This window comes from Apodemus sylvaticus, chromosome 1 (genome assembly GCF_947179515.1).
Source record: "Apodemus sylvaticus chromosome 1, mApoSyl1.1, whole genome shotgun sequence".
Taxonomy (NCBI): domain Eukaryota; kingdom Metazoa; phylum Chordata; class Mammalia; order Rodentia; family Muridae; genus Apodemus; species Apodemus sylvaticus.
In genome coordinates this window covers 57,934,221-57,986,459 of record NC_067472.1, presented here as the reverse complement: position 1 = coordinate 57,986,459, position 52,239 = coordinate 57,934,221, and the positions used below count along the sequence as shown (strand labels likewise).

Genomic DNA, 52,239 nt, shown 5'->3' with positions numbered 1-52,239 from the left:
GAGTCCCCCACACTCCTGTAAGTAACTCCAAGAAACTCATTAATTCTCAAGATAGACTTGCCAGAATCTGTGGTTCCCTCTCCATATGAGGAAAATAGACATTTCTTTTATGCTTCATTAGAAAAGTCATTAGATGTGGTGTTGTGCCAGGTGCCAGCCTGTTCTACAAAGCCAGTTTCTAGGATAGCCAGGGCTACACAGAGAAACCCTGTGCCAAAAGGAGAAGTGGGTAGAAGGATGAGGAGAAGGAAAAAGAGGAGAAGGAAGAGGAGGGAAAGAAGAGGAGGATAAGGAAGAAGAAAAGAAAGAAGAGGAGGAAGAGAAGAAGAAAAAGTAACTCAACATGGAGTCTACCTTCTTTCTTTCACAGACATTCTCTGATGGGGTGAATACTCCATTTTGGTATAGCACCACAGAGAACCCCAGCATGTCAGTTGGTCTTGCCACAGCTTACAAAGTTGGTGTGTGTGTGTGTGCAAGGGAAGTTTCAGGGACTTGACACTGCTGGGCCCCCTTTCTACCAAGCAGTTAGCTCCTGTGGCAGGGGTGTTTCTTAGGGTGGCATTCTGCTCCTGCTAACACCACAGCACTGGCTCAGGGATTTCACCTGGCACAGCAGATGGTGATAAAGTGAGGCCTTTAGATCCCTACACAAAGGGCCAGACATTCTTTGCAGTAGGTTGTGGAGAAGTTCAATTCTACAAATATTTTCAAAAGCAGTGGTGGGACGGGGTTAGGAGATGGCTCAGTGATTGAAGTGTTTCCCTCAAATCAGTCAGAGGCAGAGGCTGGAGCTTAAGAAACCCAGGTAGATGTCAGCTGGGCATGGTGACTTTCCTGTAATTCCAGGCCAACATAAGAACCCCAGAGCAAGCTGGTTAGCAAGATGAACTACACTGGCAAGCTCTCAGTTTGAGTAAGAGACCCCACCTCAGAAGAACAATGGAAGAGGATCTTAACATCAACCATGGCCCTTCATGGGTGTGTGCACACATGTGCAAATGCACCAACACACACATTCACCCACACACATGCAAAAACATGTACATTGCACACACAAGGAAGTGAAAGAGGAAAGAAAAAGTGGAGGATTTTGAAAGGTGTTTCAGAGAGGTATGCTACATCTTAGGCTGCCTGGTTGTCTGGAAAGGGATTATAAAAGAAAGAAAGAAAGAAAGAAAGAAAGAAAGAAAGAAAGAAAGAAAGAAAGAAAGAAAGAAAGAAAGAAAGAAAGAAAGAAAAAAGAAGAAAGAAAAGAAAGAAAAAAGAAAGGAGGCTGGAGAGATGGCTCAGCGGTTAAGAGCACCGACTGCTCTTCCAAAGGTCCAGAGTTCAAATCCCAGCAGCCACATGGTGGCTCACAACCATCTGTAATGAGATCTGATGCCCTCTTCTGGAGTGTCTAAGGACAGTTACAGTGTATTTACATATAATAATAAATAAATCTTTAAAAAAAAGAAAGGAAGAAAGACAGACAGACAGACAGACAGGGAGGATAAGGAGCTAAAACTACATACCTACAGTCTTGTGCTTGAGACTCAAAAGAAACTTGAGATTTCTCATGGAATCTGAAGGGTCTTAAACACTGACTCAGTGAATAGTTCCTTCAAAGTAGTCTCGGTCTGGAGACTGGATCAACTTTTGGAGAACCTTATATCCTGGACTGTTGTAGAAAATAATGGAGCATTCAACCTACAATTAGAGGAGCTTTGCAGCCACTGTGGTCAGGGAGAGTCTGTCAGTCAGAGTCCTACCAAGGCATTGCTATCCCAAAGTGCCTAGGTACACAAAGTTGCTCCAGGGAGTAATAACAAAGGCTTCAAACACCACTTGGTTCAAATCCATTCCCTAAAAAGCAAGTAAAGACCAGGAATCCTGGATAGAATGGAGCAGGATGCAGAGTTCTGAGACACAAAACATAAAATCATCTGCTTCCAATAAAAAATGAAAGACAGGGAAGCAATAAAGTATACCTGATAAGCTAGTGGGAATTCAGGTTCCACTGGGATGAGGATTCAGAAACTTTGCATTTCAAAAGCTCTGGGAAGATTAATTCCCTTTGTACAAAAAGCAGTAAACGCCTTCTTGGCTCAAGTATTGTTCATATTATTTTTGGTTGTGAGCCTAGCCGTTAACGGCTGAGCCATCTCTCCAGCCCTCAAGTATTGTTCTAAAGCCACATGCATTACTGAGCGGTCACAATAATTCTGAAAGGTACTTATAATATCCGTGGTGCTGAACACGAAATGGGTAAACAGTAACCTAACACTAGCCCCCAACTCTTTGTCTAGCTATGAATCAGGTTTATAGCCAGCAAGAGCAGCAGTCTGCCGTTTCATTTCCCGCCTATAATCATACTGCCTTCCATGAAAAAAACACACGAGGAAAACAAAAGACTCAAGGGACTCCCACTTTGCATAACTTGCCCCATTTCAAAGGCAAAATAGCACTGTGTCCAGCAGATGGCAACCCAGAGCACAGCCAACAGCACGCTCAGGATAAGGAGCTGAAACTACATACCCACAATGCTGTGCGGAGACTCAAAGTCCCGAACTCCTATTTGGCTGTCTAAGGCGATGCCTGTGCGCACTGCTGAGGGAATGTGTGTACTGAATCCGTATAGGTTCTCGCCCTGCCTTCAGAGCGCCAAGTTCAATTCATTTTTAAATTCCGTACTCGTCTTTAGTTGGAGAGCTGTATGCCTGAAACAAGACCGCCCTTCTCTGATCTCACTCTAGCCCAACACGAGGGCCCTTGACCTCTGACCCAAAATGTCCGCGCTCAGAGCGTAGTTCTTTGCTTCTCCGAGGCGAACTAAGATTAAAATCCCACATCATGTCGAAGCTAAGCCGGGTCACTCGGACCGTCAAGAAGCCCGAGGCCGGCGGCGTGATCCGGTCCATCGTGCGAGCAGGCCAAGCTATTCCTGGGCCTCCACTAGGTCCCATCTTGGGTCAGGTGCGGTGTCTGGAACCCGGCCTGGGAGACATGGGAGGGTGTTCTGGAGCCCGGGAAGTCTCCTTTACAAACGTGTCTCTGCTATTCACACCTTCAGGCCTTATGTCCTTGTATCACTTACGTAGCCACTTTTGACCTCAGCATCTCTGACCCCCAAGTTGGCTAGTTGCTGATTAAGTGGTGCCTTGTGCACCAATCGCCTGACATCCAAAGCGGCTCCTTCGGCTCCCACAACTAACTTTGTATATGTGTTCCTCATAGCGAGGTGTCTCTATCAACCAGTTCTGCAAAGAGTTCAACGAGAAGACAAAGGACATCAAAGAAGGCATTCCCCTGCCTACAAAAATTTTTATAAAGGTAGAGAGAATCATTCTCCCATATACATCCTTGGTGCTTCAAACTACTCGCTCTGGTTGCTTCCCTGTCCCTAACTTGGTTGCCACCTGACACTTATTATTTTACGCAGAAGCCTAGACCATAACGTCTGTGAACTGGCTTGATCCTGCCATGTTGTGGCTCTTACATCTCATCTCACAGGGGCTTCCAGAGGAGAGTTGGGCTCAGAATAAAAATGACAGGGATGTGTGCTGTAGATTTGCTTGTCCTGTCTTTTGTGGTGTGCAAATTGATGGGAGAAGGAGAGGGACGTTAGGAACGTCTTGGGCCCATTAGAAAACCAAGAAATTCTCATGTCTCTTTTTCTGTTAAGCCCGACAGAACATTTGAGCTCAAGATCGGGCAGCCCACTATTTCCTACTTTTTGAAGGCAGCTGCTGGGATCGAGAAGGGGGCCCGGCAAACAGGTGAGGACTAGAGTGGACACCTGAGATTCCGATGTATCCAGAGGAATGTCGTGGCACTTGAATTACTTATTCCTTCTTCCCAGGGAAAGAGGTGGCAGGCCTGGTGAGTTTGAAGCACATATATGAGATTGCCTGTGTCAAAGCTAAGGATGATGCTTTTGCCTTGCAAGATGTACCCCTGTCTTCTGTGGTCCGGTCCATCATTGGCTCTGCCCGTTCCCTGGGCATTCGCGTGGTGAAGGAGTGAGTATCTGGAGACAAATGCTGTACAAAGGAAGCCAAGAACATTCTTGATTGGGAAGTAGCTCTGAGAGGGCCCCTTACAGGGAAATAGTCAGGGTTTGTTTTTCTTCTTCTTTATAGCATATGTTAGTTATGCGTATTAAGCTTCATTGTGACATTTTATCATGTCTAGCATTCTAGCAGATTCCAGCAGAAGGACATGGGTTGAAGCCTCATCTGGTTTGGATGAGCACCTGTTCTATATTTACTATATAGTTCTGGACACTGGATAGAACCAGGAGTGAACAGTAGTGTTTGGCCGCTCTGGGGAAGTGTGTAGTCCTAAAATAGAGGCAGATCAACACATAGAGGCTTAGACTAGCTGGTGGCCAATGTTATAAAATCAATGCATGTCTTGAGAGCAGAGAAGAGAGTTCTTGTTTTAGCTGTTGTGTCATTGAGGACTCTAAGGGAGGTGACATCAAAAGAGCCCAGGAACAGGAGGGTAAGAGAGGGTAGGATTACAGTGAACATGAGAGGTAAGGAGCTGGAGCTACGTTCATTGTGAGTCTTGTCGAGAGGCAGATGGGATGTGGCCTGAGGGAGGGACCAGTCAGAGGGTCTTTTGAGCTGTTGCACATTCGGACTCAATCCTAAGGCCAGCAGTCACTCCAGTCAGCTGGCTTTGGATGATCTCAGGAATTGTTTCCTTGAAGTAACTTCAAGTGGGAGAACATTTGCCCCAGAGCACAGCAGAGCCGGGAGCAGGGGCACCATCACTGGCAGCTGCTGCTGGTGTCATTCCCTACAGCAAGGCTGGCATCCGTTGTTCCTCACAGGATGACGTTAGAGCACAGTCTGCCTGGATTTTTTTTAAAAATCCTTAAGGTATGTAGATCTGTGACTCCCTCATTTGAAGTGTTTGTGGCTCAAAAGAAGGCCTAGGACATCCCAGGGGTATAGTAGAGGCCACAGGTTAAGTAGGACTTTAAGATTAGAGTCAAGGTAGAGGAAGGTGGAGTGTGTGAATTGTGGTCCCAGGCAGAAAAACCACAGATGAGCAGAGGTGTGAAAGCTAGAAAGTCCTGGAAGGGACGTGGGCAGGACAGCCGGGGTCTGCGCTAGGACCTGCCCTCCACTGACCGTCTGTCTCCACCTATAGCCTCAGTGCAGAAGAACTGGCCGCTTTCCAGAAGGAGCGAGCTGTGTTTTTGGCTGCTCAGAAAGAGGCGGATTTGGCAGCCCAGGCAGAAGCTGCCAAGAAGTGACCCCAACTTTCTACCCTCTGGGGATTTGAAGTGAGAAGCTAAGAAGGGGCCACCGAGGAAGCTGAGCCAGGGGCTTCATGGCGACCCGATGTATAGTTTCCCGGCAGATTTCTATACATATGTCGTGCCAAGAGATCAAGTCTGAATAAACATCCTTTGTCATCAACTCTCGGCTTTTCTCCTGAGACCCCAGAGATGGGGACTAATCCTGACAGTTACCAGCCTTCACAGGTGAACAGCAATCTTAACGCTTCTCCTTGTGAACACAGGCTCAACCAAGCAAATTATGATGCCCAGTGCTTTGGTCAGCCTTGTATTGTTATATCAAAATAACTAAAGCTGGTACTTTATAAAGGAAAGGTATTATTTGGCTTCTGATTCATGGTGCTGTGTCTGGCAAGGGCTCCTCGGCTGCATCACAGCATGGTGAAGTGGGAAAAGTCAGGTAGGGCCATCTCTGTGAGGTAGCCTCACCTGAACAGTCCCCACCTTAAGGCCAACATTAATGAAGCTGGACTTCCAGCACCCTCCACCAGACCACACTTGTAAAATTAGATTTATTCATTTTCTTTTATATGTGACTATTTTGCCTGCATGTATGTATGTGCACGTGCACTATATACATGCTTGATGTCTGTCAGAAGAGGGTATTGGATCCGCTGGAGCTGGATTTATGGGTAGTTATGAGCCAGTATGTGGATCCTAGGAGCAACAGGCAAGTGCCCTTAACCACTGAGCCATCTCTCCACCCCATCTCCCCCCTTTCTGAGATAGGATCTCACTGTGCAACTCTGGATATCCTTAAGGTGAACTCCCAGAGATCCTCCTGCCCCTGCCTCCCACATTGCTGGGATTAAAGGCGTGCACCACCATACAGGGCATAGCCCCCAATTCTTGAGGGTTCCACCACCTACCACACTGGGAACCAAGCCTTCAGCATATGAAGCACATGAGCCTCTGGGGCACGTGTCATAACATTCAGGCTCTGAGTAGGTACAAGTGGGAGTAGAGGCCAGGGAGACATCCTGTGTTCGGGGTTGAAGATGTAGCTTCCTGGTAGAGCTGCTACTTATGCAAAGCCTCCACTTCTATTCCCAGCACATCAAAACAGATTAGCCTGTGTTCTTCCCTCTGGGATGAGAGAAGAAGGCACAGTTGATGGGGTTCACAGACACTACGGCTTGGGCTGATGCTCATCTTTCCATAGTATAAATGTTGGGGAGTTCCTACCTAAGAAACAGTATCCTGTCAGAGAATTCCGATCTCAGGGTTATTCCTAGAGACGGGCAACTTCAGGGCTCCCTACTGAGTTGACATGTTTTGTTTTTGAGGCAAGACCTCATTGGCTGGCCTGAAACTGGCTGGCTATGCCCACCAGGCTGGCCCCTCTGCTTCTCAGTGCTCAGGTTGAAGGTGTGCATTACCACACCCAGCTCCTTACTAAGGTTGCTTATTTATTTTTTAAAAACTTGCCATTTGGGGCTGGAGAGATGGCTCAGAGGTTAAGAGCACTAGCTGCTCTTCCAGAGGTCCTGAGTTCAATTCCCAGCAACCACATGGTGGCTCACAACCATCTATAGTGAGATCTCCGTGCCCTCTCTGGCTTACAGGCAAAACATTGTACATAATAAATACATCTGTAAAACAAAACAAAACTTGCTAGGTTTTGTTGTTGTTGTTGTTTTGTTTTGTATTTTTAATGCTGTTGGAGATGAAACCCAGGGCCTCATCCAACCAGAGCCAGAGCTGTGTCACTCTCAGCTCTGCCTCTGCCAAGCTTCTGAATCTACCCTGGGTCAGGGAGAAGAGCTGAATCGCAGCCCCAGCCCTACAGAAGTGGAGTTCCAGTAGAGGCCTGTCTGAGAGGTCCTTGGGACCCTTGACCTGCCTGGGAGGTCCTTGGGGACCCTTGACCTGAGGTCCTTGGGACCCTTGGCCTGCCTGGGAGGTCCTTAGGGACCCTTGGCCTGAGGTCCTTGGGGACCCTTGGCCTGCCTGGGAGGTCCTTGGGGACCCTTGACCTGAGGCCCTTGGGACCCTTGGCTTGCCTGGGAAGTCCTTGGGGACCCTTGACCTGCCTGGGAGGTCCTTAGGGACCCTTGGCCTGCCTGGGAGGTCCTTGGGGACCCTTGACCTGCCTGGGAAGTCCTTAGGGACCCTTGACCTGCCTGGGAGGTCCTTGGGGACTCTTGACCTGCCTGGGAGGTCCTTAGGGACCCTTGGCCTGCCTGGGAGGTCCTTGGGGACCCTTGACCTGCCTGGGAGGTCCTTGGGGACCCTTGACCTGCCTGAGGAGTTCTTGGGGACACTTGGCTTATCTGAGAGGTCCTCGAGGACCCTTGACCTCCTGTTCTCCCATTCTACAGAACATCAAGAGTTCTCTCAGAAGAGAGGCAGAATTGACAGGAAAGATGAAAGTTGTGTTTGCCATGTGTTACATGCTGGACATTATTTTTTGTTTATCAACATTTTGGACAACAAATTTAGTCAATTTTTCGCATAGTATTAGTAGTTAAACACTTTTTTTGTTTGTTTTTTGGTTTTGTTTTGTTTTTTGGCTTTTAGATTTGTGTTTTTTGAGACAGGGTTTCTCTGTATAGCCCTGGGTGTCCTGGAGCTCACTCTGTAGACCAGGCTGGCCTCGAACGCAGAAATCCGCCTGCCTCTGCCTCCCAGAGTGCTGGGATTACAGGCGTGGGCCACCACCGCCGGGCTAAACATTGTTTACTAATACAATTAAAACTTTTTTTTTTTCTTCGAGACAGGATTTCTCTGTGTAGCCCTGGCTGTCCTGGAACTCACTTTGTAGACCAGGCTGGCCTCGAACTCAGAAATCTGCCTGCCTCTGCCTCCCAAGTGCTGGGATTACAGGTGTGTACCACCACCACCCGGCACAATTAAAACTTTTATTACATGTGTATTATCTATTCTATGCATGTATGTATCTTTATACACTCTTACCTTTTGCTGGTGAGACTATAATATAATTAGATTATTTCTCCCTCCCCACCCTTTCATATTCCCCTCTTTGCTCTTTTTTCAGCAGTGATTATTTGATATAGTTATATACATATATATCTCTAAATATGCCCTGTTCCGTCTGTGTAGTGTTAGGTTTTCAGGGCTGGCCGTTTGGTATTGAAGAACCAGGAAGACAGCTCTCCTTAGTTGCCTTTGCTCCTGTGTCAGGCTGAGGCCACAGAAGTTTTCCCTCATCCACCTTGGTTTGACTCGGGTCGTCTTTGGCTCTTGTTAAGGCAGTTTTGTTGGGGAGACTTCTGAGTATAGTAGCTTCTGCAGTTACTAGAAGACACTCTTATGATAAACCTCTACGGTAAACCTTGCAGTCCTCTGGCTCTTACAACATTCTCACCCCTCTTCTGACATGTTCCTTGAGCCTTAGCTGGAGAATGTTTTGTAGCTGTGTCCATGGCACTGGACTCCACAACTCTACGTTTTGATTGGTTGTGATTTTCTGTACTGGTTTCTGTCTTACAAAGAGAAATTTCTTTGATAAGGGGTAAGGAGTACACTGTCTATAGGCATAAGAACACATGTCCAAGTTGTTGTTAGGGATTATGCTGGCTTAGTAAAGTAGTGGTTATAAATTCTACTCAAGACCCATGACTTCACCAGCCCGGAGTGGTTGGCTGTCTCCCACTCCAGGCATTCTCTCCCTCTTGTTGAGTGGGGCCTAGGTCCAATTTTAGTTCTTAGTTACCACTAAGGAAGAGGTGCCACTACTGCAGCCTTAGCTCTGCCTTGCTGTGTGTTGAGGTTGTTCATAGTTGTCATAGCTGGGGAGAACCATTGGTTGTTTCTGTCCCTGGAAGCTAGTGTGGGTCCTTTGGCTCCTCTGGTTCAGTCCTAGATACACTTTCACACTTGAGAATCTTTGGAAAGTGTTACAAAGCATCTATAAGACAATGAAACGAAGGTGGCTGGGCTGTAAGGTGCCTGCTTGCTGTCCACACATGAGAACCGAGTTCAGCCACCTAGAACCCACATGAAAGGTTAATTGTAGGGTTGGAGAGATTGCGCAGGGATTAAAAGAGTTCTGGCTGCTCTGTTCAATTCCCAGCAACCACAAGGTAGCTCACAACAATCTGCAGGATCTGATGCCCTCTTCTGGCATAGAGGTGTACATGCAGATAGAGCACTCTACATAAATCTTGAAAAGAACAAAAAGTTTAATTTGCTGGGCAGTGATAGCACACACCTTTAGTTGTAGCACTTGGGAGGCAGAGACAGCAGATCTCTGTGATTAAGGCCAGCCTGGTATACAGAGTAAGTTCCGGGCCTGTACAGACAATCCCTGCATTGAAAAATGGGAGAAAAAAAAAAGGAAAAGGTTAATTGTGAGTAATCCCTGTGCTGTCACAGTCACTAGGAAGGCAGAGTCAGGATCCCTGGGGTCCCCTGGCTAACCACAGTCAACAAAGTCTATAGCACATAAACTTTTGGGTACAGCACACAAATCTCTGGGTTCAGTGAGAGAACCTGACTCACAATTAAGGTGGAGATGAGGCTGGAGAGATGGCTCAGCCATTAAGAGCAGTTGCTGTCCAGTGGTAAATCCTGCAGTTCTGAGCTGGTCACCCACATGACTTCTGAATCAAGCTGGGCACTAGCAATGTCTGTAACCCTAGCTCTGAAGATGGCACAGAGACAAGAGGACTGCTGAGGTTTACTCCCCTCCAGCATTGACAAGGAAAGAGCCCCAGGACTAGGAGAGCCCTGCTTCAAAGGGAGAGTGAAGGATGGTAAAGGGGTGAAATGAGGCCCTTGTCTGGACTCCACGTGCAGTCCTGTGTGCTGGAGCATGTATGCATATACACATATTAAAATTCAAACAGTAAAAAAAAAAAAAAAAAAAGGGAATGGACAGATGGCTCAGGGATTAAGAGCACTGGCTGCTCTTCCAGAGGTCCTGAATTCAGTTCCCAGCAACCACATGACAGCTCACAACTGTCTATAGCTGTAATTTCATGGGGTCTGATGCCTTCTTCTGGTGTACAGATGTACATGCAGACAAAACACCCATATACATAAATACACACATAAATAAAAATTAAAAATAAGGAAGAGATTGAAAAAGACATTCAATGTTGACCTCTGGTCTCCACATGCACTGGCACACACAGGCACTCATATGTAAATATGTATACAGACACACACACACATGTATACACACACATACATACACAAAAGCAAAGAGAAAAGGAAAGGCAAAGGGTGAGGGTAAACTGTTAATTATGGTAGTGCATGCCTGGGAGATGGACACACAAAACCCAAAAGTTCAAGGTCATCTCAGTTACATGGCAAGTTCTAGGCTAGCCTAGGCTACGTAGGACCGTGTCTCAAAAGAAAATTTGCCACCAGTGATGGTGACTGCCTCAGTTAGGGTTTGTGAACAGACACCATGACCAAGGCAACTCTTATAAAGGACAACATTTAATTGGGGATGGCTTGCAGGTTCAGAGGTTCAGACCATTAACATCAAGGCAAGAACATGGCAACATCCAGGCAGGCATGGTACAGGAGGAGCTGAGCATTCTACATCTTCATCTGAAGACTGCTAACAGAATATTAGCTTCCAGGCAGCTAGGACACCTACTCCAACGAGGCAGCACTTCCTAACAGTGACACACACACACCTTTAATCCCAGCACTCAGGAAGCAGAGGCAATTAGATCTCTGTGAGTTAGGGGTCAGCCTAGTCTACAGAGAAAGTTCCAGGATATTCAAAGCTATACCTAGAAACCTTCTCTAGAAAAGCAACAGCAGAAAAGGTACTTTAAATATTAAAAATAAAAGAGCAAAAATCTCCTCTAGTCTCCCTCTGTGTGAGACTCTTGCTGATCATTTGTTGTGACCTTTTTACTGTGTGTGTGTGTGTGTGTGTGTGTGTGTAAGGGTGCACACTCACATTTCATGCCATAGAACACACGGAGGAGTCAGACAACAACCTTAGCTGTTGGTCCTTACCATCCACCTTGTTTGAGACACAGTCTCTTTGATGTCCATACCTACATACCCCAGGCTAGCTCCCAGGGACTCCCCTTGTCTTGCTGTGGGCACACTGTGATTGCAGACATGCGAATGCATAACTTTGCATGGGATTTGAGGGGTTAACTCAGCTCCGCACACTTGCTCAGCCAGTGCTTTATCCATTAATCTATATCCCCAGCACAGTTTCCTGCTATATTGGGGTGCATATTTATACATAATGTTAAAAATTGAGATTTGGGGTGTAACTCAAAGGTGGAGACCCTATCTCTTTGTATCCTTTTTAAGTAGAGGACTCTCTCTTCTTAAATATTTTTTTATGTGTATGAGTATTTGTTGACATGTTTTTAGTACATCATTTATATTTATATTTAGAGCAGGGCTGGTGAGATGGCTTAGCAGTTAAGAACACTGACTGCTCTTCCAAATGTCCTGAGTTCAAATCCCAGTAACCACATGGTGGCTCACAACCATTCCTAATGAGATCTGACGCCCTCTTCTGGAGTGTCTGAAGACAGCTACAGTGTACTTACATATAACAATAAATAAATCTTTAAAAATATACATTTAAGTCGAGCAGTGGTGGTGCACGCCTGTAATCCCAGCACTCTGGGAGGCAGAGGCAGGTGGATTCCTGAGTTCAAGGCCAGCCTGGTCTACAGAGTGAGTTCCAGGACAGCCAAGGCTACACAGAGAAACCCTGTCTCCAAAAAACCAAATCATATATATATATATATATATATATATATATATATATATATATATATATATATATATATCATCACATCCGTATCTGGTGCCCATGAAACCAGAAAAGAGAGTTGGACTCCTGGACCTGGAGTTGGGGAGTCGTGAGCTGCCTGCTGCGGATGCCTCCCTGAATCCATCTTGGATCCTCTGCAAGAGCTGCAAGCACTTGCAACTGCTGAGACAGCTTTCCAGCCCTCCTGTGTTGGTTGGTTGGCTTGTTTGTGTTTGTGTTTGTTTTTGTTTTATTTTCCCTCGACAAGGTTTCTGGTTGTAGCCCAGCTGTCCTAGAACTTGCTCTGTAGACTTAGGCTGGTGTTGAACTCAGAGATCTGCCTACCTCTGCCTCTGGAATGCTAAAATTAATGGTAGCTTCTTTTTCTACTCCTTCCTTCCTTCCTTCCCTCCCTCCCTCCCTCTCTCCCCCCCTCTCTTTCTTGTAGTCTTGGATGACTAGGAACTTGCTCTGTAGACCAGGCTGGCCTCACACTCAGAGATCTACCTACCTTTGCTTCCTGAGTGTTGTAATCAAAGGTGTGCACCACTGCTGCCCAACTTCTTGTTCCATTTTTTTTTTTTTTTTTTTTTTTTTTTTTTTTTGGTTTTTTGAGATAGGGTTTCTCTGTGTAGTCCTGGCTGTCCTGGAACTCACTCTGTAGACCAGGCTGGCCTCGAACTCAGAAATCCGCCTGCCTCTGCCTCCCAAGTGCTGGGATTACAAGCGTGCGCCACCACAGCCGGCTTCTTGTTCCATTTTTAACCAAGCAATTATTTAGACTATTTTTCACTACCATTTTTCTGTAACAATTTGTGTGTATTTGTGTGTATGTATGAAGGTCAGAGGACAACATTGAGTATTGTTGTTAGTAGGTTTCCGTCTGTTTTTTCAAATTTTTATATATTTTTACTTTTATTTGTGTGCGTGAATGTGGGAATACTAAATGTGTGCGTGAGCGCATGTGCCCATGGAGCCTGGTCGGGAGTGTGGGTTCCCCTGGAGCTGCAGGTACAGGTGTTTGTGAGCCAGCTAATGAGGGTTCTGAGAACTGGATTTGTGTCCCTTCACCTGCGGCAAGCACTCCGCCACTGAACAGACGCTTCCACCCCTTCCATCTTGTTTCTTGAGACAGGGTCTCTCACTGACATGAAACCCATCAACTAGGCCAGGCTGGCTGGCCCTGAAGCCCCAGGGATGTGCTTGTCTCTGCCCCCTCGGCTCTCGGGTTACCCTAGTTTATTTAGCCAAATTCTTAACTGTTTTGTCATTTAACTTAGCTGTTCTGTCAATTGCATTTAAAAGGAATTGCCAATCTTGCACGGTAAGGTATGCCTGAATCTTGGGCGTCTTGGGAAGATGAGGAAGAAGGGTTATGACTTTAAGACCAGCCCTGGCTATACACAGCAAGACCTTATCCCAGATAAACAGCTCTGGAGGAGGTGTGAGGAACATATCTGTAATTCCAGCATAACAGCCCACTTAGCAACTGGGTTCCTGGGACCTTGCTAGAGTATCAAGGGAATTGGGAAAGGACACACACACACACACACACAGTGGAGCTGGGGTCGGTGGGGTTCTCTAATACTACCGCTGCCACTGCCTGGGCCTCACAGGTTATTTGGTACATGAGGGGTGTAAGCTAGTCTCTGCAGTGGGTCTCTGGGGGTGAGCAGTCTCAGGTTATAGCTATCCTAGAAGCTCCCGTTGCTAATCTTCTTACACACTGATCAATCCTTCATAAACACTTATACTGGACTCCCAAGAAAAGCTTTGCCATTTCCCTTGAAACTGTACCACATGAGGAATTGGTCTTAGAGTCCTTGACCAGGTGTGACCATAATAAAATACATATACGTTCACTCAGAACTTCGATCGCTCTGTGCTGAATGGTTTTACGTCACACGATGAAGTCATCTGAGAGGAGGAAACCTCGATTGAGAAAATGCCTCCTTAAGATCTGGTGGGCCCTCTAATCAGTGTCAATGGGGGAGGGTCAATGACGCTCATTTTGGGTGGGGTCATCCTTGGGCTGGTGCTCTTGGGTTCTGTGACAAAGCAGGCTGAGCAAGCCATGAGGAGCAAACCAGTAAGCAGCCCCCCTCCACGGCCTCTGTATCAGCTCCTGCCTCCAGGTTCCTGCCTTTCTTGGGTTCCTGCTCTGGATTCCTCCAGTGATGGAGTAGGATGTGGAAGTGCAAGCCAAATCAACCCTTTCCTCCCCAACTTGCTTTTGATCATGGTGTTTCATCACAGCAATAGTAACCCTGACTAGGACACCAGCACTTTGTTTTTTGGTTTGGGTTTTTTGTTGTTGTTTGCAAGGGTTTTGTTTGTTTGTTTTTGAGACAGGGTCTTTCTTTGTGGCCCAGGTTGTTCAGGAGCTCAAGATTCTCCACCCTCAGCACCCGGCTGTGATTACAGGTGTGCACTACCACACTCAGCTAGAATAAAACCTACATTTTGGGCTGGAGAGATGGCTCAGTTGTTAAAAGCACTGACTGCTCTTCCAAAGGTCCTGAGTTCAGATTCCAGCAAACCACATGGTGGCTCACATCTATTGTTAATGGGACCTGATGCCCTCTTTTGGTGTGTCTGAAGACAGCTACAGTGTATTTACATATAAAAATAAATAAATCTTAAAAAAAAAAAACCTACGGCCAGGCGGTGGTGGCGCACGCCTTTAATCCCAGCACTTGGAAGGCAGAGGCAGGTGGGGATTTCTGAGTTCGAGGACAACCTGGTCTACAGAGTGAGTTCCAGGACAGCCAGGTCTATACAGAGAAACCCTGTCTGGGGGTGGGGGGAACCCTACATTTTTTTAATCGAGGTCTAGAAGTGCTGGGCGACCTTCTATCCAGCTCCTCTTCTGCTTGTCCCTGCCCACAGAACTTCCTTTTTATTTCCTAAGCAGGTCAGACACTCTCCCATGTTAACGTTCTTACAGACGCTTCCATTAGATTTGACTGTTCTCTGTTCTCATGTTAGGTGTTAGCTCAGTATCACCTTCTCAGAAAATGGCACTGTAATTGAGTCCCCGGTCACTCTGTCTCAGTACTCTAGCTCTGGCTGTCTGCACTCGGGCTTTTTCTCACTCTTGTTGTGTTCCCAGTCAGAGTACACTGTCTGGCCCTCCATCTTGTTTGCCCAGTTTTCCCAGAAGCAAGGACAGCTCCTGGCTCAGTGTCATGAGTGATCTATCACGGGAAAGATGTAAAGCAGTAGAACTCCTCCTTAGGTCCAGGCTTTTTTTCTTTTTGATCATGTATGGGTGTGAGCATGAGTGTCGTGGTATGCACGGAACTCAGAGGATAACTTACTGCAATCACGCCTTCCTTTCCACCGTGCAGAACCTAAGGATGGATCTTGGGTTTTCAGGTTGGCAGACAACACCTTTACCCAGTATCCCCTTGGCCCCCTGAGTTCAGCCTTTCTGGTCCACAAACTCGAGCCCTCATGGCGGTTTGGATGACAATGGCCCCACGGCTTGTATACTTGAATGCTTAGCCTCCATTCAGGAAGGGTCAGGAGGTGCTTGTTGTTGGAGGAGTGCACTTGGAGGATTCCCTCTGCCTGTACCTCGTGGGTCAGGTGCAAGCTCTCAGAGACTTCTCCAGTGCCGTGTCCCCCTGCATGCTGCCACGCTCTCTGCTGTGCTGGTCCTGGAGCAACCCCCTGGAACTCTAAGCATGTCCCCAACCAAATGCTTTATTTTATGTTGCCTTGGTCATGGTGTCTCCTCACAGCAATAGTACAATGATTAAGACATCTTCTCTCATGCACTCTGTTTCCAGAACATCAGTCACTCTCAGATCCTGAAGTCCTTCCCTCCCCCTGGGACTCAGTTTACCTGTCTGTTCTAAGGTGAAGATGTTTGGAGCTGCAAGGGCCTCAGCAGCCAGGGCTGGAGCAGTTTCTTCTCCTTCCAGCAGGTGGCGGTATTGCCTCTTCTAGTTTATTTTCCTCTCACAGGACCAGGTGGTCTGACTTCTGTAATCCTAGCGCCTGGGAGGCTGAGGCAGGGGGATTTGCAAAAGTCTGTGGCCAGTTTGGACTACACAGTGAACTCCACATTGGCCTGGGCTGAGGAAAAACAAAAGTAAAAACAAAAACAAAATATCACTTATCACCACCACCACAACAACAACAACAACGACAACAATAAAAATAAGCCAAAGACAAGAGGGCATGGGGACATGAGGCATGACGTAAAGAGAGTACGCATCTGTAATGGTATTTTTATAAAAGAGCTACAAGCTTTAATCCCAGCACTCAGGAGGCAGAAGAAAGCAGATCTCTGTAAGTTTATGGCCAGCCTAGTCTACAAAGCTAGTTCTAGAACAGCTAAGGCTACACAAAGAAACCTTGTCCCCAAAATGAAATTTTTTTCATTTAATTTAAACATTAATTAATTAATTAATTTTAAAAACCACCCAAGACAATTCAGTGCTCAGGAGGCAGAGGCAGGTTACAACAAATAAACAAAAAAATCAAAGGCAAAATAAACAAAGAATATACAACAAACAAAAACAAAGAAAGCAGCCGGGCGGTGGCGGTGCACACCTGTAATCCCAGCACTCTGGAAGGCAGAGGCAGGTGGATTTCTGAGTTCGAGGCCAGCCTGGTCTACAGAGTGAGTTCCAGGACAGCCAGGGCTATACAGAGAAACCCTGTCTCGAAAAAAACCGAAATCCAAAAAAACCAAAAACAAACAGACAAACAAACAAAACCAAAAAAAAAAACAAAGAAAGCATACACTATTACCACCCACGACCAAATATCAAGGAAGTCTTTTTTTTATTCTCACAGCCACTCCATTTTAAAATTTTTATTATTTTCTATTAGTAGTTTATGTGGTGTGTGTGTGGCATGTGTGTATAGTATATGTATGGTATATGTGTATATGTAGTGTGTAGTATATGTATGTATGTAGTGTGTAGTGTGTGGTATGTGTGCATGTAGTATGTATTGTGTGTGTAGATATGTGTGTGTGTAGATATGTGTGTAGTGTGTGGTATATGTGTATATAGTATGTGTGTGGTATATGTGTGTATGCGGTATGTGTAGTGTGTGTGTGTAGTTTGTGTGTGGTATATGTGTGTATAGTATGTGTGTGTTGTATATGTGTATGTAGTGTGTATAGTATGTGTGGTATATGTGTGTAGTGTGTGGTATATGTGTGTATAGTATGTGTGTGGTATATGTGAGTATGTAGTATGTGTAGTATGTGTGTGGTGTATGTGTGTGGTGTATATGTGTATGTAGTGTATGTAGTGTGTGCATGTGTACATGTGAGCATAAGTATGTTTTGGAGTGCAGGTACAGGTCAGAGGACAGCTTTCAGGGGTCGATCATCTCCTTCCATCAAGGATCAAATACAGATCATTATGCTTGACACAGCACCTTTCTCCACCTCGCCACCTCTGTCCCTGTGCTGAGGAGGGAGCAGAGCTGAGAAAGATTCCTCTTGGGGATGACAGGGAAGCTCTTGGCTCCACCCAAATACCTATCAAAAAAGGGAAAGGTCTTCCTTTCTGTGAGGGAAAGGCCCTCTGAAGGGCCTGTCTCCACAGCTGGGCTTCGGAATAAGTGGAAGCTAGAGGTTTTTCAGGGCTGTGCCCTGTGTTTCTGTAGAAAGCCTGGAGCCTGGAGTTCTCCTCTCCTAAGGAACAGGCTTTCTCCAAGTCTCCAAGTCACCACTGACCTGGGGGTCAAAACGACTGAGTCTTTGCTGCACTTCTTGAGTTGGAAGAGATTTTTGTCCTAACACTGCCTCTTGGTTGTTGCCCTCTTTTTACCTGTGAGGAAGTGGAGACTTTAGATGCACTCCAAAAATAAGAGGTGGGAGTGTGATTGGATCCAGGTCTTTCTACCTCCTAACTTTCTTTGTCCCCGACTAACAATGCTCTGTGGGATTGAGTCTTTGACTTAGGAGTCAAACACCATTTTCTGAAATTTCCTCCCCCAGTGACAGGTCCACAGCTTCACTTTGCAGACTTGGAGGGTTCAAAGGAGTCCCTGTTCCAACCAGCACTGCCTTTCCTGGAGAGTCTGAGGTAAGATGGTCTGAGATGGTTATTCGCTGGCTTTGAGAGCTGGGAGAACAGCCCAGGCTTGGGGAGGGGTTGATGTGTTTCCCACCTGTGACTGTGGGGGAACACCCACTATCCCGTTGCTTTACCAATGAAATGGAGATTTATTGCAGTGGATTAGATATTTGCTAACTGAAAAGCCCTATGCAAGCAAAACAGGTTTCAGCTTCTGATTTAAAAATCTAAGCCACGAGGAAATCAATATCCTGAAAGACCACGTGGGAAATGACAAGAAACTTTAAACCCATATCCAAGACCAGCCCCAGGCTCTCTCCTCCCCACCACACCGTGAACACTGTAAACCCAGGGCAGAGAGAAGACGCCAGTGTCTTCCATGCAGCGCCTGCAGTCTCAGTGCTCAGTCTTCTAGCACAGTGTGGGCCAAGCAGAGCCAAATGGAGATGTAAACAGGCTCCTAGAGATTCCAGGGCTGAGAGGAGGTCTAGCCCGTGTCTCCTGCCTCCGCCTCCTATCTGGGCTCCTCAAGCTCTCCCCTCCCCTTTCCTCCCCTCCTCTCCCCCTCCCCTCCCTTCCCTTCACAATAGTGCATGACACCAGAGATACCAAAAAGGCAAACTGGACTTTATTATAAAGTTGGCTACAAAGTCACCGCAGCACCACGAGGTGGCCACCTGGGCAAGCCTAGGCGGTCTGGCGGCCGGGTGAGTCCCGCACCAGGTACACGCACTCGTGCAAGCACACGTGTGACGGCAGATCTGCCTTCCTCCATCGGAAAGGAATGTAGCGTCTCTTCGCGCCCCCCACCCCAGGCGCGGGGCACAAAAGTCACAGGAAGGGCCGCCAGGGCGGCAGAGTCCGTCGGAATTGAAATCCCGTTACTGGTTTGTAGAGAATTCTACGTGGGTGTCAAGAGCCCCTCAGGGCACAGGCTAGCCCCAGGTGGGCCATGCCTTTCCCCCACCAAAGCCCAGGGGTGGCTTGGCCCCTAGGAGTGGAGAACTGGCCCAAGCCCATGGGGCAGCGCGGTGGGGAAGTGAGACTCCCCCATTCTCCGCTTGAAATCCATTCAAGGAAGCTCACTACGAGTGAATACAGATTGAAATGGAAACTGGGATCGCTCGAAGTCCCTTGATTTTTAAAAAGTTGCTCCCCTCCCTTGCCCTCCCCCCTCCCCCCTAAATCCTTCAGGGCCTGGAGGATCAGATATATCCCCCCTCTGGCCCCCAGAGTCCCCCCAACAGTCCGGGGGGGTGGAGAGCGGCTCCACGTCTTGATGACAATATGCCATACTTGACGACGTTAAGTCACAGACTTATTCAAAACGTTGGTTCCCCTCCACTTCCATCTGTGGGGGAAGAGAAAGAGGGGAGGGGAGGGAGAAAGGGAGAGAGAGTTAGTCAAGCTTATTAAGTAAAAGGGTCCTTGGGATCAGGCTGTGGTACAATATTGCTATATGGACTTCAAATGTGTTAGCCAAATGAAACGGTCCCCTGGGTGCCAGCAGATAAGAGGCAATATGGAAATACAGAAGGAAACTGTGGCCACCGCGTTGGACAAATAACACAGGGCCACCAGGATGGACCTAGGGGCTTGGCACTGGTCTTTCTTTCTCCTAATTTTAACCAACTGTTGCTCTGCGTCCCCTTTAGGGGGAAGCATCAACTTCTATCAATTTTTGTGCAACTTAAAGTTTCTTTAACTCTGGGGCCTTGATTATTTTTGTCTATAAAATGGGGTGTTGTCTGGTCGGCCTCTCACAAGCTTTGTAGCTTTTGCCTGTGTTATTCCATCCCACCTCCCCGCCCACCACGCCTACTCATCTTTCGCACAAAGCTTTGCATTATTCCTACCTTACTACTCTCCTTAGTAGGAGGTGATATTGTTCTCTTAATAAAACAGAGTTTCAGAGCGGGGAATGGATTCACCCAGTCTATGCAATGCCTGATTAGTAGGACAGGACTCTGGGACATTTAGGCTGGACTTACCTTCATGGAAGCTGTCTTGAACTTGGCTCTGGAGTTGATGCAACTCATCAGCAAACCCTTCGTAGGGGAATGTTGAGACACCTGTCTCAAAGGCGGTTTCATAGGTGGCCAAGTCCTCCAGGAAGCTGTGATCTTCTGGGGACAGGTTGTTGCAAGGTGACAGGGTCCCTCCTGGGACCTCTGCCTCAGGGTCTCCTGAACCCCACTCCCCATTGGGGTCTGGAGTAGAAAGATCCATGAAGATGTCTTCCACTGGCGTCTCTTCCAGGAATAAATTATCAGGGTCAACCAGAAAGTCCAGCTCCTGGCATTTCCAGGGTTTAAGATCCAGGCTAAGCACAGGGGGTCCAGCCCCTGACAGGGACAGGTTAGGGTTCAGGGGCTCCAGCCCTCCAAGTGACTCCAGGCCCCCAGTGCCAGCCTCAGCCGAGAAGGGCCTGTCCATGCCCTGAGCCAGCTGGCTGATCTGCCGAATGAGACGATCTATCTCATTTTGCTCTTTCTCTGTGTAGTGGAAGAAACTTTGCTTGACTGGAGAGGCCTCGGGTGTAAGCAAGCCTTCAGGCACCAGGGGGACGTCCACAGAGAGGGGGCCCCGGAGCTGAGCTAGGGCCAGGAGTGTACAGTCCCCATTACCAGGGCTGCTAGGACTTGGGGGCAACTTCTCATAGAGAAAACTGCATCCCTCCTGGGCGAAGTATGTCTTGGTAGGATTGGGGCTTAGTTGCTCTGGGAAGGTTTGGCTGGGACTGTTCAGATGTGCCTGGAATGCTGTGCTGGGAGGAGTCAGCTGCTCATGGGCGGGGCTACCCAGAGGCTCTGGGAATGTGGCAGTGCTGGGGAGAAGCTGGTCAGGGAAGGTAGAGGTGCATGGGGTCAATTGGTCTTCAAAGCTTCTGGCTGAGCTTTCAGTCAACTGCCCTTGTAGCGAACTGGTTAGTGGATCTGGGAAGGTTGCACTGCTGGGAGTCAACTGTTCAGAGAAAGTCACCGTGCTTGGAGTCAGCTGTTCTCGGAGAGAGCCGGGCGGAGGGGGCAAGTGAGTCTGGAAGGGTTCGTGGAGGCTGAAGAGGAAGGCACAGCCTCCTGGCTGGTGGGGTGTGTAAGGTGGAGTACACACCAAATCCTTGCTCAGGTCTGCTTGGAGGGAAGGCTCAGGCCTAGCAGGGAATGGCAGGTAACTGAAGTCCAGCTCTTTGGAGGGTTGGGGCAGCTCTTCTGATGTTGAGATCACACCCAGTTCCGGAGCCCTGGGGAAGCTGGCACTTCTAGGAGTCCCCAGGGCTGGCGTAAAGAGTGGATTTGAGCACGGCTCCTGGGAGAAGACATTCTCAGAGAATGAGGGGAGCACAGCTGAGGGGAGCACTGCTGGGGCTCCTAGGGCATAAGCTGCCTGTGTGTCTTCAGAGTTTAGCTGCTGGCGGAGGCTCCAGGCTTCCGTGTCACTGGAGAGGAAACACATGGCAGCCTGTGAGGGTTTGCTGTCCATCACCAGAGTAGTTTTCTTCATTGCATTCTCTCTGTGCTGACCTCAGCCCCCTCCCCTCTCCACCATCTTGTATCTTACAGCTTACCTGATAGGGTAGTTATTGGCAGTAATAGGGCCTTCTGGGCCTTCTGAGTACAGCATACAGTAAAGCCACGTCCAGCCTCCATGCTTGGCTTGCAGTCTCACCACCATTTCAGCCTGAATATCTCCACTTTCAGCCACTGGGGAGAAAAAGGAATACAGGATTAGCAGGTCCGTCAAGCAGCACCACCTACACTCCCACCTTTCTTACCACTACCCTGAATTGCGGGAGCCATGACATATTCTCTTCTAACTACCCTAGCCTAGCCCTCTAGGCTCCCCACCTTGACCTTACCACCCAACGTTTTCTAACTCTGTCCTGTTCTTGCCTTGAGTTCTCATCCTCGAGTTCACTCTGTAGCCTCCAAAACTCCTTAACATCATGTTGGACCACAGCCCATGCCTGGCCTGTCTCCCATGCTTTCTCCCAGCTTCCTGTGTTATTCACAGCCTCTCAGGACACTCACACAGGCGGTAGTGTTGAGAAGAAGCGTGGGCCAGGTCCTCGGGGTGTAGCAGTCCATACCATGATTTACAGAGCAGTTCGCTGCGCTCAAAGCCCAGGTAGATTAGGACACTGGGAAGGTGGAAATGACGAGGTCAACTTTCTGTTTTCCTTACTCAAAATGCATGCACTTCACTCCCCACCACCATGTTCTCTGCCCACTTAAGTCCCATCCTCCCTGCCCTGAATCTACGATCACGAATCTAAGGTTCCCTTCTTTCTGGCCCCCCCTCCTTACTGGAGTTTGAACACTTTGGGCTTACCTTTCAGAAACATCCAGTAGGGCTAGGTCCTTAGCATGCCGGCTCTGGAACATGGCCAGGAAGAGAGAAGCAGGACCAGGGCCAGGGCCAGGGCCAGGGCCAGGGCGGGGTCTTGGCTCCAATGGGGCGCAGAAAGCTGTGAACACGGGATTTCCTGCCCAGTAGGCTCCAGGTGGGTGAGCATGGAATCGACCTCGAATAAGCACCAGCTTGTTGCCTGCACTCTGGCGCCGGAGGGACTTGGAGGTGTTGAATCGACAACGGAAAAGGCGATCTAGATGAACAAAAGGAAAAACTGACTAAGAGGGTGGGCATCAGAGGAAAGGAGATGGTTGGAACAGGGCAGCAGAGGAGTGCACTGAAGAAGCAAGAAGAGGTTCTTACCAGCATCCAGAGCAGAGGGCATGGTGAGCTGCTGGCGCACAGTTAGATGGTCAGCAGGGTCAATGATGTCGTAGATACTGTCACCCTGGGCAACCAGGTCCACCTAGAAAGGGGAGGTGATCATTAGTGAAGGCAGCAAGAGCCGATGTACAACCAATGACTTTTCTTAGGGAAGAATCCCCCACCCCGCCTCCAGTAACTCTGTTCTCAGAGCTAAAGGCTCGTTTTATCCCACATATGCCCTAACCTGGGATGCGAGGACTTTCAGTACTCACCATTGAGTGGCCCAGATGCTCGCTCACACTCTCCGACAGGTAGAGCAACTTCCCCTCAGCTGTGAACACAAGCAGAAATCCAGGTAATGCTGCCACGATGTCTTCAAGCTCTTGAGCGGAGAGAAGCCCCGTGGGGCCAGCCAAAGGAGTGCCTGTAGGGTGAGAAGATGTGTTGAGTCAGGATAAGACACAGGGACAACACAGAAATGAAAACATCTTCTGAGTCTCAGAGAAGACACAGGAAATTCTCATAGACCTACTTCTGCAAACACCTGTTGACCCTATGATTGTGGATCTTGGCCAAGAGACCTGTTGCTAAAACTATCTACCCAGGGAGCCCCTGCACTTCCAAGCCTGGCGCGAACCTCAGCAGCCCTCAGCTGTCAGCACTGTGGACAGAGCTCTCCCGAAAACACTGGGTTCAGGACCGCGGACAGCGCCCGCAACAGCGCAGCGTTTCAGCACCACGGACAGCGCAGATAAGGGCGATGGACTCGGGACGTCGGACAGCGCTCCAGAGAGCCTAAAAAGACCCTTTCAGCATTTTCTAGCATATGGTACTCTTCCCCACACTTTGCCTTTGCAGGCTTTCCCTGCAGCCTGACAGGCTTCCTTCCGTATACTCCCCGGATTCCTGGAGTGCCTCTGAGGCAATGAGAGTCCGGACCATTCTGTTTTAGCACTCTATCTCCCACAAATCGGGTGCTAGGACTATCGTTCAGGCTGGTCTAGATGGAGCTCAGAAGAAAAAGCAGGAAGTCCAGGGTCCCCTCAATTCCCTTCTCTCCACGGGCTTCCAGCACACTGTCCTAGACAAGCGGCAGTTTTAGCGTGTTCCCTCAGCTCCTCCATCCCTGGTCCCCATTAGCTCTGGTCTCCAGTAGCCCAAGCTTGCTCACCTCCAGCAAAGAAGACACCCTTGCGAGTATAGATGCAGGCAAGACTCATGATGTGCAGGTAGGACAGCCGGACCTTGTCCGCTTCAGCCAACGGCAGCAGTTCCTTGAGGTTCCGAATCTCGGCGTTGATCTGGTCGCGGCGCGCCTTGGAGGCGCCCTTGGTGGATCGGTACATGACTGCCGGCTGTGGAGCTCCAGCTCCTGCTCCCGAGCACCTGCGATCCTTTCCCGATGCACCCGAGGCTTCCTCTTCCTTGCTTCCCGGTCTTTTCGCTCAGGCTCTTGCTCGCTCTCGCTCCACTCCTGGGCTCCGCTCGGCAGCGCTGCCCCCCTCGCCTGCCTCGATCCGCCTTATATAGCTCCTGACAGGCGTGGGGGGGCTCGTTTTAGAGACGGGGGGGGGTGAGCGGGAGGCGGGAGGCTGGGCTAAAGCAAGCTGCAGCGGGAGCCACTGGCTGGGGAGGGGGGTGCTCCTCCTCCCTCCCTGGCTTCCGACGTCATCCCGTGACGTCGAACGGGAGAGGGAGGGGGCGGGAGAAGGGGGAGAAGGGAGGGTGCGGAGGGGGCCGGCTGGTGAGAGCTGTGCAGAGCCAGGAATGGGGTGCAGGGAGCCTGGCTTTCCATTATATTCTATTGGGAGGAGGAACAATACATGGGTTAGGGTGGTCTGAAGCCCTTATCAGGAGAGCTTGTAGAAGGCAAGGAGGGGCTGCTATCAACACTGATTTTTCTAAGGAGGCAAAAGATGAGAAGGGACTTGGTCCTCTGCCAATTTGCCGCCATCCGCCAACCAGGGGTCAAAATCGCACAAGGGACTTTCCTTGGCTTTGGGTGCGGGGCTAGGTCACAACTGAGGGTCTTTTCTGGGGTCTATGCAATCTGAAAGTTCCTTAGCCAGGGACTTTTTATTATTTCAAATAAATAATTCCTTCTTCATCTCCATGCCCCCGCCTGAGGGTCCAAATCTCCAGGATAGGGTGGAATGGTGGTCCTATGGAGAAGAGACCACCTGAATTCGGTCTTGATCATATTTCCTTAGCAACACAGGCACACAAACATCTCCACTGTGATCTACAATGATTCCTTTTTCCTCTATTAGTTAATCTTAGCCACCTGTCGGGGAAACTGAGGCAGAGACCCAGGGTCTGGTGAGGATCTGGATGTGTATCTGAACCTCTCCCACGACCCCCTCCTGCTTGCCAGCCCCCAAAGCGAGCTGTTCCCCCGCCCTCTTGCGAGCCCCAGTCTCTCCGGCGGGCTGGGGGCGGGGGCGGGGCCGGGGGAATCCCAGCTCCATATTAGGACAGGAATCCTCCGGCGGCTGCGGCGGCGGCAGCGGCGGGCGGGGCCTAGCGGCCAACGCACTGCTCTAGAAAGCTCTCCCCAACGCTTCAGCCGGGAAGAGGGGGAGGCTGCCAAGTAGCCAGGGTCTGCTGGGCCTTCCCTAACTGCTGCACCTACCCAATACCCTTTAGTTCCGCCAGAGTCCCCTCCCCATCTCCCTCCAATTCTTGCTCCATCTTTAGCGCCAGGGCTCCTCGTTCTGCCCGTCCACTTGTCACTGTGTGAGCGCGCACATACACACACCTTTCCTTTTTTTTTTTTCTTCCTTCATTGAGTGTAGGGCAGTCTGTCTCGGCTTTGTGGACGCGCCCCCCCACCCCTGTAATTTGCACTTTTGGTTTAATCACCTGTCATGTCAGGCTAGTCTCTAGTGTGGCCTGTGCATCACCCTCCCCTTTCTTCAGTCACTTACATGCGATTGCTGTCTACACAGGGCATGGGTGCCCCCCCCCCTTTTTTAATCCCACAACCATTTCCTAAAAGACTAGAGAAAGTTTTTGTCTGAAATCTCATTTAAAGTAGGAACATATAAAAGCACTTTTAGAGCCAGAAAAACAAGTCCATTTAAAAAGTTGGGGAAGAGGGACAGAGCTGGCTGCAGAAAATCACAGAGGCAGAGATGAACTTTGACACCAAGGAGAAACGTTTGTGGCCAAGAAAACCCCTGTTCTTCATGGAAAGGGGTGGGCAAGAGAGGCAATGAGGAGTGAAGAGCAGGGTGTGGGAAGAGGGTGCTTTGGGCACGGGGCCACGGCTTAGTAGCAGTCCACACTCCTGGCATGCTCAAGACGACTTCAATCCCCAGTAATGCCAAGAGGAGACGGGAGGGAAGGAAGAGGAGGAAAAGGAAGAGGGACGTGGTTGTAGAGCCCCTAACCGGATATTTTCTGGCATTTTAGTACAGACAGAAAGCATCTACATAAACAACCATGTAGCCAGTGGTGCAGCTGAGATAGAGAAAATGCTGTGTGTCTGTATGACCCTATCTCCAACCTTATGGGTGACAGAGAAATGGGTTCTTCAGGATGTACGTCTCTCCTGCACATTTCACCCTTATTAACTCTGGTATCCCCACTCAACACCCCACCCCTGCTTCCATTCTCTTCCCTTGGTTTTTGGATTCTTTTCCATATGCAAATCCAAGATGGAGTTGCTAGATTTGTTTGTTTCCCAAAGGTGAGGATGAAACTCGGGCTTTGTGTATGCTAGACAACCATTCTATCTCTGGGGCTCATCTCTGCCCCGTCTTCCTCACAGACGGATGCTTTAAGCCCTTGCCAGGAGACATTATTGATATCTCCTCCACAATAAGTTGCATCTCTCTGCTGGGTCCACAGCTGGTCTCCAAGTAGTACGAGCAGACCTGCTGGGGAAGAAAGGGATGGTCGCCGCTGTCCGTGGTGCTGAATGTTGCCTCGCCACTCAGAATAGCTATGGCCTGCCTGTGACACCAACGCAGAGCTGGGCCTCGGGATAGATGAGGCCCTTCTGCTGTCAGCCTCTTCCTTGAGAATACAGGTGGGCTATTTACAGGGGTTGAGACTCCTGGGATCTAGGAATCAGTTAAGCTCGGGAAGAAAATTGGGCTCAAGGGAAGAATCCTTGGATTTTTCCAGGAGACTGGACTAGGGATAAAGAACTTTGGAAGGGGAGAAGGGTCTAGAAAGGGACAAGGGAGGGGCTAGAGAAGGGATCATCTTAGTTCGACTACTCTGATTCAAGTTGAGAAGCTCTGTGTGCCCCCAATGTCCCCTCTCCCTAGGCCAGCTCCCACTCCTCTTGCCTCCCACCTCCATGAAACTATTTTTAACTGTGCAGAACCAAAAATAGCCGGGCAGCAGCTTCAGGCCGTGGGAGAAGAGCTATTTATATCACCAGTGACGGTTCCGAAATAGCAAGCAGGAGGAGGGGGGCGGCTGGCACGCTGGAGAGCTCCTGGCCGCTGCTAAAAATACTGTCAGAATGAGTCATCCTGGCCTGGCTGAGTCACCCCACTCTCCCCCCCAAGCGGCAGGCGGCGGCAGCAGCAGCAGCAAAACAGAATGGGAAGCCGGAGATGGGGGAGGTATCACAGCCTTTGGTTATGGGAAAGTGGGCAAATAATGAATTGTGGGAGGGGGGCTTTGGTGTGTGTGTGTGTGTGTGTGTGTGTGTGTGTGTAGAAGCAATAGGTGGGGGTTACAAGACATTCACAGCCACACTTACTGGGTGAACATGCAGCATTTGAAGTCCTGCCCTTCTGCTATAGGACGCTTGAGCAACTGAAGGGGGAAAGGTGTGTGTGTGTGTGTGTGTGTGTGTGTGTGTGTGTGTGTGCACGCGCATGTGCGTGCATGCACATGAACGAGTCTGTGTTGCATGTTCTGTGTCTGCATCCAAACCTGTCTGTCTGGATACACTTATCTATCTGCATCCATGTATCTGTTTGCATGTGTTTTGTAATTAGGGTCTGTATTCTTGTGTGTCTACACATTTGCCTGTACCTGCATCTATGTTTTTGTCTGTTTTATTTCTCTAAGTCTCTGCCTTTCTGTGTTGTTTACAGTTTTGTGATTTTACGTAATATATTTGTTTTTATAATTCCCTGTGTGTCTCTGTCCATATATGCGTCTGCCTTGAGCCTTTTCTCACAGAGTTAGCTGGTTTGTGTCGAGTGCATGCTTCCTGAAGCTCAGTGCACCTTTGGGTGCCCACCAGGATGCCATTTGTTGATTTTGCACTATCTATCGTTTGCTTGTCCCTCTCCACCAAACATCTTTTTTCTAACTCTTAGCCTCTATCGTTTGCAAAGGCCTCTCTGCTGCACACGACCTCTACAATGGAGGAAAACAAGTTCACAGGAACATCCTTTCTCTGGAACCATCCAGAATCTTCTCTGGCTTGCAGGAGTAAGTGGTTTTCCATCACTCCATATTTGGGGAGCTGAGAGAAGGGCTTTCTTTAGTTCTAAAATAAAATTGCTGGTGTGGGCATAGGCATGTGTAGCACGCACATACACACAGACACACACACAACTGAGAGAATGAGAGAGAAAAAATATCAAGGTCCCTTCTTTACTGAGCAGAGCTCGCATCTGTTGCCATGGAAACCCACCCACTCCTTCCCCGAAAAACCACCAAGAAGAGGTGATGGCATCGTGAAGGGATTGGCTGATTCCTTTCTTTATTTTTTTCCGAAAAAGGCCTTTTTTATAGCAAGAGCAGACCATGAAGTCCTCTGCCCCTCTCTTCATGGCTTTATTGGGGTTCTAGAGGGACATCACCCCTCAACCCTATTAGAGAAATGATGCATCTTTTTCAGATATTTTCCAGGAGGAAGACCTCCTGAGGGGTTGGAATGGAGGATTTGATTCTTAAGAATACCATGGAGACTCCTAGATCCTTCTCTCAAAAATTGGAGCAGGGACATTGACAGGGGACTGTCAGCACACGTGTGATATTCATCTGCACAAGCATGCCTGTGAGGAAGGGAAGGAAGGATGAAGCAAAGGAGGGGGAGGGGAAGAGAGACAGAACGAGGGAATAAATGAATCACTTGCTAGGGCTTCTGAGATAAAGCAGTGCTGAGGGATGCAGCACTCCAAGATTGTCTGTACAGATGAGCAAGATGACAGCTTCCACTTTACGGTGCAGTGGGTGGGGCTGCACGTTCCCCGTGGACCACAGCTGTGGCTGCTTTGTGGAGGCTCCAGGGAAGCTGGGACCAAAGCTGAATGTTCTAGGAGAACTCAAAGCTTTCTGTTCCTGACCCTGATCCCAGCCTGAGTCTCGAAGGCCTCTCCCAAGGCCTGGCACCAGCCGCTGCAGCCATGTTGCTCCCTTAAGTGAACTCTAGCACCCTGCCAAATGCCTGGACATTGGAGAGGAAGACAGATTCCTGTCTCCTCCTGTGCTCCAGAAATGGGGTCACTGAGGACTGCATGTTAGAAAGACATACCAAGAACCCGACTATAATGAAATATTTGTCTCCATCCAAGAAGGCTACCGTCACCTTCAGCAGACAAGGATGTGGCTTCATGTGCTAGACCTAGTGCCACTCAAAGGGATGGCGTAAAGGGATAAAGAGACTTGCTCTGATCTCTTAGACACTTTTTTTTTGTATTTTTTAAATTTATCACGAGAAGAGAACACACATGTATTGTGGTGTCTGTGTGTGGAGGTCAGAGGTTAACTTGCAGGTGTCAATTCTTTCACTTTGACACATAACCTTCCTAGCCACCCTAGCCACTCCTCTTAGATATTGTCTCAGGACTAAGGATTGACATTATTACATCCACTCTGTAGTTGGTGAAGTTAAGATTAGAAATGAAAAATGGCTTTAAGTCAGACAGCAGGGCTCTGGCAGTGCCGTGTGCAAATTCCACTCCTTCCCATTCAAGCTTGTTCTCCTGCCACACAGAGTGGGGCCATGGCACCAAATAAGATCTGGCCCGCTATTTCTTTTCATAAGTGAAGTTTTACTGGGACACATTCAAAATGTTCATATACTTGTGGCTGGTGCCCATCTTCACACAGTCACAGAGTCTAGTGCAGAGGGGTCCAGGGCCCACCAAGCCCAAGCTCCTGCTACCTGGCTCTTAGCAGAAAAGCTTGCCATCCTTAGAGCAGGTCTCTCTCTCTCTCTCTCTCTCTCTCTCTCTCTCTCTCTCTCTCTCTCTCTCTCCCCCCCCCCAGAACAAACTGAGCCATCATTTCCTCTCTCTACTCTCTTTACCCATCTTAGGGAGAAGCACTTGGGAAGTCCTTCCTAATGTCTAGCCTTCTTTGTAACCATGAATACAAGAATGATTGTGCATAACCCATTCCCATGACAACATGAGATCCACTTGACAATGAGAAGGCAGGTTACCCCATTCCATCCTTAGTGTCTTGGGACTGCATTTTGGAAAGACAAAGTGTCCTATGTTGGAGGTTAAGTTGTAATTAGGAAGACCAATTTCTCTTAGAGGGAAAAATGAGCATATTATATGATTGGTACCTCTAGTCTGACCCAAGGGATGAATATACACCTTCCCAGAGAGGGTGAGAAACTTGCTCACAGTCACACAGCCAGAATGAGATGAACTCGGAATTAAAATCCATATTTGTTGGCTTCTATGTTCTGTTTTCTTTTTAAATCTAGATTTTCTTAATCTATTGTTCTTTTGAATTGATAAACTTGCAGTCTCATATATGTTTTCCAGAAGGTTCTCTGGCAGTCCCCAGTCCTGTGTTTATGGTATACCACTTATGCAACAGCAAGCTAGCCCTCAGGTAGTGCTCGTTTGTGCAGCACCGAGCTGGTTTTAGCTGCGTCTCCACGGGCTGTTTTCCTTCTCCTGCGGCCTTTTCATTGTGTGATCACTCCCTCAATTCTACTTGCTCATGGAAGCACTCAGAACATTTTATCTATTTATGGTTATGAAATCAACAAATCTCCTGTGAAGAGGGTACACGCTGCAACCCACGCATAGAAACGGTCAGAGCCAGGGGAGTGGGCTGAGCAGAGGTGAGGGACAAGGAGGGATGGGGTGGGTAGGAGGGAGAGACTGGAACTTGGATGAGAAAATTGAAGGTATCATGGACCACAGTTAAAATTCAGATGAGGAACCTCATGTGCCTCAGTGGTATAAAGACAGAATCCAAGGGTGTGGTCCCTGCTCCCTAGATCTGCCCCAACATGCTCATGTCTGTGATTTTCTTCAGCAGGGGCCCTCTGTTCTGCTGATCTTCTAGTGGTGACTAGCATGCCCCCTCTGCCCTCACACCCAACCTATGCCTCTTCCTCGGCGCACATTTTCTAAAATTTGAGAAAGAATTTAATGGATCCTAGCCCAACCTCCTCATATATAGCACAGGATAACCTTGAACTTCTGATCCTCCTGCCTCTGCCTCTCAGATGCTAGAATTACAGGTACCTGCTTTGTCATCACATTTGCCAGTCTTCATTGTCATGCTGGTTCCTTGACCACCACCCCCACCAGGACCTAAGACTGGCCACCATATTGCCAGCATCCATCACAAGGATGGGCAGGAATCGGGGACTGGGGGCATGGCCGTCGTGCTCATTGCACATAGCTGTGGGGTGAGTCCGGGCCAGCCTCTCTGGTGGACGCTGGCAGTGGGAGGAGAGGCATAAGCTTGCCTTTAACACCATTGTGCTTCCACACCGGTAAGAGGAAGACGATACCAGCAAAGCCATTTGAATGAGATACTGTCATGAAAGGGCCACCTGGGGTATGTGGAGGCTGGAACATGAGAGAATATCCAGCATGGCGTCTGGCAGTGGAGTTCCTAGCGAGGTGTGCTTGAGCTGTGTCACTTGGGAGTGGCCAACTGACCAACTTGGCTGTGCCAGGTGGGTGGGTAGGATAGGATGAACAGGAGCAAGGTCACGTGGCTTTATACGGTGTGGTGGGTAGCAGTAGCCAGGGTAAAAGCTAACAGTTAATTAGACGGAAAGGAGGCAGTGCCATGGGAGAAGGAAGGCTGAGGTTCCTTTAACCAGCAGATGTGGCTGTGGGAGCTGTCCTGTGAATGGGCCTGAGAGGATGTGGCAGGCTTAGCCTCTACCCATCAAGGATGTCAAGAAGTGTGAGGAGCAACCTAGACCTCTTCCCAGGCTGCACTCTGGTGACCTTTCCCCATACCCTGACTCCTTCCTCTCCTTCCCTCTCTTCTAACCACAGGCAGCTAACCACAATGGAAGCATTGTGGTTCCACAGACCCTGTGCACACATGCACGCCCCTTGCCTCTCCCTGCACCTGATTCTCATTTTCCACAATATCTTAGCTCAAATATCACTCCAGAAAGTCTCCTCTATCAGGTGGAATCTCCAGCTATAGGTTCCCAGGTTCCCTGTGTTGCCAGTTCTGATGGCGACAATTTTACACTTTGTTCCATTCATGAGTTTAGCCACTATCTTCTCTAACTTGTATTGGAATCCTCTGGGTAGGATCCATCACCTTTGTCTGCCATCAGCTCTGACAAAAGTATTCCCTGTATATTTGTAAGAAAAATCGAGAAGGAAAGAATGAAGATAATTCTCGGTGAAGAGAAGGCCGAGGGCATGGTTTGCCATATTCAGAATAGAAGAGCTAGCAAGAAATGATTGGGGGGGGGGGGGTGTAGCAAGATGCTAGGTAAAGGTAAAGGTAAAGGTAAAGGTAAAGGTAAAGGCACTGCTGCCAAGCCTGACAACCTGACTTCAATCCCCAGGACCCTCATGGTGGAAGGAGAGAACTGACTCCCATAAGCTGTCCTCTGACCACCACACACAGACCATGACACACACCCATTCATACACAAAATAAATAAAGAGGCGATTGAAAGGATGAAAAGAAAGGTCTGAATAGATAGGATCTTCTATTATCTATCTTCTCGCATAGGATTATCTATCTTCTCACACAGAGGCTGGAGACACAGTAGGCAAGAGGGTGGGACTGAAGGGAAGTCTTGCCTCCATTACAGACTGTGTCACTGGTGAGGTAAGGAACATAGCCTCTCATGCCTCAGTTTACCAGTGTATTAAACAGAGATGTGAAGAAGATAACAAAATTGTGTTAAAGCTTTGACACAAGAGCTAGGTAAACTAATTTGTCAAAACTCTGAGAACAAAGCCGTAGGCATGGGAGGAACAGAGTATGTGCTGGAGCATGCAAGGGGAATGGCCATTATCTTAAGGAAAACCTCATTTTAAATAAAGTCAAATGGAAGTGGCTCACTGGGTTCCTGGCCCTGTGTGCTTCCTGCAGACTTGCTCTGTGAGCACCTTATGGAGGTGGACAGAGTAGGTGTTGTTCTCCAAATAAAAGAACAAAGAAGTCAATGAGCCTTGGGAAAACTGAGGGATGCATACCTAGTGACTCTGAGGGTCTGGGTTCAGACCCTTCCTGTGTATCAGTGGGCATCCCCTATCCCTCCAGTACAGAATGGAACATCCAAGACCAGTGTATTCTTCAGGAGTCAACAATGGCAATCCTTGGCCATCTTTCATGGTCTTGGCCATTTTTCATGTTCTTACCCAGCTTAAATTCTGTCTCCTGTTTCTCAAAGTTGCTTCTGACTGGTGCCTCCTCACTTCCTCTTCTACCTAGGCACACACAGACCTTCAGGTCACCACAGACTAGAGCTTTACACTTGTCTGTAACATCGCCTGAGTGCACCCAGTGACATGAGCAGATACCCATGCCTTGTGCATCCGGTGTGGGGATCAGCTCATTAGAACCTCCAGAGCAGATGTGACATGGCATGTGGGCTGATCACTCCTATTGGCCCTAGGTATGCAGAGAAGGCATCTTCAGGGAGGCCAAGAGAATCCAGGAAAGACAGAAGGGTTTTAAAATTTGAGAGATCAGAAACAATCAATAGGCCTGGTCCAGAGTCAGAAAGAAAACCTTAGGAGCAGCCAGGAAGAGACTCCGGGAGCAGAGAGCTGGGGACATCCCCACCCCTGCAAACGCTGCAGCCACAGTCGGCTGAGCCACGGCAAGAAGCAGAGAAGCAGCTGTTGCTGGAGAAGCTTCTGGAAGACAGGAGCACTGTGTGGGGGAGGAGGGGACACCAGGAAGCTGCGGAGGACAGGGCCATCTGCTGAAGGGGAATGCTTCTGAATGGCCCAGCCCCGGCTGAGGATTCCTCTGCCAAGGCTTCAGAGATCTGAGATGAGGAGGAAGTGAGCTTCAGTGCCAGCAGACTGTGTTTGAGGCAGAGTCCCAGGCAGGAAAACCAAGAGACATGGGCTTCTGGGCCCAACCCTGTCCACTGGGGGATCATGCAAGCCCCTTCTCCTCTATGGGCCTCGCTTCCCTATTTGCAATGTGAAAGAGCATCAGACCACTTGTCTTAAAGAACCTCCTCCTGTATCTGGCCTCCCAAGCATGTCCTATCCAGGCCCCCCCCCCATCCTTCCACCCCCACACCCTTCCCCCCATGCCCTTGGGCTTTGGAATTTGAGTACTGCAATGCTAAAACCCAGTTTCAGGAAGAGTCAAGCCCGTGTGCACAGTGCCAGGGTCTGAGAGGGCCTAAAGTCTTCCAGGGGACCGTGCCTCTCAGCTCTGGATGGGCAGAGTCACCTGGGATTACTGAGCAGCAGGACTGTCTGGACTTAGGAAAATGAATACTTTCTGAGGCTGTAGCTCAATAGAAATTGAGCAGTTCACTGACTTCCCCTGGCCACTGACACACACACACCCCCCCCCCCCCCCGCCCCCAGTTCACTGACTCCCTCCTGCCCATTAGATCCAATCCAGCCAGGGTCATTCTTACAGGGCTGGGCCTACTTCATCAGGGGACTCACCATTGGAGGAATCTGATGGGGTCCAAAATGCACACAACAGACCCCCGGTCACCCTCAGAGTGGTCTGCACGGCCTGTGCCTGATGTAACTATGGTCTGCAGTTTCCTTAACTTCAGTCTTGTGGAAAGAAGACAATCCTCTCAGCATGGTCCCTCAGCCAGCCCAAACACCCATTTTCAGAGAATCTCAGAGGCCCAGCTGAAGTAGGAGGTCATCTGTCTTGGGTGACTTCGGGCTAGCACAGAGTAAAGTGACCCAAGGGCCACGTCCGCACTGGAGAAGTAAATCCTGAAACAGGTCTTTGGTTCACACACAGCACAATGGCCCTAAGTATTTTTCAAAAGCTGGACTCTGAGGTTAGAAAAAAGAATTCTGGGTTCAAATCTCAGCAACAAATGTACTGTCTTGCCTTGTGACCTTGGCAAATATGTCTCTTTGAAGACTGCCTCAGTTTCCCTTTTGTGCATTGAAGGTGTGGCCCTGGCAATGGATGCCCCTTGGAAGCACCATTCAAGCTCTGGAGATCTACACCCAGAACCACAAATGTTGATCTAGATCAGACCCCTAACCCTGGTCTAGAGTGGAGACCTGCAGATGGTCTGGAAATTGCACATCTCTCCGGAGTGGCCAAGCACATCATGTCCTCTGTCAGGTTATCATCAGGACTGGGCAGAGGGTCCAAAGGGCTGAATCCGCATGGCTCTGGGGAGTGTCCAGCAGGGTCACATTTCCATCCAGAAGCCAAGTGGCCAAGTGGCATTTGCAGATAGTCTAGGAGAGGTTTGACTCCAGAGAGTTTCAGAGAGCTGTGGGCGGCAAGACGCCTTCAGTAGAAGCAGATGTCTGTAAGCAGCAACCTGGTTGTCTGGTCATGAAGTCCAAGGGATCCAGAAGTTTGTCCAGAATGGCCATTGGTTTGTTCTGAAAACTCACCTAAGATCTGGATGTTGCTAGGAAGAAAATAAAGCACAGCTGGTACCAAGGTGGACTCTTAGCCCTTGTCTGGGTACAGGACAAGGGACAAAGAGCAACACAGTATTATCTGTAGTCACAGGTGCCTGATCCAGGGCCAGGAAGCCAGGCTCCCCAGTCTCAGGCCTATACTCCTCCAGGAATTAGCCATGTGACTCTAGCCAATCATTACTCTTCTCTGTGCCTCAGTTTCCCTTTCAGTTTAATGAGAGAGTTGAGCTTTCCTGAGATCCCAATCTACTTTAGACTAAGCCCCAGGCTTAATCAGGAGGCTGAAGGGAGGCCCGAGGGCCTTGAGGTCCTCACCTGGCGTTGTCCCTCTGTGGCCTTGTCCGGAGTAGGATCTCCAAGCACGGATAGGCCTGGCATCGTATTTGCTTCCAAGGTTTCTATAAGACAGTCTCCTCTGCTGGGGGGCGGGGGGCGAGGGGTTAAGGGCAAGACCTCCTTTCTCCCAGGTTCAAATGTCCCCCACAATAGTGGAGGGCATTAAGATGGGCATGGGGTGGGGCGATGGCTCCGGGGGGCTTCCAAGGCCGGCCAGGACTCTACCGCCCAGGGGCGGGGGCAGCTCCTGAGCTCTGGCGAAGCCGCCACTCTGCCAGTTGCCTTAAAAAGGCGCCAGCGCGCGCGCATCAGCAGAAGGGCTGCGGCTCTCTTCCAAAATAGGCAAGAACTGGGAGGCCGCGAGAGAAGAGCTGCGAGAAACGCAGACGTCACGCAGGGCCTCCCTCCTCCGGGCCACCCCACTCCGTCTGCATCACGTTGCCATGGCAACGGAGTGTCGCGGCTTAGCAGATGAATGAGCTTCAGCAAGCAGAGGAGCCCGCAGGGACGCGCGCCCCCTCCGCGGTCAAGTAACAAGACTGCAGAGTGAATGCAGACGCTACCGGAAAGAAAGAGCGTCCTGACCCACCCACTCCCCACTGATCCTGCTGTGTCCCAGAGGCCTGGGGGCTATAGGTCTAGGCATCTATGACCGTATGGTTCATTGCTCCTCTCTTCCCAGGGATCCCCCTTTCCTCAATTTTCCTAGTCTGTGGAAAACCCGACAGCCTGTCTCTTAGCGCCCCTGTGTGGCGGATCACGATGCTATGACAAATGTTTGTGACTGGCGTTCTCGCCGTCTATGTCGCCCTCTGGCGTTCGCGCGGGAGAAAACATAGGAGTATGGGGCAATTTAATGAGGTTGTGGGGAGCATTCATAGGTGATGAATGGTATATATAGTAAGATGGTAAGTTTTTCCATACTGCTTCATTTCATTCTCAAATCATCTCTAATGCAGATTACTATTATTGTTACCATTTTAACAGAGGAGAAAAATCGAGGCTGAGAGGGCGGGCAAGGTTACCCAAGAAACTACAGCATCAAGGGGCAGTGCCTCCAGAACTCACCACAGAATTAAAAAGTGCTTGTGACCCTCTTACTTTCACATCTGCAGCCTCTTGACCAGCGTCACAGTTCCTTGGGATAAGCATGATGGGACTCCTTAAAATTATTCCCGTTTCGTCTGTAAGACTGACTCTTACTATTCTTAGAATTGGGAATGAGGAAACTGAATGAAGTCTACCACTTCTGTGAGACCTTACCCCTTAGGAGAGAGAGCGAGGATCTCTTCATTAATAACAGAGCTCTGATCAGAAGAGGGGCAGGGAACTCTGTCTCTTTCCTCCTTCCATAGAGAGCAATAATTGTGTATGTGCCACGTGTCATATTTTAGTGTGGTTGTTTTGCAATGCTACCTGTTTACCTATCCTGGATGCTCTGCAGGGCCCGTCCTTCCATCAGATGATTTGAGCAGACCTGCCTAGATCCCAGTGGGCTCCTCCAGGGCCCAACACTTCCTTGTTATTCCTGCACTGATTCTGACGGCAACAGTTTGTTCTTACTAGCTTGCATTTGGAGGGTAACCCAGTTTTGTTGTAAATTTTGGTCATGTGATTGGGACTTTTACTATCTAGTTGGGTCTAAGTGGGGATTCCCAGAGACTCAAACCCCGTGCCTTCCTGGGTGCTTCCCATTGCACCAAGAGAATTGTTTCTTAAGTTACCCTGCCTGTCCTGGCACCCATTATGTAGACCAGGCTGGCCACAAACTCAGAGATCCACTTGCCTCTGCCTCCTGAGTGCTGGGATTAAAGGTGTGCACCATCGGGGCTGGAGAGATGGCTCAGCGGTTAAGAGCACTGATTGCTCTTCCAAAGGTCCTGAGTTCAAATCCCAGCACCCACATGGTGGCTGACAACCATCTGTACTGAGATCTGACACCCCCTTCTGGTGTGTCTGAAGACAGCTACAGTGTACTTACATATAATAAATAAATAAATAAATAAACAAACAAACTTAAAAAAAAAAAGGTGTGCACCATCATGCCCTGGATCCTCCATTTTTTTTCAAAAGTTATATTTAAAACTATGTATTTATTTTTATTTTAAATGTGTGAATTGTGCCTGCATGTGTCTGTGTGTATGCAGTGACCATGCAGGGCCAGAAAAGGGCATAAGACGAAACTGGACAGTTGAGAGTCATCCTGTGGGTACTGGGAATAGCAACCGGGTCCCTGTAAGAGCAGTAAGCATTCTTAACCACTGGACCATCCTCCAGTGGTTGGTCCCCACCTTATTATTATTGTTATTATTATCATTATTATTATTTTTGGTTTTTCAAGACAGGGCTTCTCTGTGTGGTCCTGGCTATCCTGGAACTCACTCTGTAGACCAGGCTGGCCTCGAACTCAGAAATCCACCTGCCTCTGCCTCCCAAGTGCTGGGATTAAAGGCGTGCGCCACCACACCCGGCTAACCTTACTGTTTTTAACTCTTGCACTTAGGGATTGCCAGGTTCTGATTCAAACCACGGAAAGGAATGCAAGAGGCTGGTTGGCATCAAGGATGAGGCACAGCTGGTGGCTTTGAGAGAGGGGGACATTTACAGTAAAGCATGAGGTATGAGGCACATCCAGCCCCACATGGTGACACTAGCTGAACTTATCAAGCAGAGCCTGGACTTCTGATCCTGTCAGAGGCTATTTTACCGCACCTAAGGGAACACAGCAACGTACGAACTGCTTTTATCAGCCTCGGCACCTTGGCTTTGTTCCCCCTTCTGCCTCAGTAGGACTCTCCACCAATTCTGAAGGGCTGGGAAAGTTCATCCCAGGTGTCTTCTGGCTCCAGCTACAGTTTCTCTTGTAGGGGCTGTGGTTACAGTTGCCTTTGTAACTCCACTCTGCCAGCTGCTATTCAGGTCTTCTGGGACATTCATTGGTTTTTGAGAAAGCTACAAAGACAGTGCAGTTTGGTATCAGTTGGTAAATGTCATCCTTGAATTGTAATGGTTAACTGTAATTTTCCACCGACATCACATCTCTGCTGCGGAGGTTCCCAATTTGCCCAAGCCCAGGTTTTTAGCCAGGTCTATCAGCAGCTGTCATTGACCGATACAGTACCAGACAGGAGCTACTTCAAGGACAAAGTATTCACTCTGGTGCATGACTCAGAGGTTTCAGTCTACCCTAGTTAACTTTGTCGAATTGACACAGCCTAGAGTCATCTGAAAGGAGACAGCCTCCACCGAGGAACTGCCTAGATCCAGTTGGTCTGCGGACGTGTCTATGGGAGGATTATTGTGATTACTAATTGAAGCAGAGGTCTCAGCCCACTGTGAGTGGCTCCACAGGCGCTGGTCCTGTAGTGTATAAGGAAGCTGGCTGAACAGGAGCCTGGAGCAAACCAGCAATGTCGCTTCACAGCTTCTATGCTGAGTTCCTACCTTGAGTTTCTGCCCTGACTTCCTTAATGATGTTCTGGGACCTGGAAGTGTGGGCTTCCCCTAAATTGCTTTTGGACAGAGTTTGGACAGTAAGGAAAGTGAAAGAGAGGCAGGGGAGGAATATTCGTGGTTACAGTGTAACATCAGGCAGGAACCCTAAAGTTTGGGCTGGAACTAGAGTCAGGTTACACCCCAAAAGGCCCACAGGACTGACTTCTTTCAGGTAGATCCCTCGTCCTAAAGGTCCCACAATCTCCCAGAACAGTGCCATGATCTGAAGATCAAGGGTTCAAATATCTAAGTCCTAGATATATTGAAGCCCTATCACAAGGGTATGTGTTTTGGCTGTGGTTGTTTAGTTCTGGTTTCTATCAGCAGGGCCTGGGCTCCCATTGTCAGTGGGAGTCATGTCTAGTAAATTCTTACAATTCAACTGTTATAAGCCAATATGTTGCAGTTAGACTGGTGGTAAGAGACTATTTTTTTCTATATTATACCTGCAATCAGCCAATCATTGTGGCACTGGGCAATTTAGATTTGTTAGTTACTGAGTTTTGTATCAGTTATCCATGGCTTTGTAACAAATACTCCTGCTCCAATATTGAAGCTTAAAATGCTTCTGTGTTTTTTGTTGTTGTGGTGGTGGTAGTGGTTTTGTTTGTTTTTGTTGTTGTTTTGTTTGTTTGTTTGGTTTGGTTTTTCAAGACAGAGTTTCTCTGTGTAGCTTTGGCTATCCTACAATTCTCTGTAGACCAGGCTAGCCTAGAACTCATTCACCTGCCCCTGTCTCCTGTGTACTTGGATTAAAGGCATGCACCAACACCACCCAGCCAAAATTCTATACATTTTTCTTACATATAAGCCTGTAAATTGGCTAGGAAATTTTTCTAGTTTCAGATATATTCACTGTGGTCAGTTGTGCATTAGCTAGGTTCTCTCAGATGTTTGGGCATCTGCTGGCTGTAGGCTGTTCTGGCAGTGTAATGGTTTGTATATGCTTGGCCCGTGGGGAATAGCATTAGGAGGTGTGGCCTTGTTGAAGTAGGTGTGGTCTTGTTGGAGTAGGTGTGTCACTGTGGTCATAGGCTTTAATACCCTCATCCTAGGTACCTGGAAGTCAGTCTTCTAGCTGCCTTCGGAACAAGAGGTGGAACTCTCAGCTTCTCCAGCCCCATGTCTGCCTGGACGCTGCCATGCTCCCACCTTGATGATTACAGACTGAACTTCTGAACCTGTAAGCCAGCCCCAATTAAATATTGTCCTTTATAAGAGTTGCCTTGGTCATGGTGTCTGTTCACAGCAGTAAAACCCTAACTAGGCTAGAGGGATGGCTCAATGGATAAGAGCACTGACTGCTCTTCCAGGGGTCCTGAGTTCAAATCCCAGCAACCACATGGTGGCTCACAACCATCTGTAATAAGATCTGATGCCCTCTTCTGGTGTGTCTGAAGACAGCTACAGTGTACTTACTTGTAATAAATAAATAAACCTTTAAAAAAAAAAACCCTAACTAAATAAGGCAGTCTAGGGATAAGACCGTTGAACTCCCCTCTACTGCATGGTTTCTCTTCCTCCAGTGGCCTAGCGAAACCTTGTCCACATGGAGACACAGGACTCTTAGGAACAAGTAGTGTACAAAGCCTTTTGAAGTCAATGCATAAGACGACATAAATTCAACTTTTTCATATTCTGTTGACCTTACAAGCCAGAGGGTTAGCCCAGAGTCAGAGTAAGACAAAAGTACACAGATAAAGGAATAACATGGATTTGGTTAATTCGCTACAGGCCTGATATGTGTCCCTGAGCAGCTCTCTATGTTGACAGTGAAGTATCCCTGCTCAGTCTTTGATCTGCAATGGGGTCATTATTCTGTCCCATTGTAGTGCAATCTGGCCAAATATTTACTGACACACACACACACATACACACACACACACATTTGAGTCAGGACCTTTCTTTGTGGCCCTGGCTGTCTTAAAACACAACTATGTAGTCCAGGCTGGCCTTGAACTCACAGAGATCCCCCAGCCTCTGCCTCTCAAGTGCTAGGATCAGTGGAGTGTGCCACCGTAGTCCACTTTTTACTTATATAAATATTTTGAATGGGTTCTGAATTCCTAATAGGCTTTATAAGTGCCATCCACAGTAGAAAAAATTGAATCCACAGAACTTAATCATTAGCAACTGGACCTCACTGCAGGCAGCTTGAAGCTATCCACATACCTTGCCCTTAGATGCAAACAACAGAAAACCACCCTAAAGTGGCTTTAAAAAAATTAAACAAGAGGAGAATAGTTACTTGGTTAACACATGTCTGTACACATATGTCTGCATGCACTGTCCTGTTCACATGGGAAAGCTAGAGGCTGACATCTGTGTCTGCTGCTGCTGCCGAGGCTGACATCTGTGTCTGCTGCTGCCGAGGCTGACATCTGTGTCTGCTGCTGCTGCCGAGGCTGACATCTGTGTCTGCTGCTGCTCTTCACTTTATGTTGTGGGTGAGGAGGTGCAGGGTTTGCTTGTATAGATCTCTCTACCTTGCCCGCAGAGGCCAGAGGAGGGCATCAGATTCCCTGGAATTGGAGTTATAGACAGTTGTGAACTACCATGTAGATGCTGGGAATAGAACATGGGTCTCTGGAAAAGGGTGTGTGCATGTGCCATCTCTCCAGCCTTGCTTTTTGACTCAAGGTTTCTCATTGAACCTGAAGTTCACAGTTGAGGCTGAATGGGCTGGCCAGAAAGTCTCCAGGATCCTTGTATCTCTGGCTGCCCAGTTCCTAGGGTTACATATGGGCTTCTGTGCCCAGCGTTTTTATGTGCTAGGGATTCAAACTCAGGTCCTTGTGATGCACAGCAAACACTTTATCCACTGAGCTGCCTCCCTTTATTTTATTTTATTTTATTTTATTTTATTTTATTTTATTTTATTTTATTTTATTTTATTTATTTTTTGAGTCAGTGTTTCTCTGTGTAGCCCTGGCTGTCCTGGAACTCACTCTGTAGACCAGGCTGGCCTCAAACTCAGAAATCCGCCTGCCTCTGCCTCTCAAGTACTGGTGTTAAAGGCGTGCACCACCACTACCCATCCCATCCCTTGATCCTTTCCTTTAATTTTTAAAAGAATAATTTAAGAATGATTCTATTTTCCATGCATTCACTTATGTCTGTGCACCATCTGCATGCCTGGTCCCCACAGAGGCCAGAGAAGGGTGTTGGGTCCCCTGGAAATGGAATTACACAGTTGTAAGCTGCCATATGGGTTCTAAGACCCAAACCTAGGTCCTCTAAAAAAATAATTTAAAAATATTTTAAAAATAAATAAAAAAAGCATCCATCCCTCTTCACCACTGAGCTAGCTACCTCACCAGGCCCTCTTTAATTTATTAACATGCATTTTGTGTGTGAGTACCACAGCATATATGTGGATGCCAGAAAAGAACTTATGGTAGTCGGTTCTCTCCGTCTACCATATTCTGGAGTCTGGAGATGAGGCCCAGTCGCCCGGCTCCCCCGGACCTCTCCTCACTGAGCCAGTTTCTCAGACCGCTCTCACGAGAGGGGCTTTCTCTCCAAGATCCTGCAGGCTGGCCATTTGACATCGTATCTTTACACCTACACTGTGGCCCACTAAATGCCCCAGGAAGGCAAGCTGTCCCGGAGCCTCAGGGGGCTGTTTGTTGCCAGGTGACGTGGCCCACATTAGTAAGAGCCTGAATACAAAAGGAAGGGAAGTGGAGGCCTTTCCCGCACTGGCTCCACTCAGGCTGGGCCGCTGTGGACCACTGGTGGCTCTCCCTCATGGAGCCCCCCTTTCTAGGCTCAGGCCCAGGTGATGTGGAAGGTATGCGCTATAGCTAGTTTGGTCCTTGTTTTCCTGAGCTGGTACACTTGTTGATCATCTGTTTGCTCGCTTTGACACGCTGTCTACTTTCCACAGTCCCCTGAATGGCGCCTTTCCCTACAGATCCTTCCGAATGGCCCTTTCGCTAAAACTGACCCAGATGTTCATTCCTGAATCCAAACAAAATAGCAAGGAATGATACTGGTCAATGATTGTAGAGACAATGACAGTAATGAAGGATTCACACATAAATCTAACACAGTTAGCTAGAGAGGGAATGAGAAAATATGCAAAAGTTAAAATATGGAAAGATAGCGCTGGTCAGTGGCTCACCCCAGCAGAGGCAGAAGCAGGCTGAGTTCAAGGCCAACCTCTTCTACAGAGTAAGTTCCAGGACAGCCAGGGATACACAGAGAAGTCCTGTCTGGAATGGGGGAGGGGAGAAAAGAGAGAAAAAAAAGATAAAAGAACGACTTTGTTTGTACTTGAAGAGACTTCAAGAGCAGGGAGTGGTGACCCGAGCCTCTAATCCCAGCACTCTGAAGAAAAGCCAGGTGAATCTCTGAGAGTCTGAAGCCAGACCAGTTTACACAGCAATTCCAGAACAGTCAGGGAGATACAGTGAAACCCTATCTCAAAAAAATAAATAAATAAATAAAAATAAAAAAGAAAGAAAGAAAAAAGAGAAAGTAAGAAGTAAAGAAAAAAGAAACATCATGCAAAGCCCATGGGAGGAGAGGGACCCCATGAAGGGAGCGAAACCACAGCCTGCAGGCCCTGCAGTTCAAGCACACAGAAAGATGCCCATGCTTCTTGATTGGAGATGCGAGGTGGCTAAGCAAGAACAGGTGCTTGCTGCCAAGCCTAATGACCCAAGTTCCATTCCCAAGTCCCCCAGGGAGGAAGAAGAAAAGCAGTTCCCACAGTTTCCCTCTGACCTCCACATGTGCACCCTACCTTTGTAGGTATCTTCACACACACACACACCATGGATGTTTGAAAGTTCCTAGTATCCACAAGCACAAAGCCCCAAGACATAAGACAGGCCTCATGCGAATGCAGACACTGCCCAGTCATTTAATACCTACTTATTCAAAAGCCTGCTCAAGATAAGCATAGGGTATGAACCTGAGACCTGTAGAGAGCCTTATTGGAGTGCCATGCTGCCTGGCAGGAGCCTGACTTTGGCCAAGGACAAGGAAATGGGCTTCAGGCAGGAATCTGACATTAGGCAAGGACAAGGAAGTAAGCCCATGCAGGAATCTGACATTTGGGCATGATAGGGAAGTTAAGTTCAGGCAGGAATCTGGAGTTAGGCTATAACAGGGAAGTAGGTTAAGGCAGGAATTTTAACCTTAGGGTGAAACAAAAGAAGTGGGTTTCAGGCAAGTGGGATTGGACTTGGATGAGGGGGTGGGCTCAGGTATTTTGGTCATTCTGACACGCCCTTGGAAACAACTTTCACTGTGGAGTAATCGCTGGACTTTGCTTATTGCCTTGACAATTTTGTGTTTCCTGTCTTGCTTGTTCCTCTTTGCACTACTCTTGCCCTTAGTACTCATGTAATTAAGATGGTATAAAAGTGAATTGGAAAAAAGTAAGCCTGCCTTCAGCCTCAGAATTGACTGGGGTCATGCTGCAGTGGTGTATAATTGTCTTTTTCTTTTCAATCCTCACTCCTGTGCTGGAGGACCTGTTGACTGACTGAGCGGGCTTGGTCATCTACCCTTAAAGAATTTATATTTTGATGGGGATAGATAGACAAACCATCCAATGGACTGAATATGTAGGATGCTATGTTCATGGAAAAAGAAAAAAATGTGTTGTTGGTGATGGTGGTGTCCTAGGGTTTTACTCTTGTGAACAGACACCATGACCAAGGCAACTCGTATATTAGACGTTAACATTTTTAACTGGGACTGGCTTACAGGTTCAGAGGCTTAGTCCGCCATCGTCATGGCAGGAAGCTTGGCAGCGTCCAGGCAGGCATGGCACTGGAGTTCGGCTAGAGGAGCTGAGGGTTCTACATCTTGTTCAAAAGTCAAACAAGAGAAGACTGACTTCCAGGGAGCTAGAAGGTTCTCAAAGCCCACACTTCCCCCTCAAGGAGGACACACCTACTCCAACAATACCACACCTCCTAATAGCGCCACTCCCTGGGCTAAGCTTATAGGAACCATCACATTCCACTCCCTGGGCTCCGTAGGCTGGTTCAAACACACACATGAGTCTGGGGGCGTGGGGGGCATACCTAACTATAATATAATGCAAAATACATTTAATCAACTTCAAAATTCCCCCAGTCTATCACAGTGTCAACAATATTAATAGTCCAAAATTCAAAATCTCTTCTGAGATTCATGCAATCCTTTAACTGTAATTCCTTGAAAAATCAAAAAGAAGATCACATACTTCCAACATCATGCAGGATATGCTACTCCAAAATGTCATAGTGAGGGAATAAAAGCAAGGCCAGAAACCAGCCAAGCAAATTCTAAACTCAGCATCCCCATGTCTGATGTCACAGCTCTCTTCACATCTCCATCTCCTTTCATCTTTGTTGACTGCAACAAACTTCTTTCTCCTAGGTAGGTTCCACTCCCTGTTAGCAGCTTTCCCCAACAGGTATCCCACGGCTCTGGCACCTGGAACATCCTGGGGTTCCAAAGCAACTTAGATGTTACAGCTTTTTGTTTCAGTGTCTGGGATCCACACATGATCCTCTGAGCTTCTCCACAGGGCTGGCGTCACTTCTCCAGCTCTGCTCTCTGTAGCACTCTAAGCTCAGGCTGATCCACACCACTGCTGCTGCTGTTCTTGGTGATCATCCCATGGTACTGGCATCTCTAATACACTGGGGTCTTCACTGCAACTAGGCTTCACCAAAGCCTCTCTTAGGCTCCCTTCACAGTGCCAAGATCAACTCCTTTGCATGACCCCTTCACTCCTGGGCTGTCAACTGTAACTGAGGCTGCACCTTCACTAATGGCCTTCCATGGCCTCTCACAGTGTCAAGCCCCAGCTGCTTTTCATGACCCCTTCATGCCTTCAAAGCCAGTAACACCTGGGTGACTCTTACACATTACCAAGTCCCGCAGGAGCACGAGGTACAACCTTGGCCATCTCTGGAACACAGCTTCTTTGTGCTCTCAGAGAACACTGCCCAGATTTCACTTCAATGATGCTGGTCTCTTCTTCTTCTTCTTCTTTTTATTTTTTATTTATTTTTTATTTATTTTATTTATTTATTTATTTATTTTATTTATTTTTTTTGGTTTTTTTGAGATAGGGTTTCTCTGTGTAGCCCTGGCTGTCCTGGAACTCACTTTGTAGACCAGGCTGGCCTCGAACTCAGAAATCTGCCTGCCTCTGCCTCCCAAGTGCTGGGATTACAGGCGTGTGTGCCACCACCGCCCGGCTGGTCTCTTCTTAATCAGTGCTAATTTCTTAGCTCCAGCTCACCAGCATCAACCGTCCCAGCAGTCCCTTCTCTTTTTCACTCTAAAGCCAGAGCCACATGGCCAAAGCTGCTGAGCTCTGCTGCTTGCAGGAGCTGGAACATGGCCTCCTTGTTCTATTACATTATCACTAGCTTTCTGTTTTCCAACTCCTTCACTCCATTTTTTTTCCTTTTAAATGTGAACATTTAGTGACCCTTTTGTTGATCAATACATCATTACCTCTAATGCCAAATGCATTACACAGCTTTGAGGGACCAGACCCCAGAGGTTGCATACTGGTTCAATCTGTCTGGCAAATCCAAAACTCCAAGACAGCACAGACCTGTAGCTAGAAAGGTCTGTGGTCACAGCCTTGCTACAGAGCAACAGCAGGAAAGACGCCACTGGGGTGACAGAGCTGTCCTTTGAGTTGTCATATTGCTTTTACGATTTGATGGATTTGTAAAGCACGATCGGGCCCAGGTGGCACTTGCTACTGTCCAGGCTGCTGCTGCCGCCTCCTGCTCAAGAAAATAATGCTTCCTTTAAAAAAACTGAGTAATAAAACTAATGCCAAAAGAGGTATTTTATTATATGTAGAATTTTTAGGTTTCCAAACATGTCTAAATGGAAACAGACTTGCAATCAATTCTGCTAATTTGATCACAATTGCTGGGGCACATCCTACTGTTTGATTACAATACATGTTTGAGAATCTCCAGCACAGACTGGCCTCAAACTTGCTATATAGGAGTGTTAGTCAGAGTTCTCTGAACTCATGCGTGCATAAACACACACACACACACACACACACACACACACACACACACACACACTTGTTCCAGTAATGATTAGTGTATCAGCAGTCCCAGTCTGGTGCTAAAGTCCCTGAGGATTCCTGGAAAGCGGCTGCTCTCCAGTCTGTGTTGGGACCCTAAAGACATTGGTTCCGATACAAGCAAACTAATGCCTGAGCAACAGGAGATGAACTGGCCAGCAAGAGGGAGGCAAGTGGACAAAACCCAAAGGCTTCCTTCTCCCATGCCCTCTTATGTGGGCCATACCTTCTGGTGGCCAAGATTTGGGGGTGGGGGCCTCCCTATTTCTAATAATCCAGTCATGAAAATTTCCTCACATAATTGCCCAGCAGTTTTTAGTTGGCTTTTAGCTGATTCTAGATGTAGTCAAGTTGATGTCGAAGATTAGCCAACACAGTAGCCAAGGCTGGCCGTAAGCTTCTCTTCTGCCTGCCTCTACCTCCCGAGGGCTGAGACCCGAGGCACGAGCCACCCCACCTGGCTCTGAATTCAATAGTTTTGTAGTTTAAATTAAATAAACCTACTGATAAGATCCATTCTAAATCCATCCTGAATCAAGCATGGCACCCATGCCTGTCACCCTAGCACTGGGAGAGCTGAGTCAGGAGGTTTGCCGTGAGTCCGAGGCTATCCCAACACACAAAGCGAGACTCAATTCCACCCATAAAGAAAGGAGGAAAGAGAGAAGAGGCCCACAGGACCGGGGCCTCCTCACTGTGTCTTTACGTACTGGAGGGCAGGGGAGAGGTTAGCTTCGTGTTCAGTCCTCACTCCAACTGCTAACCTTCATGGCCAGCCCACCTTCTCCTTCACCTTCCCCAGTGGACTGAGCACAGTAATGTGACAGAGCAAAGGTTCTTCCCTCTTGTCTCAGCTGGAGCCATCTTTAATTTAACAATAAACTGACCCATACCCACTGTGAACAATCCTGTGGGAAAGCACCCGCCCTGCTCTAGAAACTCGGAAGTCAGAAATGCCCAGCTAGGCCGGGCATCACCTGTAATCCCAGCACTCTGGGAGGCAGAGGAAGGCGGATTTCTGAGTTCGAGGCCAGCCTGGTCTACAGAGTGAGTTCCAGAACAGCCAGGGCTACACAGAGAAACCCTGTCTCGAAAAAAAAGAAAAAAAGAAAAAAGAAAAAAAAAAGAAGAAAGAAAGAAATGCTCAGCTAGTGGCATGGTTTTTGATATTTATTAAACTGCTGGCTTTCTCCACTTCCCCCTGCAACTGCCAACCTGGATGTAGTTTTTCTGTGTTCATTGCCTTTAAACGCTCTCTGTAAAATGCACTTCAGGCTGCACTATGAGAAGTGTTTCCCTCCTCTTCCAGCAAGAAAACAGACACTTCAAGGGCACGGTCCCTGGAGCTAACTTGCTCCAACTCTGCCCACCTTCTGAATCCTTCCCATCTTTTTAGCTCATCGTGCTAGGAACCCACACATGGGTAAGTCTCGTCCTGAAGCCAGAGCCCTCGAGACCCCGTCTCTGAACACGAGTGCTTTGGGGAGTAAGCCTTCCTTGAACATCCGGGTCACAGCAGCAGCGTTCAAGGATATAAGGTCATTTTAGTTCACATTTTCTGAGATTTCAGTCTGCTTCCGCTTGGCTCCAGCTTTAGACCTGAGATGGCAGTGTGCTATGATGGGAGCACATAGTGGAGGGGCGGGGCCTCTTCATCTCAAGGTAGCAGGGAGACAAACTGAGAAACACAGTAAGGTGCTGGAGTCCCAGGACTCCCTTGAAGGGCACACCCTCAATGATGTAACGTCTTTTATATTTTTTTATGTTTTTTTATTTTCTTAATGATTTATTTATTTGTATTTGTTTGTATGAGGGTGTCGGATCCCTGGTGTTATAGGCAGCTGTGAGCTGTGGGTGCTGGGAATGGAACACGTTTTTGTTTTTTGGGTTTTTTTTTGGATGAGCAGCCAGTGCTCTTAACTCTTGAGCCGTCGCTCCAGCCACCTGGTGCAACTTCTGTTTACTAGTTCCATGTCCTAAAGGCTCAGTTACCTCCCAATAAGGTGACCCAGGCTGTGACCACGCCTTTAGCACGCGGAGCTTTGAGGAACTCCTACCCAACCATAGCGACTTGCACTTAAAATCTAACTTTACTTTTAATCTATTTTTGTTTGTTTTATGTCTATGAGTGTTTAGAGCGTTTGCATGTGTGTGTTCATGTACACACCATGTATGCGCCTGGTGCCCAAGGAGGCCAGAAGTAAAGTGTTGGTTCCCGTGGAGGTGGTTGTGAGCTACCATGTAAGCGCTGGGATCTGGACTCCAATCCTCTGCAAGAGCAGAGACTGCTCTAAAGCACTGAGCTGGCCCAGGCCCTGAAACTGCATCTTAACCGGCAAGCGTGGTGGTACCTGCAACTCCGCCACTCAGAAGGCGGAGGCAAGGAAATCAGGAGTTCATCTCTAACTACTTGCAGAGTTCAGGCTAGCCTGGGCTATGAAATGAGATTCCTACCTTGGACCAAAAAAAAGCCACTTTATTTCTCCACTGTCTTTTAAGTTAGAATGTTAAGACCAGAGGACATCTTATGTGTGGTAAAAAGCCCGTATCTGCTAACTGCGTTTTCCCATTTTGGCTTCAGAATCTGACGATTGCCTTTCTCCTTTGTTTTTAATGAAATTGGTTATTGATTCTAGGAATTGTGTAATTTCAGTGCCTGGGAGCTGAAATCAAATGATCTTTATGAGTGGAAGCCAGCAGCCTTGGTAGGGAGAGACTGATTCAAAAAGAATTAAAAGGGGCTGGAATGATGGCTCAGTGGTTAAGAGTGCCGACTGCTCTTCCAAAGGTCGTGAGTTCAAATCCCAGCAACCACATGATCGCTCACAACCATCCATAATGAGATCTGATGCCTTCTTCTGGAGTGTCTGAAGACAGCTACAGTGTACTTACATATAATAAATAAATCTTTAAAAAAAAAATTCTAAAAAAAAAAAAAAGAAGAATTAAAAGCTGCTGGAAATTCTGTTCCATGTCTTTCCAATAGAGGGCGCTGATGAGACACTGCTGAAGGAAGACCACCACATCCACAATCCCCACAAGAAAGGAATGATTGTAAGCCTGTCCTGGTCCCTTTTGTCTAGATATAGCAAAAGCCACACCTGAGTATTAGAGAGGGGCCATCCTCAGTAGCCACCAAACCTACTAATCTCTGTGTCATCCTTCTCTCAAAAGTTGACACCCCAAATCATTTAAGAGATGGGGTAAGGCCAGGTGTGGTGTTCATGTCTTCCATCCCAGCAGCGGGGTTAAAGGAGACAGAGGCAGGGAGATTTCTGTGAGTTCAAGGTCAGCCTGGTCTACAAACTGAGTTCCAGGACAGCCAGGGCTGTTACTGAGAGACCCTGTCTGGAAAAATAAGAGACAGGGCAGGGTTGAAATATGGAAATAGCTAGAGAGATGACTCACTAGTTAAGAGCACTGACTGCTCTACTGGAGGTCCTGAGTTCAATTCCCAGCAACCACAGGTGGCTTACAACCATCTGTAATGGGATCTGATGCCCTCTTCTGGTGTGCCTGAAGACAGCAACAGTGTACTCATATACGTAAAATAAATAAATCTTAACCAAATAAATAGGGGAATAGAAGGGTTTAGGGTCTCTTGTGACTTTCAGGAATGGGAGGATGATCACAGGGACCCAGATTGAAGAAGTGAGCCCCAGAGCAGCAAGAAAATCTGGGTGAATCTCCTGCCAACAAGGAGATAAGCTATGTAACCATCAAGAACATGTAAATCATAAACAAGAAGAGTGAGAACTAGAGCAGTTAAGAACACAGAATCCACGGGGAACAGGCTCACTCCACTGTGTCATTTTAATAGAAGTGTGGGGAAAGCCCTCCCCAGGGACACACCACCACTGCGGAATAACAAGGCAGTTCACCCTTACCAAAGGGTGCAAGACCACCCGAACAGGGTGGGCAGGCAAACAGGGCTGGGGGTTTACATAGTCTTACCCCAAGGCAGGGGAATGACTGTCTTACAGCGCTGGTGGGAGCTGGACCTCTGAAGCTTATCTGTAACGGGTTAAAACAACAGCAATAACAACAAACTGAGGTGTGATAGAGTCAAGGCTCGGGAATGCCTGGCATCCAGGGTTGGGCAAACAGATTGGGGAGGATTTAAGAATGCTGGCCTTTGATGAGTGAACTAGCTATCCTTAATGGACAGACTATCTCTTACAGATATAACCAACCCATCTATACCATGAAATTCCCAGAGATCCAGTTCAGACATGTTCACCAAAAGTGATGAAGGCCTAGTCTGGACACCATCAAAACCAGCTTCTAGGAAGCCGTGTCAAAGAAGATAAATAACAAGAAACAGACCAGATGTTGGGCATGGTGGTGCAGGCCTTTAACCCCAACACTCGGGAGGCAGAGGCAAATGGATCTCTGTGAGTCCGAGGCCAGCCTGATCTACAGAGTGAGTTCCAGGATAGCCAGGGCTACACAGAGAAACCCTATCTGGAAAAAAACAAAAATAAAAAACAGACTAGAAACTGAACCCCACCACCACCACACACACATATACCCTGATATTTCTTGTATTTTCTAGCATCTGGCCAGGTTGAGAATCAGAATTGTTTGGGCTCAGTGTGCTGGCACACACCATTAGCCCAGAAAGTCAGGAAGCAGAGACAGGTGGATCTCTCTGAGTTGAGGGACAACCTGGTTTATATGGAGTTCCAAGCCTACCGTATACAGAACTCACCTTGAATCCTTCTGCTTCAGGCTTCTACATTGCTGTTGCTGGGATTACAGCGTGTGAGAGTAGAGTCAGGTAAGACCTTTAGAAGACTCTGAGGGCTCTGTCC

The 52,239-nt window shown here is 48.2% G+C and overlaps 2 protein-coding genes across 2 annotated transcripts; one reads left to right on the top strand and one right to left on the bottom strand.

Moving 5' to 3' along the window:
- Positions 1-2,745: 2,745 nt before the first annotated feature.
- On the top strand, positions 2,746-5,417 carry Mrpl11 (mitochondrial ribosomal protein L11). Its single transcript, XM_052193128.1, has 5 exons — positions 2,746-2,958; positions 3,220-3,315; positions 3,668-3,761; positions 3,845-4,004; positions 5,146-5,417. The coding sequence occupies exons 1-5, from the start codon at positions 2,836-2,838 to the stop codon at positions 5,249-5,251; spliced, it is 579 nt and encodes a 192-aa protein (XP_052049088.1). The 5' UTR covers positions 2,746-2,835; the 3' UTR covers positions 5,252-5,417.
- A 13,879-nt stretch (positions 5,418-19,296) lies between these two features.
- Npas4 (neuronal PAS domain protein 4) lies at positions 19,297-24,406 on the bottom strand. Its single transcript, XM_052193112.1, has 8 exons — positions 23,937-24,406; positions 23,038-23,189; positions 22,763-22,865; positions 22,379-22,652; positions 22,078-22,187; positions 21,615-21,750; positions 20,041-21,485; positions 19,297-19,400 (listed from the first exon to the last, which is right to left on the bottom strand). Exons 1-8 carry the CDS (start codon positions 24,109-24,111, stop codon positions 19,372-19,374), a joined length of 2,424 nt encoding a protein of 807 aa, XP_052049072.1. The 5' UTR covers positions 24,112-24,406; the 3' UTR covers positions 19,297-19,371.
- Positions 24,407-52,239: the final 27,833 nt, after the last annotated feature.

Coding starts and splice junctions, on each gene's coding strand:
- Mrpl11 (XM_052193128.1), top strand. CDS start 2,836: ATGTCGAAGCTAAGCCGGGTCACTCGGACCGTCAAGAAGCCCGAGGCC. Junction 2,959..3,219: donor TAGGTCCCATCTTGGGTCAG/GTGCGGTGTCTG, acceptor TGTTCCTCATAG/CGAGGTGTCTCTATCAACCA. Junction 4,005..5,145: donor GGCATTCGCGTGGTGAAGGA/GTGAGTATCTGG, acceptor CTCCACCTATAG/CCTCAGTGCAGAAGAACTGG.
- Npas4 (XM_052193112.1), bottom strand. CDS start 24,111: ATGTACCGATCCACCAAGGGCGCCTCCAAGGCGCGCCGCGACCAGATC. Junction 22,653..22,762: donor GCCCTCTGCTCTGGATGCTG/GTAAGAACCTCT, acceptor TTGTTCATCTAG/ATCGCCTTTTCCGTTGTCGA. Junction 19,401..20,040: donor TCAAGACAGCTTCCATGAAG/GTAAGTCCAGCC, acceptor CTTCCCCCACAG/ATGGAAGTGGAGGGGAACCA.